The sequence below is a fragment of the Macaca mulatta genome, chromosome 19 (assembly GCF_049350105.2).
Source record: "Macaca mulatta isolate MMU2019108-1 chromosome 19, T2T-MMU8v2.0, whole genome shotgun sequence".
Classification (NCBI taxonomy): Eukaryota; Metazoa; Chordata; class Mammalia; order Primates; family Cercopithecidae; genus Macaca; species Macaca mulatta.
In genome coordinates, this window is record NC_133424.1 from 69,571,676 (window position 1) to 69,641,038 (window position 69,363).

Below are 69,363 nucleotides of genomic sequence, written 5' to 3' on the forward strand. Positions count from 1 at the left end.
TTAGTTACTCTCACAATCCATTTTCGTACTGGTTCCTCAGGAAACTATTTCAATCTATAAAAGTGAAACAGTTTCTTCACATTATACTCTCTGGTTTGAATAGTTACTTGGTTTTGCTCTTCCCCACATTGACTACCTTCTTGGTAGCCATAGGTCTCAGAGGCATTTTCTGTTGTCCCTAAATGATTCTGCCCTTGGTGGGGGTGGCTTTTAGGCTGGCTGGTGGCTTTCATTCAGATGGACAGAAATCTAAGCTTGATCTAGCATCAAGTCTGGACCCAGCACTCTCTATTATTATTTTTTTTTAGCTATTATAGATAACAAAGGATTGAATAATTTGCTTTTGGCTTATTAGCTCGCATTTTCTTATGCATCCAGTGAACCAGAGATTGAATATTTTGCTTTTTGCCTATTAGTTTGCATTTTCTTATGCATCCAGTGTGCCAACTCCCTGGGAGTTGGATCCACCTCTAAATTTCATAGTAACTTTTACCTTTAGTAACTGAGCACAGCCAGCCACATGGCCACCAAGGAGTCAAAGGTTTTTCATCCTCCACCCATTTTTAAATAGAGAATTATTCAAAAGTTAAACAAAAAACTTTATTATCTCTTATTAATATATGAAAATTGTGTTCAAAATAGAAAGTGAACTTCTACTTTTCTTTTTTTGAGTGGTGTGATCTTGGCTCACTGCAACCTCCACCTCCCAGGTTCAAGTGATTCTCCTACCGCAGCCCCCATGTAGCTGGGATTACAGGCACACACCACCACGCCTTGCTAAGTTTTCTATAAGTAGAGATGGGGTTTCTCCATGTTGGCCAGGCTGGTCTCAAACTACTGGCCTCAAGTGATTCACCCACCTTGGCCTCCCAAAGTTCTGAAAATTATAGGCTTGAGCCACTATGCCCAGTCCGAGATCTATTTACTTTTGTCTACATTATTTTCCTTTCATTTTGAAATGACCTTTACATAACCCCTAAACCTGAAATAATCCCTTTGTGTTTTTTTGGCTTTTTTGGGTTTTTTTTGAGAGAAGTCTCACTTTTGTCTCCCAGGATTGAGTGCAAAGATGGCTTAATCTAGGCTCACTGTAACCTCTGCCTCAGGGTTCACACAATTCTCCTGCCTCTGCCTCCCAAGTAACTGGGATTAAGGCACCTACTACCACGCCCGACTAAGTTTTGTGGGTTTTTTTTTTTTTTTTTTTTTGAGACGGAGTCTCACTCTGTCGCCCACGCTGGAGTGCAGTGGCATGATCTCAGCTCACTGCAAGCTCCGCCTCCTGGGTTTACATCATTCTCCTGCCTCAGCCTCCCGAGTAGCTGGGACTACAGGCACCGCCACCTCGCCCGGCTAGTTTTTTGGTTTTTTTAGTAGAGACGGAGTTTCACCGGGTTAGCCAGGATGGTCTCGATCTCCTGACCTCGTGATCCGCCCATCTCGGCCTCTCAAAGTGCTGGGATTACAGGCTTGAGCCACCGCGCCCGGCCGTTTTTGTTTGTTTGTTTGTTTGTTTTTTGTTTTGTTTTGTTTTGTTTTTAGGAGAGACGGGGGTTTCACCAAGTTGGCCAGGCTCGTCTCGAACTCCTGACCTCAGGTGATCTGCCTGCCTCTGCCTCCCAAAGTGCTGGGATTACAGGCGTGAGCCACTGCGCCCGGCCCAGAATTACTTTTTCTTTAGCAAAAACCACATCTTCATTTTTTAAATATAAGCTTCTTCACCAAAAACACATAGTAAACATCATGGCGCTGGGCTGCACAATACTTGGATAGAGCACGTTGATGTAAAGACATTTTTCTAAGTGTTTAGACCATGCCTTTCATATCTAAACATGCAAGAAATGAGTAGGTTCCTGTAAACAACTGCCACCAGCTGCCTCTGACACTGCAGCTCTTGCTTGTGACAGCCATCATGCACACCAAGGTCAAGTTCTTTCCCAGGACAAAGTAATCTCTGGTACCCCCAGAACCAATGATATCAGGTAATGCACTACAAAAGAAGGCAGAATTTTAGACCTGAGAGAAATCTGTCCTCTTAAAACTCTTGACAGAGAGATACTTCCTCATCTGGTTAGTGTAGATAATAAGTTGGCTTCCTGAGCTGGTCAGTGCAGGAGTGGGTTAGAGTTCTGTTTTATATTTGGCTTGGCCATTGTTGATTTCTATAGTCAATTTCTTACATGTAAACAAGGAAGATATCTATAATATTGAGATTTCTTGTTTTCTTAACTGGTCTTAGGTTGAAAACTGATTTAATTTTCATTCTCTTCCCCTCTCCCCGCACCATCCCATTCCTCTGCCTCTGCCAGATCTTCAGCTGGGTAGAGTTTTGGTTTTGTTTGTTTTTTAACCTGGAGGATGTCCCCAGATATCAAAACCTAAACTTCTGATTCTTAGAAGTCCTCCCTTCGATGAGTTGCTAGTTTTATTTCTGAACATGAACTTACCAAAACATCCCCCAGCAATCCCCTTGTTTCAGACATAGCTCTCTATGCTTCCCATTCCATGGCAGCAACTAAGTTTGACTCATCCAAAGCACAAAACCAATCCCTTTTTGCTTAAGTGACACAAGGATCCCCAGATGAACAAGTAGCTGTATCACCCTCCAATTAAATGGAAATAATATTTACTTCTGGTGGAACCTCTCCTTCCTTGGAACAAAGGGCCCCCAACCAGCAGAATTTACAGTTAAGAAGAAGTGGCCAGGCGCTGTGGCGCACGCCTCTAATCCCAGCACTTTGGGAGGCCGAGGCAGGCAGATCACAAGGTCAGGAGTTCAAGACCAGCCTGGCCAACATGGGGAAACCCTATCTCTACTAAAGATACAAAAAATTAGCTAGGCGTGGTGGTGCATGCCTGTAATCCCAGCTACTCAGGAGGCTGAGACAGGAGAATCGCTTTACCCCAGGAAGTGGAGGTTGGAGTGAGCTGAGATCACGCCATTGCACTCCAGCCTGGTCAACAGGACGAAAAAGAAAAAAAAAAAACATATATATATATATATATATATATACACACACATATATATATATATTTTAGCCGGGCGTGGTGGCAGGCATCTATAATCTCAGCTACTCAGGAGGCTGAGGCAGGAGAATCACTTGAACCTGGGAGGCGGAGGTTGCAGTGAGCTGAGATCACGCCGTTGCACTCCAGCCTGGGTGACAGAGCAAGATTCCGTCTCAAAAAACAAAAAAAGAAATAAAAAAAGAAGAAAGGTAGCAGAAATTCTGTGAATGAGTTATTAAGTTCAAAAATGAGGATGCTCAATATAATCCATAGGTTCAGAAAAAAATTACGATGAAAAGAATTGTCAAATTTTGTAACTGATACTTGACCTGGTTAAATTTGAATTATTTCTAATTCCCTATGCAGTGAGATAAAAGATAAATATTGTATGTGACATATTCATCATAAAATTATTTGTTGTTTATCTGAAATACATTCTAAATTAGGAGTTCCCAACCCTGGGGCCACAGATGAGTACTATGGCCTGTTAGGAACGGGGCCATATAGCAGGAGGTGAGTGGCAGACGAGTGAGCATTGCTGCCTGATCTCCGCCTCCTGTCAGATCGGCCGCAGCATTAGATTCTCATAGGAGTGCAAACCCTATTGTGAACTGCCCATGAGAGGGATCTAGGCTGTATGCTCCTTATGAGAATCTAATGCCTCTGAAACCATCTGCTCCCACACCCCTCTCCCTTATCCGTGGAAAAATTGTCTTCCACAAAACCGGTCCCTGGTACCAAAAAGTTTGGGGACCACAGTTCTAATGACATAACTCTTTCCCTGATAATTTGCCTGTACTTAACAATGCCTTGTTTTATAGAATTTGCTCACAGAATTCCTGCAGTTACAGTCTTGATGCCATTTATGTTGTGACAAACCATCATTCGTCATATTCAACTTATTTCATTCCTTTATCTATTGGACATTCATTAATGAGAAACACACTCAACAGTAGCATTCTGAGCCTAAAGACTCATGATGATAAACAGTGTAGAAAACATTACAAACTCTATTATAATTATCCTACCATCTCCATCTGAATTTAACAAAAAAGTGATTTTGTCTCTTTCTTTGGAACTAGTTGAGATTAGGGGCGTGAGCCACCACACCCGGCCAGGTCATATTCTTAAACTGTGTCCAGGTCTTAATTCATAATTAGCAATAACACAGTTCACTGCCATCAAAAATAAAGATTAATGTTACAGTTGCCCTGGAAATAAGAGGCACTGCACACCACACAGGCCACAAGAAACCTTGTTACATACAGAGACCAGAAAGCAGAAAGAGAAAAGAGAGTAACTAGAACTATGTCTTTATAACTAAAGTGGCAGAGAATGATGTAGAGATATCATCAATGGGCAGGAAGGAAAAACACATTTTAGTGTTTGTGGTTGGGGGGTTTTATATGAGTTTCATGCACTTTAGTAAGTGGCTTGCAAGAAAAAAAGTAAACAACTTTGGTTCTATTAGTTTGACCCTGTGATTAATGAATATCAAACAGACAAATATGGAATCTAAGAAAACACAGAACAGTTCTGTATACACATAGCAGCTTGGAAACCTATTCCCAGTGTGTCCCATGCACCTGTCATTGATCTGAAACCCAGTACATATGTGCTCATTGAACATTTACTAGATAAGTAAATACACATCATCACACAGCTTCTCTATTCATTTTTGTCATGTGGCAAGTCTTTCACTTTATCATCTGTACTTACCCCTCTAAGCAGTCAATGAGCAATGTTTTCAAGTATGTAAAAAAATTACATTTTGGAAACAAAAGCATAGCGTGTCCAAGTGTCCAGCACAGCCACAGGCTCAACTTCATTCTCTGACTTCTCAGAATTTGCTGTCTCTCACTCAAACATCATTGAGATCTTATCTTTCTCTCACATCACAGATGGATTTTTCTAGGGCTATTTATGGTTTTTTTTCTCTTTTGGACTAACCTACATAATTACTAATAGATTTCAGTAATTTTTTTATTTCACAAGTGTTTTTCACAGATAATTTCAACTCCCTGTGCAAATACGGTTGTAAACACAGGTGAAATTTTAAATCACTTCTGAGGAAGAAGATAACATCAAGGAATTCCACACCTTTTTTGAGGATAAGATGTGCATATGCTTCAACTGTGAAAATGGTAGACAATGTCGTGTCCAGAAATGGCATGTATCAGCTGCTCTTGAGAAATAAAAGTAAAATTCTAAGCACCTCCTAACTAACTGAATGGATGCCCTCTTGACCATGAGAACCTTAGAATAACTTTGGAAGCTGAATTCACCACTATAGAGGAATGGGAAATCAGACACCCTTCATTATATCCCCTACCTCACTACAATCATTAGGTTTTCTTCCCTAAGGGCTAAATAGAAATCAGCCTTTTCAGAAGACTACTAGCTTACCTTCCAAGGTACAGAACAGAGAGAAGATGAGATTATTCATTCCTTCATCCTTCTCTGAGGCATCTGCTTTCTCTATTCCCTTTTCCCCTCACGTGTTTACTCTATCTTATGTAAAATGTAGATTTACTGGGCACTAACTAAAGTTTCACATGTCTGTAATCAGTTGTCTCACTGCCAACCCCTCTTCCTTTTTAAGGAAAATGTATAATAAATACTAAAACTCCTAAGAACCTCTCTGGAAAAATCAGTCACATTTGCTTCTGTGACTTACATTTTTCTGGATGTGCCTTTAGGCTGGTCCAGTAAACCTCCATGATTTGTGACTTATGCTTCAATCACTCATTTTGGTCGTCACTTTCATTTTCAGATAGGATCGTGATTCTTAAAATAAATGGAAAATGTATATCAGATATGAAGTAGTATTATTAGAATAAAAGCGTTGTACCCTTCATAGGAACACAATCGCTGACTCTACAGTTAGGTAACATGTCTTCTCTTTGATCCAGAGGCATAGCTTCACCCTTTCAACCTACTTCAGTGCCTCCTGCCATCCTTCCTACAAATTCCAGTCCATAGCCCTAACTGTGTAGTCTGTCTTTCTTCTTCTGGACCAAACATATTGAGGCTTACTAAACAGACTCCAAAGCGTAACTGTATGTGTATTTGAAAAGCAACAATATGGCTGACAGGCATGAGTAGAGACCGAGTGCCTTTATGGTATGGGGTGTCTCTTTGGACGTGTAGTTTTGGGAATTAGCTGTGCTTAATAGAGTCTTAAATAATAAGTTGCTAACATTTCTGTAAATATCCTACACTACGCTACAAAAAAAATCGTGTGTTGCCTTTAAGAGCAAGCCAAGCCCCCTCCTGTCTTTGGAGTCGGGGACTCCGTTTCCCAGCTCCCCTGACAGTGCCACTGGGCCTTTATCTGCCATATAAGGACTGATCAACGCTCTAAGACAAGTCCGGAAGCGGTGTCGAAACTTCATAACCCAGAAGACACTGCAGCGCTCGGCGGCACGACTTACCCAATAAAGGTTTAGAAGGTGACAGTTGCGTGCGTGCGTGCGCACCGTCGGGGGGCGGGACTTCCGTCGTCCTCCTGGTGGTCGTGGTTCTGGTTCTCTCTGGTGTTTCGCTAGGTCCGGCCTATGGCGCTCTCTGACGTCACCGAAGTGACGGAGCGGAAAAGCGCGAGAAGCGGCTTGGTTCCCACCGCGGAGAGGCGGGAGTGAGTCAACTGACAAGCGCTGGGGACGGCGGTGTCCTTGTCTTGCCTTTGTCGCCCCCGCCCCGCTCTTCCCTGACTGGGCCGGCGGAGGCCTTGCTGATGAACCTGACTGAGGTGGGTGCCCCGTCGCAGGCTCCCCCGCCTCCCAGTGCTGAAGCCCCTAGAAGGGGCCCTGCCGGTCAGGCCCCTTGTCCCGAAGAGAGGGGCGTTCCTGTGTGGGGTCCCCGTATCAGCCGGTTTGATGCAGCCTCAGAGCTCCCTTCGGGGACCTCAGGTTCAGGGCATGGAGGCGCTGCCGAGTGCGCTGTGTGGGGGCGCCCGGGGTGTGTGTGGTTTGTGCGGGAAAGAGCGTTTTGTGAATTCTCGCTTGGAATGGCAGCCTAAGCAGCCAGTAACCATGGAGGGTTGTCGAGGGACGGACAGTTGGAGGGGGCAGGTCCAGAGTTCGAAGTTTCAAGTTAGGAAAACCAGGCTAGGAATGGATGCATACAGGGAGACCGGCGAAAAGGCCCTGAGGCCACTGCAATAGACCCAGGAGAATTGTGGTTGGGGCTGGACCAGTGACAGGAGAGGGAGATGTGATGAGATTCTTCATAGGCCTGAAGGATAGGGCCGGTGGGTTTTCCTGGTGCTTCACTTATGTCTGAACAAAGGCAGTGAAGAGCCGTTTCAAGTGTTTGGTTTGTTTTGTTTTGTTTTTTCTGTTTAAACGTTGGAAAGAATGGAGTTGGGGAAGTCAGTATAAGGAGCAGATTTCCGGGAGAAGATCACAGGTTGGATTTTGGACATGACGGTTCTCAAATGTCTTAAGATGGATATGTCACACAGGCAGGTGGATATAAAGGTGTGGAGTCTGAGGAAGGAGATTGGGTTGGCCATGCCAGAGGGATGGAGGGCGTGGACTGGGCCGGAGCATGGTCTGAGGATCAGATTGAGTAGGAAGGTCTCTGGGGTTTTCGTTTGTTTGTTTGCATAAATTTAAGGACTCAAGTGGAGTTTTGTTACATGGGTATATTGCATAGTGGTGAAGTCTGGGCTTTTAATGTATCCATCGCCTGAATAATGTACATTGTATCCATTAAGTAATTTCTCATCGCCCATCTTTGTCTCATCCTTCTACCTGTTTGGAGTCTCCAGTGTCTGTCGTTCCATACTGTGTGTCCGTGTGTACACATTATTCAGCTTCCACTTATAAGTGAGAACATTTGGTATTTGACTTCCCCCCCACCAGGCGGAGTCTTGCTGTGTAGCCCAGGCTGGAGTGCGGTGGTGCGATCTCGGCTCACTGCAAGCTCCGCCTCCCGGGTTCACGCCATTCTCTTGCCTCAGCCTCCGGAGTAGCTGGGACTACAGGCGCCCGCCACCACGCCCGGCTAATGTTTTGTATTTTTAGTAGAGACGGGGTTTCACTGTGTTAGCCAGGATGGTCTCGATCTCCTGACCTCATGATCTGCCCGCCTCGGCCTCCCAAATTGCTGGGATTACAGGAGTGAGCGACCGCGCCCGACCGGTATTTGACCCTCTGTTTCTGAGTTGTTTCATTTAATAATGGCCTCCAGTTCCATCCACATTGCTGTAAAAGACATAGTTTCATTCTTTGTGTGTGTGTGTGTGTGTGTGTGTGTGTGTGTGTGTGTGTGTGTCCCAGTGGTATTACCTTGTGTATATATATGCCCCATTTTCTTTACCCAGTCATACATTGATGGACAGTTACGTTAATTTCCTATCTTTGCTATTGTGAATAGTGCTGTGATAAAAATACATGTATGTTTTTTATATAATGATTTCTTTTCCTTTGGGTAGATGCCCAGTAGTGGGATTGGTGGATTTAATGGTAGTTGTATTTTCAGTTATTTGAAAAATCTTCGGCCGGGCGCGGTGGCTCAAGCCTGTAATCCCAGCACTTTGGGAGGCCGAGACGGGCGGATCACGAGGTCAGGAGATCGAGACCATCCTGGCTAACACGGGCGAAACCGCGTCTCTACTAAAAAAAAAAATACAAAAAAACTAGCTGGGCGAGGCAGCGGGCGCCTGTAGTCCCAGCTACTCGGGAGGCTGAGGCAGGAGAATGACGTAAACCCGGGAGGCGGAGCTTGCAGTGAGCTGAGATCGGGCCACTGCACTCCAGCCTGGGCGACAGAGCGAGACTCCGTCTCAAAAAAAAAAAAAAAAAAAAAAAAAAAAAAATCTTCATACTGTTTTCCATTGAGGTTGTACTTATTTACATTCTCACCAACAGTGTATAAGCTTTTTCTTTTCTCCATATCCTGGGCAACATCGGTTATTTTTTGACGTTTTAATGATAGCCATTCTTACTGGTGTAAGGAGATACTGTGGTTTTAATTTGAATTTGTCTGATGATTAATGATGTTGAGCATTTTTTATATGTCTCTTTGCCATTTATATGTCTTTTTTTGAAAAATGTCTATTAATTTCCTATGCTTACTGTTAATGAGGTTTTGTTGTTGTTGTTGTTTTGTTTGTTGTTGAGTTCTTTGTAAATTCTGGATATGAATACCCTGTCAGATGCATAGTTTGCAAATATTTTATCCCATTTTTCAGGTTGTGCATTCACTTGGTTGATTAGTCTTTTTGCTATGCAGAAGCTATTTAGTTTAATTAGGTCCTATCTGTCTACTTTTTTTTTTTTTTTTTTTTGAGACGGAGTCTCGCTGTGTCTCCCAGGCTGGAGTGCAGTGGCCTGATCTCGGCTCACTGCAAGCTCCGCCTCCCGGGTTCACGCCATTCTCCCGCCTCAGCCTCCCAAGCAGCTGGGACTACAGGCGCCCGCCACCACTCCCGGCTAGTTTTTTGTATTTTTAGTAGAGACGGGGTTTCACCATGTTAGCCAGGATAGTCTCGATCTCCTGACCTCGTGATCCACCCGCCTCGGCCTCCCAAAGTGCTGGGATTACAGGCTTGAGCCACCGCGCCCGGCCTACTTTTCTTTATGTTGTTTGTGCTTTTGAAGTCTTATTCATGAATTTTTTGCCTAGACCATGTCCAGAAGGGGTTTCCCTGGGTTTTCTTTTCGTATTTTTAGTTTCAGGTCCTACATTTAAATCTTTAATTCATCTTGAGTTGATTTTTGTATATGGTAAGAGAAATTGGTCCAGATTCATTCTTCTTCATCTGGCAATCCAGTTTTCCCAGCACCTTTTATTGAAAAGTGTGTCCTTTCCCTAGTGTACGTATTTGTTGCCTTTCTCAAAGATCAGTTGGCTGTAGATATGTGGCTTTATTTCTGGGAACTTTATTTTCTTCCACTGATCTATGTGTCTTATTTCTGCAGTCAAATGCTTTACCATTCAGCTATACTCCCTATGTGTCTAGTTCTATACCATTACCATACTATTTTGGTTACTACCAACTTGTAGTATAATTTGAAGTCAGATGGACTTAATTTGAGGGAAATCTTGGGGTTGTCATTTCAGGTGGGCTCTGTGGTGAGAGAGCAGAGGGCTGAGACTTGGGGGCCAGACCATTGGTGGCTCCACAGACATCATACTCTGTTCAGAAAGGCACAGACCTGGCCTAACAGGGATTCTGGATTGTATCTGTAAAAAGGGAGGCCTGGACTGAATAAGCAGATAGCCTGGGATGGAGACTGAGGTGTGAGGTGGTTTCGATTCTACATCTGCAGGCTTGGTTGACCCTCAGGGCCACTCTCTGTTGAACAAGAGAAATGTTATTGAGGCTGGTGGAGTAGCTGGGTTCTAGACCAGAGCACTGCTTTTTCTCCTTCTCTACATGTAAGGGCAAGAGGGGATGATCTGCTGCTCCAACCAAGGTCTCCTGGCAAGCTCACTTTAGAAGCTTCTGCAGCAGGTAGACCTGGTTGCCGAAAGGACCAGTACCTGACCTGCCTTCTCTTCCCCTCTCTATAACTCATTAACTTAATAATGTACGAAACACATACTGATTTAAACCCTAATTAGACAATATCTTTCTAAGTGTGTGCAAACAGGTAGGCAGTTAATAGTGAAGTTATTAAGTTAAATTTCCAAAAGTGGTTCATAATTGGTTTGATGTTAATTTATCTCATTTGCTTTCCATGGAAAAATTTAATATCACATCCTCTAAAATCTTAAGCTAAAAACATACATGAAAATTTCAAAACCCCACTATTTCATTTGTATTGAACACATATACAAAAGCATTAATTCGGCCGGGCGCGGTGGCTCAAGCCTGTAATCCCAGCACTTTGGGAGGCCGAGATGGGCGGATCACGAGGTCAGGAGATCGAGACCATCCTGGCTAACACGGTGAAACCCCGTCTCTACTAAGAAATACAAAAAATAGCCGGGCGAGGTGGCAGCGCCTGTAGTCCCAGCTACTCGGGAGGCTGAGGCCGGAGAATGGCGTGAACCCGGGAGGCGGAGCTTGCAGTGAGCTGAGATCCGGCCACTGCACTCCAGCCTGGGCTACAGAGCGAGACTCCGTCTCAAAAACAAAAAAAGCATTAATTCGTGGACCCTAGCAGCTGATATATGGTATATGCTACTGATGTTTGATACTACATGAGCCCTGTGAGGGGGCAGCTATTCTTACAATCTGTTTACAGATGGGGACACTGAAGCTCAGGTGGGTTCAGTTCTTTTCCATGGTCACAGAGCTGCAGCACTGAGGCCTGAGGAACTTTATGCGATGAATTGAGATCAGTTTGCTCCCAGGCAGAGCAGAAGAGGTGGCGGTCCATCTCAGCCTGTAGGATCCTTCCATGGCTGTCCATTTCTCATGGCCTTTCTCTTCCCTCAGGGTCCCCTAGTGATGGCAGAAACGGACCCTACACAGGTGAGTAGAGTGCTTCCTACCGTCCACCCACTCCGGTTATCTCCCAGATGGTTTTGGCAGGTGCCAGAACCTCTTTTCCTGTCTTTCTCTTATGTCTGAAGAGTGGATGCTTTCACCAGTTTCAGTATTGTAAGTTGGATGCTGGGTTACATGGACTGGTCCCCGTTTTTGAGAATTGATCTGATAAGATATGTTAGGGCCTCCTGGGCACAGGATTCAGAATATTTCAATGTTTGGAGGAGAGACTGAGCTGGATTTTTGGGGAACTGCAAGTGTCTGTTACATCTGGTAGGAATAGCGAGCAGAGTGGGAGGTGGCTAGAGACACACGAACATCAGGCCTGGAATGACAGCCTAGGTCCTGGGTCTCTATTCTAAGGGAAGTGGGAGGTGGGGAAGATTTAAAGCAAAAGAGGTAGTGATAGGACCCTAGTTTAAGGGACTTCCTTTGGCTTCTGAGTGGAGGACAGACTGGAGGTGAGGGTAATGGCAGGGAGATCTGAGAGGATGCTCCTGCAGAAGTCTAGGTAGATGTTGGTGGTGGCTTGTCAAGAGTGGTCATAGCTTCAGTTTTAACTAGAGCTGCCCACATTTTATGATGTAGAGAGTGAGGGAGCTAGGGAGGTGGGATAGAAGGAGAATCAGGAGTGGCCCCATGGTTTTTGTTTGGAAGCATAGATACTCCATCAGCTAAAATGGGAGAAGTCAGCAGTAGAAGGAATTTTCAGAGTGAGTATGAGGAGTCAGTGTTTGTTCAGGCCACAGATGTCTCAGAGACTCCTGGTGGAGGAGTTCAGGTTGGAGACGTCCACACCACAGTGGCTGTCATATGGACCAGGATGAAGCTGTGGATTCAGTTTAGGTGACAGCATCTCTAGGTTATGGTGGCAGTGCTGTTTGACGATAGAGAATTGGAATGGGGCATGAGAACTGGGTCTCTTACTGGGTACATGTGTGGTGGGGGGGAGTCACTAGACAAATGAGGAAATGGAGTGTTTGTGGGGATGAGTGTATGTGAGATGGTGGGGTATAGGAGTGAGAAAGGCTTCTGAAGGAGAGTGGACATGATGGGGTTGATGAGGGGGTAATAGGGTGAGGTTGGAGAGTTGCTAAGCATCAGTTGGATTGAGGTGAGGATGGGAGTTGTATTAGTCCATTTTCATATTGCTACAAAGAACTACCTGAGACTGGGTAATTTATGAGGAAAAGAGGTTTAATTGGCTCACAGTTCTTTTTCTGTTGTTTGTTTATTTTTGAGATGTGGCCCAGGCTGGAGAGCAATGGCATAATCTCAGCTCACTGCAATCTCTGCCTCCCAGGTTCAAGTGATTCTTCTGCCTCAGCCTCCTGAGTAGTGGGGACGACAGACTCACACCACCACGCCCAGCTAATTTTTGTATTTTTAGTAGAGATAGGGTTTCACCATGTTGGCCAAGATGGTCTTGATCTCCTGACCTCGTGATCCACCTTCCTCAGCCTCCCAAAGTGTTGGGATTACAGGCATGAGCCACTGTGCCTGACCCATAGTTCTTTAGGCTTAACAGGAAGCATAACTGGGAGGCCTCAGGAAACTTACAATCCTGTGTCCATGAGGCAGGACACAGCTGAGAGTATGTGAAGTCCTCACATGGTTGGTTTGGGCTGCTGACCGTGAAGTGAGAAACAGGGGCATGTAGGGAACCTTCAAAGCAGGGCTTTGGGCTGCCCCCAGTGCTAGGAGACTTTGGTGTTCTGGGGCAGGACTGGGAGTGAACTGGATGCTGAGCGTATTTGCCGTGCACCACCTGGTTTCCGTGTGCAGAGTGGCCTGTTAGGAGGTGAAGAAAATGCCTGTGGTGTGGGCTGGGAGGTGTCTGTGGAATTGACAGGAGTGGAGGTGTGAGAGCTGGGATTGGAGTGCTGACCAAAGACTGATGTTTAGGCAGGAGAAGTGTGAATGGAGGCCCCAGGCCCTGCCCCTGGTAGCTCAAGGGAGGAGGATGAGTCTGAGTTTGGTTGTCTTGGGAGGCAAGATCTGGGTGACTCCATGGAAACTGGCTGGCGGGAGAGGATGGATCCCCCCATGGGAGGCCCACATTCTAGATGGTACTTTTCTACCTTGTCCTTCATGTAGTTTCTCTGTGTGCTGGACACGGTGGCCAATGGAAATGGGGAGAGAAAAATCACTCATGCCACCTGGATGTGGTGTCTCTTCCACACTGGGAGGGTGTGGAGGAGATTGAGCAAGGAATGGAGGTAAAGGGGAGAGGGATGAGATCCTGGAGAGAGAAATGTAGCAGTCATTTCACCCATAGAGTTTTAATTTATGGATGTGAGTGAGTGATGCCAGGGACAGGCCAATGACACTGAAAGAAGATATGTATTCCTTGCATTTCCCTAAGGAGGGTACACACCACATAACACAGGGCCACATGGTGAGGCCCCATATTTGGTTAGGAGGAAAATTGGAGTGAGGGGAAAGTTTAGTTTAGTCCACAGACGCTGTTGGGGTTTTCAAGGAAAACAAGGCAGGGCTGGGTGTCAGGATAGTTTGGCTAGTTTTAGTAATTCCAGGACACGTGGGCTATTGGGACTATCCCTAGTTGTGCAGTACCTGTCCCTGGGTTGATTTAGAACATGGGAAATATTGGCTTGTTTGAGAAAGTTAGAGACGGAGATGGTTCAGAATATGTGCCCAGGATGGTAGGGGAGATGGAAACACATTTGGCTGTTAGTTTGGCCCTGTGTTTAATGGGTGGTAAATATAAGTAGAAAATAAATAGAGAACGTAAGTAAATACAGCTTGAAAAGAAGCTGCTCATGTATTCATCTTTCCCAATTTGGCAGGGCCGTGTGGTCTTTGAGGACGTGGCCATATATTTCTCCCAGGAGGAGTGGGGGCACCTTGATGAGGCTCAGAGGTTGCTGTACCGCGATGTGATGCTGGAGAATTTGGCCCTGTTGTCCTCACTAGGTAAGGCCCTCACTCTTGCCCAGTGTCCCGGTTGGGCTGTGTTATCTCACTAGGTAAGGCCCTCACTCTTGCCCAGTGTCCTGGGTTGGGCTGTGTTGTCTCACTAGGTAAGGCCCTCACTCTTGCCCAGTGTCCCGGTTGGGCTGTGTTGTCCCTTTTTACCCAAAGGCAGCTCTGTGTTTCCCACAGTGACACCGTGGGTGCTGCTTCTTTTCCCTGTTTCTTGGCATATATACTGTGGGAGGCAGGGCTAGGCTGTGTGTTCTTTTTTTTTTTTTTTTTTTTTTTTTGAGACGGAGTCTTGCTCTGTCCCCCAGGCTGGAGTGCAGTGGCCGGATCTCAGCTCACTGCAAGCTCCACCTCCCGGGTTCACGCCATTCTCCTGCCTCAGCCTCCCGAGTAGCTGGGACTACACGCGCCCGCCACCTCGCCCGGCTAGTTTTTTGTATTTTTTAGTAGAGATGGGGTTTCACCGTGTTAGCCAGGATGGTCTCGATCTCCTGATCTCGCGATCCACCCGTCTCGGCCTCCCAAAGTGCTGGGATTACAGGCTTGAGCCACCGCGCCCGGCGGCTGTGTGTTCTATACCCCCTTTTTCCTAGCGTCCCCATCCCTGCTGCTCTGAAGCTTACAATAAAGGGCTCAGGAACCCAAAATGTTGAATTTTGCATAGAGACCCCACCAGCCTTGTCTGTCCCTGATCAGGTTACTCTGTGCAAACACATGAGACCTGTGTTCTGTTGTCCCCTTTCTCTCGCTGCTATTTCTTGGTGCCTTCCTGTGCTTGGAATTTCAGGCACTGCCCTGGTCACTATTTTTGGGGACTACTGGGTTAATTGTGCAGGACACAGGACTCTTATGTGAAGTTCTTAGGATTGTAGAATGTGGGATGCCATGGGCTCGATCTCTCTGGACATGTGCTGTTTACGCTTTTTCTCTTTCCCCTAGAGAGGGCCCTAGGCACCTGAGAGGGTGGCTAGTACTTCAACAATGGCATTGGAGGCTCAGGGACATGGTCCTGGTGCCTGGGAGTTGGGAAGAGGGTTGATGTCACAGCTGGGGTCAAATCACCCTGGGAACCTGTCCTGTGCTCACCATTGTTTGCTGTCAGGGCCACTGGCCAGAAATTTCCACCTTTTCTTCCCCATTATCATTTCTAGTATGATTGCTGGCCCCTGCACCTCCAATGCCCCACAGCCTGTACTTCTGGGGCCACCACCCCTCACCCATTCTTTTCCACTGCTCCCTTTGAATGCCTGCCAACACGTGACCTGTATTTAAGGTAGCGTGAAGTCTGCATGTATCCGTGAACACCAGCTCCTCTGTCACAGTCTGATCTCTCTGGGTTTGGAGAGAACCTTCTACACACTGCTTTCCAGTCTCCAGCAACCATGGCCTGTTGATGACTGTGTACAGAGGAGTTAGTTGGAGATCCTGCCTTCTCTCTCTGTACCGTATCCCTCCTTTGTATGCTTACCATCATCAAGGCTCTCCCATTATGGGCCCTCGCCAGGCCCAGTCCTACATAGTGGACCCTCCTCTCACTGGCCTTAATGTCCATGATGTCCCCAGTCCCATGGCCTTATTTGTGTGTGTGCCTGACACACATTGTGATGGAGCTGCCTTCTCCACCAGAGTCAGCATGCACTTCACCCGCATTTCTGTTCTGACAGGTTGTTGGCATGGAGCTGAGGATGAGGAGGCACCTTCACAGCAAGGTTTTTCTGTAGGAATGCCAGAGGTTACAACTTCAAAGTCCTATCTGTCCACCCAGAAGGTCCACCCTAGTGAGACATGTGACCCACCCTTGAAAGACATTCTGTGCCTGGTTGAGCACAGTGGAATTCATCCTGAGCAAGACATATATATTTGTGAGGCAGAGCTTTTTCAGCACCCAAAGCAGCAAATTGGAGAGAATCTTTCCAGAGGGGATGATTGGATACCTTCATTTGGGAAGAACCACAGAGTTCACATGGCAGAAGAGATCTTCACATGCATGGAGGGCTGGAAGGACTTACCAGCCGCCTCATGCCTTCTCCAGCACCAGGGCCCTCAAAGTGAGTGGAAGCCATACAGGGACACAGAGGACAGAGAAGCCTTTCAGACTGGACAAAATGATTACAAATGTGGTGAATGTGGGAAAACCTTCACCTGCAGCTATTCCCTTGTTGAGCACCAGAAAATCCACACAGGAGAAAGGTCTTATGAATGTACCAAATGTGGGAAATTCTTTAAGTACAGTGCCAATTTCATGAAACATCAGACAGTTCACACTAGCGAAAGGACTTATGAGTGCAGAGAATGTGGAAAATCCTTCATGTACAACTACCGACTCATGAGACATAAGCGAGTTCACACCGGAGAAAGGCCTTATGAGTGCAGCACATGTGGGAAATTCTTCCGGTACAGCTCCACATTTGTTAGACATCAGAGAGTCCACACTGGAGAAAGGCCGTATGAGTGCAGGGAATGTGGGAAATTCTTTATGGACAGCTCCACACTCATTAAACATCAGAGAGTTCACACCGGAGAAAGACCTTATAAGTGCAATGACTGTGGGAAGTTTTTTAGGTACATCTCTACACTCATTAGACATCAGAGAATTCACACTGGAGAAAGGCCTTATGAGTGCAGTGTATGTGGGGAATTGTTTAGGTACAACTCCAGCCTCGTTAAACATTGGAGAAACCACACTGGAGAAAGGCCTTACAAATGCAGTGAATGTGGGAAATCATTTAGGTACCACTGCAGACTCATTAGACACCAAAGAGTCCACACGGGAGAAAGGCCTTATGAGTGCAGCGAATGCGGGAAATTCTTTCGTTACAACTCCAACCTCATTAAACATTGGAGAAATCACACTGGAGAAAGGCCTTATGAGTGCAGAGAGTGTGGGAAAGCCTTTAGCCACAAGCATATCCTTGTCGAGCACCAGAAAATCCACAGTGGAGAAAGACCTTATGAGTGCAGCGAATGCCAGAAGGCCTTTATTAGAAAGTCTCACCTGGTTCATCACCAGAAAATCCACAGTGAAGAGAGGCTTGTGTGCTCCATGAGTGTGGGGAATTCTTTAGCTAAAACTCCAGCCTCATTAAACGTCAGAGATTTCACAATGGAGAAAGTTTACCATTGACTATTGTAATTGGGTAGTAATGTTATATAAATTCCACATTTTTATGCAACTAATCTCCAGAACATTTTTCCTCTTGCAAAAAAAGTAAAATGCTGGACCCATGAACAACAACTCATTCCCCTTCCCTACTTCCCCAGAAATGTCTCAACTATATTTCTATACTCTATGTCTATGAATTTCATATCTATTGGTACCTCATATAAGTGGATTCATACAGTATTTATCTTTTGAGACTGGCTTATTTCACTTAGGATAAGGTCTTCACGGTTCACCCACATTGTATAATGTGTCAGAATATCCTTCCTTTATTAGGTGAAAAAATATTCTGTGCTATTTATATACTACATTTATTTATCCATTCATCTGTTAATGGATGCTTGGGTTACTTCTACCTTTTGCCTATTGAAATAATGCTGCTATGAAGATGAGTATACAATTGTCTATTCAAGATTCTACTTTCAATTCTTGTTGGGTATATACTCAGAAATGGTAGTGCTGGATCATATTGGATTTCTTTTTTTTTTTTTTTTTTTTTTTTTTTGAGACAGAGTCTTGCTCTGTCACCCAGGCTGGAGTGCAGTGGTGTGATCTCGGCTCACTGCAAGGTCCACCTCCCAGGTTCATGCCATTCTCCTGCCTCAGCCTTCTGAGTAGCTGGGACTACAGGTGCCCGCCACCACGCCTGGCTAATTTTTTTTTGTATTTTTAGTAGAGATGGGGTTTCACCATGTTAGCCAGGATGGTCACAATCTCCTGACCTTGTGATCCACCTGCCTTGGCCTCCCAAAGTACTGGGATTACAAGCGTGAACCACCGTGCCTGGCCAGATTTTTATTTTTAATATTTTTGAGAAAACTTTTTCCGTAGTACCTGTGCCATTGTACATTCCCACCAGCAGTGCACAAGGATTACAATCTATATATATCCTCACCAACATTGTTCATTTTCTATTTCTGTTTTTTGGGTTTTTTTGTTGTGCCTTTTGTTTTGCATAGCAGCTATCCTGTTGGATGTGAGGTGGAATCTCATAGTGTCTTTCATTTTTATTTTGTGAATGATTAATGATGTTGAGGATCTTTTCATGTGCTTGTTAGGCATTTGTGTATCTGGAAAAATATTCAAGTCTCTTTTTCCATTTTTAATGGGACTCTTTGCTTTTTGTTGAGTTGTAGAAATTCTTTATAGATTCTGGATATTAACTCCTTACCAAATATATGCTTTTGACATATTACCTCCCAGTCCATAGGTTGCTTTTTTGCTCTGTTGATTGTGTCCTTTGATGAAATTTTAAATTTTGATGTACTGTTGACTCTCTCTGTCCCTGGGTTCTGTATTCATGGATTGAAGCAACCATGGATCAAAAGTATTTGGAGCATCCATGGATTGCACTGATCATTAATCAGAAATATTTGGAAAACAAAAAGGGTAGTTGGATCTGTACTAAACACGAACAGACATTTTTTCTTGTCATTATTCCCTAAACCATATATTATAATAAATATTTACATAGCATTTACATTGTGTTAGATGTTATAAATAACCTAGTGATTATATAGGAAGATGTGTGTAGGTTATATGCAAACTTTATGCCTTTTTAGATGAGAGACTTCTTGAGCATCAGATGATTTTGGTATCCACAAGGGGTCCTGGAATCAGTCCCCCACGGACACCAAGGGATGACCGTAGTCCAGTTTATCTATTTTTACCTGTTACCTGGGCTTTTGATGATATATATATATATATATTAGTATCAAATCCAATGCCAAGCATTTTCCCTATGTTTTAATCTAAGAATTTTATATTTGTAGGTCTTACATTTAGGTCTTTTTTTTTTTTCTTTTGGAGACAGAGTCTTGCTCTGTCACCAGGCTGGAGTGCAGTAGTGGAATCTCAGCTCACTGCAACCTCCACCTCCTGGGTTCAAGCCATCACCCCACCTCAGCCTCCCTAGTAGCTTGGATTACAAGTGTATGCCACCACACCTGGCTAATTTTTGTATTTGTAGTAGAGATGGGGTTTCGCCATGTTGGCCAAGCTGTTCTTAAACTTCTGGCCTTAAGTGATCCACCCACCTTGGCCTCCCAAATTGCTGGGATTATAGGCAGGAGCTGTAATGCACTGTGCCTGGCTACATTTAGATCTTTAATCCACTTGGGGTTCATTTTTGCATATGGTTTTAAGGCAAAAGTCCACTTCATGTGGCTATCCAGTTTTCCAAGCACCATTTGTTGAAAAGAGCATCTTTCCTCTGTTGAGTAGTCTTGGCACACTTGTCAAAATCATTTGTCTGTATGTGCCATGGTTTATATGTGGATTCTCTATTGTATTGGTCATATGTCTGTCTTTATGTGAGTACCACACATTTTAGGTATGTGTGTGAGACTCAGTTTTGAGGACAAGGCTAGTGGGCTTTCACACTCCAGACTGCTGTATTCCAGCCCAAATTATTCAAATTAGCCAATCCATGGGGAACATGGAAAACATAGCTAATGCAATCCCCTTGCCTTCCCTAAGTTGTCCCTGCAGCCTCAGGTTGCTGTTACTCTGTCTCAGATGCATCCCTCTGTGGGACCTCACCCAAGTTCTCTCATTCTTAGCTATAGGTAATAAATAGTTCTGATTTTGTGTATCCAAGTGACATTGGGTTGTTTCTTGCTATGAGAAAAACCCAGAAAGGTATTATGAGTCTAGGGAATGTTGGAAAGTCTTTAGCCATTAGCCTAATCTTATCTCGTGCCAGCACGTTCACCCTAGAGAACAATAGAAGTGAAGGCAATGTGATCTTTCCTTGTTAACATAATAACTCAGTAGAGCAATGCTTTGGAGATTAGTTTTTTAGGGAGACAGCCAGCAGTTGAGCCTCCTGCATCTAAACATCCACACTAGGGATATTGTCTATACTGCCAGATATATGGGAAGATTTTGTGAACTGTGTTGCTCTTTTCAACTTGACTGGGGCTTTTGCCAGAGTTATGCCCCTGCCAGGGCCTATTAAAAAAGTCATCTCTTTTCTACCAACTGGCAAAGAGCCATGGTGTGTAGCACTTTAGTCACATTAAAACGCAGTTATGGGCCGGGCGCGGTGGCTCAAGCCTGTAATCCCAGCACTTTGGGAGGCCGAGACGGGCGGATCACGAGGTCAGGAGATCAAGACCATCCTGGCTAACACGGTGAAACCCCGTCTCTACTAAAAAATACAAAAAACTAGCTGGGCGAGGTAGCGGGCGCCTGTAGTCCCAGCTACTTGGGAGGCTGAGGCAGGAGAATGGCGTAAACCCAGGAGGCGGAGCTTGCAGTGAGCTGAGATCCGGCCACTGCACTCCAGCCTGGGTGACAGAGCGAGACTCCGTCTCAAAAAAAAAAAAAACAAAACGCAGTTATGGCAGCATGCTGTGTTCTCTATCTGAAGAATTCACTAGTCACTTGAACACTTTGGAGGCCTCACCCCCACTCCTATGATTGATTAGGGCATAGACATCAGCCTTGGACAGAAGACATGGACTGGCTTTGGCAGGCAGATTGCAGAAATTTCCTTTCTCCAGGGGAAAGTATTGGTTATCTCATTGATAGTGGTAGGACGCAGATAAATTCCTAGGCAGACTAAGGACAGGTCCCTGGTGAAACCCAAACTTCAAGCCAAAGACAGTTTAAAGCCTGAAAATTGAGCTGCCAGTTCCAAGTCCATGACTGGAGTGAGAACTTCTTCAATGCCTTTTAGCCAATCGAACGGTGCTTTTTCCAGGCTCACCCATGGCCCAATCAGTATGCAGTCCCCATTCTGAGCCCATAACCTGGACCCCGCTACATACTGGGGCTACCCACTTTCGGGTCCCCTCTTCTTGTTGAGAGCTTTTCTGCCACTCAGTAAAGTTCCCTGCCTGGCTCACTCTCTGGTGTCCACATAACGTCATTCTTGGTTGTGGGACAAGAACTCGGAAACTGCCAAATGGCGGGTGTGAAAGGAGCTTTAACACTGCAGCCCTCCTGCCTTCCACCAGCCCCAGGCAGCCACCCCATGTGACAGGAAGCAGTGGCAGCAGGGCCAGGCCAGCTCACACAGGGTGGCAGGACGAAACCAGCTGTGCCACACCCCCATTCACTGAAGTGTGTGGACGGTAGGAACAGACAAGCTGTGACACAAATCAGCTGTAATGCTTCCTTGGGGCTCAGACCTTGGGATTCCCTGAGCAAAAGCTGTAACACCCCTTGGGGCTCCGTGGTTGCTGACGTCTCTGAGTTTTTGGGCGCTACTGTGTCCCCCTTGTCCAGACACCAGCTCCCAAGGCAGAAGCCGGTCGCAGCACGCCTGGACCAGCTGTAGGCCAAGCACAGAGCCATAGTGGGCACAGGATCCGGCTGGTAGCATGAGCCAAGCACAGCTTGCCAGACTGAGTGGGTGGAGTGAGCCCAGCAGGCCAAGCGATGTCTGGGCAGAGGTGCTTCGGCCATGGAGGTTTCTGGCTGGTGAAGTGGCACTGAAAGGATCCTGTGTCATCATGACACTTGGGATGGAATTTTCCAACCTGCCAGTCACCCACACTGAACTCCTTCTCACCCCTAATGCACACACATACCCTGGTTGGTTTTGTGATAATAAAGGTCACATTGTTTAAGCTACCTTCACTCTTGGAAATCTAGTCACTGTCTGCAGTGGGTTTTGAACAGAATTGGTCTCTGCTAGAATAAAAGCATGAATGTTTTTTCTGTGGGACCTTTGTGAGCTCCAGAGGGAGTAGTAGGACGCAAAATCTCAGCTCTCATGCAGATTTGGACCAATTTGCACTGCCATGAGAAGCCTCCTGGGAAAGTCTGAAGGACTTCTGCACAAAATCTCGAGCCCTGAGTACAAAGGTTATTTGTATTCAGAAGACTACAATTTGAGGAGAAATCAGTTGCCTTGATGTTTAAGGCATTGGGCAACAGTATGCATTGGGTATCCCTACACAGATTTCCCATATTTCCCCTGCATTGAAGAGGGATAGCTGTCTCTTGTGACCTGCTGGGAGCTATGTGTCCTGAAGTAAAACACTATCTAGGTGTATGTTCCTGGCTATTGACCTTTAGGGCCAGATGGAAGCCATATTCGTTTTTTTTTTTTTTTTTTTTTTTTGGACAGAGTCTCGCTCTGTTGCCCAGGCTGGAGTGCAGTGGAATGATCTCGGCTCACTGCAACCTTGCTTCCTGGGTTCAAGCAATTCTGCCTCAGCCTCCCGAGTAGCTGGGACTATAGGTGCATACCACCACACCCGGCTAATTTTTTTTTTTTTTTTTTTTTTTTTTTTGAGACGGAGTCTCGCTCTGTCGCCCAGGCTGGAGTGCAGTGGCGCGATCTCGGCTCACTGCAAGCTCCGCCTCCCGGGTTCACGCCATTCTCCTGCCTCAGCCTCCCGAGTAGCTGGGACTACAGGCGCCCACAACCGCGCCCGGCTAATTTTTTGTATTTTTAGTAGAGACGGGGTTTCACCGTGGTCTCGATCTCCTGACCTTGTGATCCGCCCGCCTCGGCCTCCCAAAGTGCTGGGATTACAGGCGTGAGCCACCGCGCCCGGCCTAATTTTTGTATTTTTATTAGAGACAGGGTTTCACCACATTGGCTAGGCTAGTCTCGAACTCCTGACCTCGTGATCTACCCACCTCGGCTTCCCAAAGTGCCAGGATTTACAGGTGTGAGTGACTGCACCCAGCTGGAAGCCATATTCTATGATAGTGGACCGGGCGCGGTGGCTCAAGCCTGTAATCCCAGCACTTTGGGAGGCCGAGACAGGTGGATCACGAGGTCAGGAGATCGAGACCATCCTGGCTAACACGGTGAAACCCCGTCTCTACTAAAAATACAAAAAATTAGCCGGGCAAGGTGGTGGGCGCCTGTAGTCCCATCTACTCAGGAGGCTGAGGCAGAATGGCATAAACCCGGGAGGGGGAGCTTGCAGTGAACTGAGATCTGGCCACTGCACTCCAGCCTGGGCGACAGAGCGAGACTCGGTCTCAAAAAATAAATAAATAAATAAATAAATAGTGGTTGGATTAATAGGACATGGGAGAGACTGCAATAGGGTGGTTCAGTCCTCTCTAAAGGAGCACTCACAAACGTCCCAGTAACTATGGCTATGTGGGGTGCGGTATTACAGGAATTCCAAAGACCTAAGGACCTGTGTACCTCCTGTAGCCAAGGTCAATGTCAGAGCAACTAATTCAATGACTTTATGAATTCCTGTACCCTCCCTGGGCTGTAAGTTTCAAACCATAGTTGCATCAACTACATAGGGATGGGCCTCGAGCCTTCCCTAAAGATAAAAGGCCCACATAGGCTGTGCTGCCCCATCACCTGTGTGTTGGAACATCTTCCTTGTTTCAAGCTAAATGAGTGCTTTTTTGTTCTGTTGAAGCGTGTCATGTCATGCCTGGTGAATTAATAAATCTATCCTCTGTAACTGACAGCGTTCTTCCACTGTGAAACAAGAGGGTTGTGTATAGGTTGTGTTTAACTAACTGGGAGTTAATTAAACCTTTTTACTTTAAAAATTACTCAGTCTTGGGCTGGGCGCAGTGGCTCATGCCTGTAATCCCAGCACTTTGGGAAGCCGAGGCAAGCAGATCACGATGTCAGAAGATCGAGACCATCCTGGTTAACACAGTGAAACCCCGTCTCTACTAAAAATACAAAAATTAGTTGGGTGTGGCGGCGGGCGCCTGTAGTCCCAGCTACTCAGGAGGTTGAGGCAGGAGAATGGCGTGAACCCGGGAAGGGGAGGTTGCAGTGAGCCGAGATCGCACCATTGCACTCCAGCCTGGGCGACAGAGTGAGATTCTGCCTCAAAAAAAAAAAAAATTAAAAAATTACTCAGTCTTAGGCAGTTCTTTATAGCAGTTGGGCTATAGATGAATACAGGTATGTTGAAGTGTTTTGGCTGCCTTTGTCCCTGTGGTGAACACTGGTATCTGAACTGTGGGAGAGCACCCCTGCAAAGCCAAATACTGGTGTGGGCAACAATTTGGTGACTTCTTGAGGGCATTACATTAGACTACCAACTCGTGCTGGACTGCTTGCTTCCCCAGGAACAAGTGGCAGTGGTGGAGTACCATACTTGGGGTGCAGCTGTTGGGGGACTGTTTCCTGCCTAGAGAACCTCAGTCCTGGCCAGGTGCAGTGGCTCACGCCTGTAATCCCAGCACTTTAGGAGGCTGAGGCGGGAGGATCACGAGGTCAGGAGTTCAAGACCAGCCTGGCCAACATGGTGAAACCCCGTCTCTACTAAAAATACAAAAAGTAGGCCGGGCGCGGTGGCTCAAGCCTGTAATCCCAGCACTTTGGGAGGCCGAGACGGGCGGATCACGAGGTCAGGAGATCGAGACCATCCTGGCTAACACGGTGAAACCCCGTCTCTACTAAGAAATACAAAAAACTAGCCGGGCGAGGTGGCAGGCGCCTGTAGTCCCAGCTACTCGGGAGGCTGAGGCCGGAGAATGGCGTGAACCCGGGAGGCGGAGCTTGCAGTGAGCTGAGATCCGGCCACTGCACTCCAGCCTGGGCTACAGAGCGAGACTCCGTCTCAAAAAAAAAAAAAATACAAAAAGTAGCTAGGCAAGGTGCTGCACACCTGTAATCCCAGCTACTCCGGAGGCTAAGGCAGGAGAATCACTTGAACCTGGGAGGCAGAGATTTCAATGAGCCGAGATCATGCCACTGCACTCCAGCCTGGGAAACAGAGCGAGTCTCCATTTAAAACAAAAACAAAAACAAAAAATCCACCTCAGTCCTTGTATCTCCACATTATGATCAGACTGTTAACAGTCTGATCTGTCTGTCTTTCCCCACATATGAGAGTCCCCAAAGACATTCCATGGTGCCCATTCAGACTGTGGGAGCTGCACAGGGCTGGCTGGACTCAGGGTGGCAGCAAGGTTGCCAGTGGTCCAGCCCTTAGGGAGTGCTGCTCCAGAGGGATAGTGCAGCATACCAAGATAGCACTTATTGGGACAAAGAAAACCAGAGCCCATACTTTACAGTGCCCAAATACCTCCCTTTTGCAGGCTGTGAGAGATGGCGCTGCCTCCAGCAAAGATGTGAGCACAGTGATCAGCTCTGTAAGGGAGGAGTGTAGTTCTGTCCCAGCAGCCAAGTGGCCCCAGTGCTCAGGCCCAGGTGTGGAGAGGGAGACTTCTCCCCACTCTGCCCACTGCTACAGACATCACTGCGACTGTCCCTGTTAGGTTTTGAAGGGAAGGCGAGGGTTAAAGAAAGACACAGAGGGCTGGGTGTGGTGGTTCATGCCTGTAATCCCAGCATCTGTGGAGGCTGAGGCGGGGCGGATCACTAGGTCAGGAGATCTAGACCATTCTGGTTAACACGATGATACCCCATCTCTACTAAAAAAAAAAAAAAAAAAAAGACACAGGGAGGGCAAATTGACTCAACAGTAACACCAGTTGATTGCAAGAACCTGCAGGGGGGGACCAGCTTAGTGCTGGAGCCCACTGCCACTTACAGGCTGGGGTAAATAGGGGTCTGGGCAGGAGAGGTCTGGGTGGTATGGCTTGCTGCCCAGGAGGTATTGATAAGGATGTTCCTTGGGCCTTTGCACAGCAGTATGTGATAAAGAAGTCAGGTGGTTGGACAGGATGTTACTCATGGCCCAAGCCCCTGTGGAATATTTCACTCTGATCAGGGTCTGTGAAGTGGCAGGGGGGTTACAAAATGGTGCAGCTTGGACTGACATGCTTGCCTTTTACTTTAGTATAAAAGGACATTGTTGATTATCTGGCTGCTTCCTGCTGAACAGGGGTGCTGCAATCAGAGTTTGGATTTTGAAGCAGTGGACATCTGGCTTCACAGCTGCTTTCCTGGAGGCACTGATACCTGGAGGCACTGATACCAGACTCAGTGCGGAAGAGAAGGATGGTATTAACATGTTTCTGGGTGGTTGTTTGGACAAGGCAGTTCAACCTTCAAGAGATAAAGTGGGATATAAAATGTGCATGAGCCAATTGTTACTATTAGGAGGAGGAAGATTAGGGGCTTTAAGCAAGAGGCAATCTGCTATTCTGGTGCCCAGTGTAGTGGAGATGCTTAGTCCTGTAAACAGGGGAATGAAGCGTACAGCCTGCTTGGTGTGTGTGAAGTAGGAAATAGGAATTACTAAAGGAACCTGAATGGTGTGGTGGTTAGGCAAAATGTTAATGTCTGGAGATGGAAACACTAGGGTGCACGTTCCTGACCAACTTGTTGGCACGCAAAGATAAGAGTTTGAGGCTGGGCGCGGTGGCTCATGCCTGTAATCCCAGCACTTTGGGAGGCCGAGGCGGATGGATCATGAGGTCAGGAGTTCGAGACCAGCCTGGCCAATATGTTGAAACCCTGTCTCTACTAAAAATACAAAAATTAGCCGGATGCAGTGGTGGGTGCCTGTAGTCACAGCTGCTCTAGGGGCTGTGGCAGGAGAATTGCTTGAACCTCGGAGGTGGAGGTTGCAGTAGGCCAAGATTGCACCATTGCACTCCAGCCTGGGCGACAGAGGGAGACTCCATCTCAAAAAAAAAAAAAGGAGTTTGTGCCACACAGAAAGAAAAGACGAGGGGTTGACAAGCAAAAGGTTGTAAGTGAAGCCAGCGAGCCATGAGAAGGTGGAGGAGGTGGGGAGGGCTGTTTGGTTTTGGAGAAAGAGGAAGAAATGGGCTTTTGTTGACTAATAGCCATTGTGGTCCTGACAGGGCAGAAGGATAAAGGTTGCAGTTGGGGGAACTTTTTGTATATTTTTTCCAGGGAGTGCCCTTAAGTTGAATACAAGGAGAGTGGTGCTGGCAGAGAGGGGAAAGGTTGGTAATGAGTGAGGGTAGGATTACAAAGGGATGGGGAAATCTGTCCAACAAAGGCATCATGGGCCGGTTTAGGGTAGGTTTGGCTGAGACATAAAAGGGCCAAGAATGCAAGTAAATTTGGGGTAGATATAAGATCCCTATGGGTGCTTTATGAAATTTAACTTGTAACATATTTAGTTTAGAGATTACGAGGTGAAGGAGGGTGACAACCCTGCATGTGACGGTATGGGTGAATTTGATGGATTGGGTGAGAAAGGTGTTTAGCTGAGCAAAATTCTAAACAGGTTTTGGGGATGGATTGGTTGAGTAGGTGAGATACAGGTTTGTTTTTGACCGGGTCCATGTGCATGGGTTAACAGAAAGAGATGAGAACCACTGGATTTGTGTGAGAAATTGAAGTGGACTATTCAGCAACTTAGGGAAGGGATGCCAGGAAAGATCTGAAATAAGGTTTGAGATAAAAGATTTGAAATTGGAGGTGGAGAGTTAAGGACAAGGGCCTCCTGGATTTGCAACTTTTGAAATTTTTTTTTTTTTTTAATTTTTGAGACGGAGTCTTGCTCTGTCACCCAGGCTGGAGTGCAGTGGCCGGATCTCAGCTCACTGCAAGCTCCGCCTCCCAGGTTTACGCCATTCTCCTGCCTCAGCCTCCCGAGTAGCTGGGACTGCAGGCGTCCGCCACCTTGCCCGGCTAGTTTTTTGTATTTTTTAGTAGAGACGGGGTTTCACGGGGTTAGCCAGGATGGGGAATTTTTTTTAAGCACAGCAAGGTTGGTCCTGTGAGAAAGGAAGAATATTTTTGGGGTAAGAAAATGTTTGGATGTGGGTCTGGTGCTGGTTTTAGTTTGGAGTAGTGAGTGTGGAGAGGATGTTAGCTTTGCCACCATGGGAGTCGCTAGGGTAACCTGGTGAGGACCCGTCCACTTAGGTTGGAGAGGGGAGGAGTCTGTGATCCAGATTCAGTCCCATGGTTGTAGGGCGGGAAAAAGTATTTGGAGAATGGACTTTCAGGCTTGGGCAAGTAAGCGTTAGGGTCCTGTCTTATTAGATATTGAGTGAGGAGTAATGCCAGCCAAGTATCCCGTATAGAAGATGGGGAGATACAGGGAGATTCTGGAGGAAACAAGGGCGTCCACACATGAGTTAAAATGGGCTTAGGCTGAGGGGCTTGCAGGGAATGGCTTGTAAACACATGAGGACCGATGGGAAAAGTGAATCACAGTGAGGACCAATGGGAAAAGTGAATTACGGGCCATTTAACCTCTTAGAGAGAGTTTGGCCCGTTGTTGCTTTAAAAGGGCATTGGCCTGTTCAACTTTTCCAGAAAATTGGAGGTGGTAAGGGATATGGAAGTCCCATTTAATGTTTAGAGGCTTTGCCAGCTGTTAGTTAACCTGTGAAACAAATGCTGACCTATTGTCTGACTGGATGGAAGAGGGGAGTTTAAACTGGGGAATAATATGGGTGAGGAGAATAGAAGTGATGAGGTATGCCTTTTCGGTGGTGGTAGGAAGAGCTTTTCTTCATTCAGAGGATGTGTTTACTATGGTCAGAAGGTACTGGACTTGTTTTATGGGAGGCATGTGGGTGAAGCTGATTTGCTAGTTCTGCCCTGGTGTCTTTGGTGTGTGGGGAGAGGAGGTAGTCTGAGAGCTCCCTGAGGGGAATTTTGAGTGCAAATGGAACATGCCTTAGTAATACCTTTGAGACTGGCAGCCATGGTGGGAGAATGTATCTAAGGTTTTGTTGTTTTTGTTGTTTGTTTGTTTGTTTTTGAGATGGAGTCTCGCTCTATCACTCAGGTTGGAGTGTAGTGGTGCAATCTTGGCTCACTGCAATCTCTGCCTCCCCGGTTGAAGCAGTTCTCCTGCCTCAGCCTCCCGAGTAGCTAGAACTACAGGCACACACCACCATGCCCAGCTAATTTTTGTTTTAGTAGAGACGGGTTTCACCATGTTGGCCAGGATGGTCTCGATCTCCTGACTTTGTGATCCACCCGCCTCGGCCTCCCAAAGTGCTGGGATTACAGGCGTGAGCCACCACGCCTGGCCAAGGGTGGCTTCATCCATGCCAACTAGGAGTTATTATATGGCCTCATTTCTGTTTGTGGAAATTATCTGATAATCCCAATTGGGGTTAGTTCTGGGGACAGCTAAGGTTCCTGTTGCATTATGAGCAGCATCTTGTTGGTGAAGGCATCATGCAGCATCATGCTGTCTGCCTGGGCCTGGTGGCTGTCTAGATACGTTCCCTATCCTCCAGGGTGAGGGAGGAGGAGAGGATAACATAAATGTCATGCCGGGTAAGGTCCTAAGATTGAGTGACATAGAGAAATTCCTTGTGGAAGGAGGTGGGATTTGTGAAAAAGGAGCCACATCTCTTTTCAAGGTGGGAGAGGCTGGCTAGGGAGAAAGGAACATGAACTTGAACTATGCCTTGGGCCCCCGCGACTTCCCCCAAGAGGAGAACTTTGCAGGCCCTTTGGGCATGTGTCTGGTTTTCAGTGGAAGGGGGCTTGATACAAGATTGGGTATGATGGGGAGAGGGAAGGGAAGATGGAAGACAGGGATAAGGGGGTATGTGAGCCAAAGGGGGAGGAGGAGGAGAGGGTGGTGGAAGTTGGGCTAGTGGAGTGGTTTCATCAGTGGGATCAAAATCAGAGGAGGAGGGCTTGTCTGGAAGGGGAGGCATTTTGGCAGGCTTCTCATTTAAGAGCAGAATCTGTAAGGTGAACAGGACTTACAGAGGGAAAGGCACAAACGAAGGCAGGCAAAAGCCTGGATGTAGGGTACCTTGGACCACTTGTCATTGCGTTGGAGGAAATTTTCTAAATCACGTTAAATTGGAAGTTGAATGTTTTGTTTTCCAGCCGTTGACTATTATTGTCCAGTTTACATTGGGGGCTAGGCCACATTTCAAAGGAACATAAGATGTTTGGTTTTTTTTGTTTGTTTGTTTGTTTGTTTGTTTTTGAGACGGAGTCTCGCTCTGTCTCCCGGGCTGGAGTTGCAGTGGCCGGATCTCAGCTCACTGCAAGCTCCGCCTCCCGGGTTCACGCCATTCTCCTGCCTCAGCCTCCCGAGTAGCTGGGACTACAGGCGCCCGCCACCTCGCCCGGCTAGTTTTTTGTATTTTTTAGTAGAGACGGGGTTTCACCATGTTCACCAGGTTGGTCTCGATCTCCTGACCTCGTGATCCACCCGTCTCGGCCTCCCAAAGTGCTGGGATTACAGGCTTGAGCCACCGCGCCCGGCCAAGGTGTTTGGTTTTAATGGAGTTTGCCAAGCCTAAGGCTCAGAGGTCTTGGATGTTTATACTGGGGCCAGGCCCCGTTACAGAGGAAAATAAGGTGTTCAGTTTTAATGAAATCCATGAAGCCTAGGGCTTGGAGGTTCAGGATGAGATATGTGAGAGGGGTGTTTGGAGGGGTTTTGAGGAGGCTTTTCTCATACTGGGGGCCGGGAGGGAAAAAATATAGAGGAGGGGAGTGAGCACCCCGATTCCAACCGCGAGAAGGGAAGTGGAGGAGCCGGGGCATCCTCACAGCTCTTTGTGTTCCCTCCGGGCTGCAGAGGCTGGAGCGTGAGCGTTCTGAGGGCATCCCCGGAGAAGGCAGGCCAGGGTCATCCAGCGGTGATCAGGGAGTCCTCTCACTCTCAGGGGCTGCAGCGGCTGGGGCGTGAGCGTTCTGAGGGCATCCCCGGAGAAGGCAGGCCAGGGTCATCCAGCGGTGATCAGGGAGTCCTCTTACCCAGCGCTGGGATGTTCTGGCTAACAGACAGCAGATGGCGCTCTCAGGCAGGAGATGGCTGAAGTGGGCACAATAGGGTGTTTAGGCCTAACCTCAGTGCCCTAGGAGGACTGCTCAGGTGTTTCCCATGGTGGACTAGGTTGTGCAATCTCTGGGGGATTTTAAAAGTTTATTTTGCAATTGAGAATGGGATGTTTAGAATTTTTGTCTCCTACAGATTAGAGTATGGGAAAAAAATCAAGCAAAACTAGGAGTTTAAAGAAAAGGAGAGAGAAGAAAAAGAAATGAAGATACAACAATACAGAAAGAACAGAGGAGAAAACTTTATTTATATTTAATACCTATGATGTGACATGCCCGCAGTTAGGAGCATTCATAAGCACCATCTCATATTACCCTCCAACCAAGCTACTTATGTCAGAAAAAATTAAAATTAACAAAGGTCAAACAGGGAGTAAGAAATAGAAAATGGAAAGAAAACAATTTTAGAGGGAGACCCGCAAAATGATCTCAGAATTCACCCTCTAATAAGTCTTTCTTTGATCCCAGAGTGCACAAAATGTTACATGAAAAACAAATTAATATAATTAGATGTAAATTTCAAGCTTTCTATTTCATAAAGATTATAAGTCAAAATTGAGTGAGTTCAGGGACTCAGAGAAGACATTTGAAATATCTAAGTGTGCCCAGTTTTATGGTTTTAGGCATGCAAGGTTTAGATTTTTTTGCTTTTTTCTTGAGATAGGATCTCATTCTTTCACCCAGGACGGAGTGCAGTGGCGTGATCTTCACTCACAGCAGCCTCCACCTCTCAGGTTCAAGCAATCCTCCCACTTCAGCCTCCCCAGTAGCTGGGACTACAAGTGCACACTACCATGCTTGGATAATTTTTAACTTTTTGGTATATTCAAAGATATGTGGCCTGTCACCAAGTATTAGATGGATGTTTGGGCCAGGCGAGGTGGCTCATGCCTGTAATCCCAGCATTTTGGGAGACTGAGGCGGGTGGATCATCTGAGGCCAGGAGTTCAAGACCAGCCTGGCCAACATGGTGAAACCCCATCTCTACTAAAAGTACAACAATCAGCCAGGCGTGGTGGCCATGCCTGTAATCCCAGCTACTCAGGAGGCTGAAGCAGGAGAACCACTTGAACCTGGGAGGTGGAGATTGCAGTGAGCTGAGATTGCGCCATTGCACTCCAGCCTGGGCGACAGAGAGAGACTCTGTCTTTAAAAAAAAAAAAAAAAAAGTTTATTTAATTTCTCTTGGTAAATATCTAGAAATAAATTGTAGGATGGTAGGGATGTATTGTTGGTAAATGATTAACATATTTTTAATTTTCAATTTTTTCAGAGACGGGGATCTCATTATATTGCCCAAACTGGTTTTGAACTCATGAACTCAAATAATCCTCCTGTCTTAGCTTCCCTGTAGCTGGCACTCCTGAGCAGCTTTAACTCTTCCAGACCTTCAGTTGGCTGGTTTTTCTTTTCTTTTCCTTTCCTTTCCTTCTTTCTCTCTCCTTCCTTCCTTCTTTTTGTAATTTGATAAACCAAATTTCAAGACTTTGGCCAAAATACAGTCTTCTCTTTTACTGAATATCTCAGTGCTCCATTTCATTTTTCCCTCACCAATTCTGCAGGAGAGATCACAAGACTATGTCCATATCTTTATTTGTAGGGGTATGATTTTCAGCTAACATAGCCACTAAGTGATTTAATTTACAATTAAATTTTATTTTAATAAAATTTATTTTACAATTAAATTTTATTTTAATAAAATTTATTTTACAATTAAATTTTATTTTAATAAAATTTATTTTACAATTAAATTTTATTTTAATAAAATTTATTTTACAATTAAATTTTATTTTAATAAAATTTATTTTACAATTAAATTAATTTAACATAGCCACTAAGTGATTTAATTTACAATTATAGTGGTAGAAAAATAGCTCTGACTTCTGAGGTTTTGTAATTTATTGTAAAAAGCTGAATACAGGACATTTAAAGTGACCTGACAAAGTCAATACAGGACTGAGGACTAATTCATTAAATATGTCTTACATGTCTTATAGGATCACAGACAGCTGGCATCCCTATTCCTGATGTGTCCCATGCACTTAGTATTGTACCTGGCATCTAATGAGTGTTCATCAGACATGTTAGAGTAATAAATACGACAGCACAGTTTCCCTATTCAGTTTTATTTTTCTGGTAACTCTTTTAATGTATAGTCTTTACCTCTCCCTTCAAGCTGTTAATGCACAATGTTTTCAAGTTTGAAAAATAATCAGATTTTGCACACCAAATTTGAGTGTGTCCAAGGTTCTAGGACAACCTTAGCTTTTTTCCTCCTATCACAGATATATTTCTCTATAACTATTTTTGCCAGTTTCTTTGGATAACTACATAATCATCATTAATAGTTTCAGTAATAGCCATTTCACAAGAGTTATTCAGAGACGATTTCAACTCCCTGTGCAGACACTGTTGATACAATTTCAGGCGAAATGATAAATCACTTTCCAGTGATGAGATGAGATCATGCATTCCCAAACCTTTATCTCAGCAGTAAGATGCTTTCTTTGCACAAGGGCTTTGACTGGTGGAAGGTCACATTATTCTGGCAGATAATGGTAGATAAGTCGCTTTTCCTTTTCAGTTAGGTTTCAGTTTCTTAAAGTAAGTGGAAAATATCTCAGATATAAAGTAATAAGTATCATGTGAATGAAGTGTTACTGGGTAGGCTGAAAGACAGTAACTGATTATTCAGAAAGGAAAGATATTCCTCCTCAAACTCCCCATCATGCCATGTCTGGGTCTTTTCTTGTCCCAGCAGAACACATTGAAGATTATAAAACAGTCTCCAGAGCTTCGTTCTGTGTGTATTTGGCAAGCACAAAAGAACTGATCGCTATGCGTGGAAGATCAGTTCCTTATGGTTGGCCATGTTCCTTCGGACGTTCGTCCTTCGGGAACTTGCTGTGCTTTACAGAATCTGAAAGGGCAGGTCTCTGAAACATTTCTCTGACTTGTTCTAGACTGCCTTCCGGGAAAATCTGGATGCTTGCCGTTTAAAAGCCAGTGAAGCCCTCCACGCCCTTGGAGCCCCGTAACTGCATTTCTCAACACCTCTGGAGGATCCTCCTGGCTTTCATCCTGAACGCGAGTTACCTAGGTTCACAGGCGGGGCAGGCAGCGGCGTGGGAACTACACTACCCAAAAGACACAGCGGCGGACACAAGCAGCGAGTGTAGCTGCTTAGCAGAGAAGGCCTAGCAGAGAGGCGTCTACGTGGGTTCGTACTGCGTGTGGGCGGGACTTCCTGCAACGCCCCAGGGTGTTGTCAATATGGTTGAGTGGGGATCTGTTCACCCTCAGGCTGAGTCGAGACTGAGGTGAAAGAGCGGAAAAACGCGAGAAAAGGTTTCCCCGCTGTACAGAGGCTAGAGTGAGGCTCGACTGAGTCGGGTGTAGGCGTCGGTGCCTTCGACAGCGTCCAGGTCACCGCCGCTCCCGCCCCTCTCTTCCCTGGCTGTGCTAGCGGAGGCCGCGCCGATGAACCTGACTGAGGTGGGTGCCGCGTCCCAGGGCGCCCCGCCAGACCCCTCCTCCGAGTGCCGAAGCCCCGAGGAGGGGCCCTGCAGGTCAGGCCCCTGTGTCCCAAAGAGAGGGGCGTTCTCGTGTGGGGTACCGGTGTCCGCGGTGCTGTGAGGCGGGGGAGCTCCTGTCAGGGACCTGCACTTGCGAGGCTGCAGAGCGGGCGGCACTGGGGAGCCCGAGCGTCTTTGTCTCCACGGAGCTGAGAGTGAGGCGGAGTCTCGCCTGGGAGGGCCGCGGAGCTGCTGAAAGCCATAGCAGGCTGTGCAGGAAGGGTTACGCCCAGAGGTAGACGTTTAAAGTTGGGGAAAACAGGATGTTAAAGTAGGACAAGGGGACCGCTGAGGAGACCCCTTGAGTTATGGTAGGGATGGGCCAGAGGAGTTGCAGTAGAGGGGAAGTGTGATGAGATTCTGGGTGGATCTCAGAGAGACAGTCGACAGGATTTCCTGGTGCATCAAATATAGCAGTGAGGGTAGTGAAGAGTCTATTCCATGGGTTTTGTTTTGGCCTGAAAATCTGATAGAATGGAGTTGGAGAAATCGGCTTAAGGAGCAGGTTTCAGAGAGGATTACAATTTGCATTTTTGGAGGACTGAGTTTTGGAAGGCAGGTCATGGTTGGGTCCATAAGCCTGACACTCCCTTTAGACAGGTGCAAACTTGTCATAGGAAGGATTCTGGGCCGTGTCTGCAAAAACGGAGTTCTGAATGGGTTAAAGAACTGGCCTAGGCTGGAGACTGAGGTGTGAGGTGGTTTAGATTTCGGCACCTGCAGACCCAGCAGACCCCCAGGCCCACTCTGTGGAACAGCAGGAAGGTCATCCAGACTAGTGGGGAGATTGGGTCCAGACGTGGGTAGGGCTTTCTCACATCTAGTCAAGGGCCTCCAGCGATCTTCCAGCAACTGAATTTGTAGCAGGCAGGCCTGGTTGCTGATGGGACTAGGAACTGACCTGCTTGCTTATCCTCTCCCTACAACTTATTTATTTATGAATGTATAAAACATTTCTTTAACCACTAATGAACCAATATCCTTCTAAATATGTACACATAGGTCGGCAGTTAGAAATGAATGTAACCAATAGTTAAATTTATTCACTTAATAGTTGTTGAATGTTAATTTTTCTTTTTTCGTTTTTTCTTTTTTTATTTTTTTGAGACGGAGTCTCGCTCTGTCGCCAGGCTGGAGTGCTGTGGCGCGGTCTCGGCTCACTGCAGCCTCTGCCTCCCAGGTTCAAGCGATTCTCCTACCTCAGTCTCCCGAGTAACTGGGATTACAGGCATACGCCACCATGCCAGCTAATTTTTGTATTTTTAGTAGACAGGATTTCAGCATGGTTGGCCAGGATGGTCTTGATCTCTTGACCTCGTGATCCACCCACCTTGGCCTCCCAAAGTGCTGGGATTACAGGCGTGAGCCACCGCACCTGGCTGAATGTTAATTTTTCTATTTGCTTGCAGTGGAAAGTTTTATGTATCACATTTGCTTAACACTGTAAGAAGTGGGAAAAATACACACCCAAAATTTCAAAACCCTTCCATGTCATTTGTGCTGAAAACTTGTACAAAATATTTAATCCAGTAGAAAGAAATTGCTGATACATAGTGTGTACTACTTATGTTTGGTGCCAATATAAGCCCTATTAGTTGGCAGTCCTTTTAATCTCTATTTTACACATAAGGGCACTGAGACTCAAGGAAGTTCAATCCTCGTCAAGACTGTGAACCCTGAGGACTTACTGCGTAGCCTGAGATAACTTTGCTCTAGTTGCAGGGCCAGAGGTGGTTATACAGTCAGCCTGTAGGATGCTGCAATGCTGTCTTAATCCTCATGGCCTGCCTCTTCCCACAGGGTTCATAGCAGTGGCAGCAGTGCTTATGGATGCTGGACAGGTGAGTGGAGAGTGTTTCCAGCTTTCACCCATCCCAGATGGTTTCAGCATGCTGATATAGGGAATGGTGTTATCCTGAGACTGTTCACCTTTTCTTCTTTCTCCCTTGGGTCCAAGGAGAGCCTGTAGTTTCACCAGACCTGGGTTCCAAACTCAGTCCCTGGTTATATAGAGTGGTTCTAGTTCTCACAACTGATGGTTTGAGATTTGGCAGGACATCTCAAACACAGGATCCAGAATGTTCAAATGCTTGGTGGTGAGACTTAGATGGGATGCTTAGAGAACTGTAGCTTAATGTTCTAGCTGGCAAGGATAAGGAGCACAGCAGCAGGGCAGGAGGTCGGGGCATGCAGGGATCAGGCATGGAATGGCAGCCTGAGGTTGTCTAGGTTTTGTTTTTTGTTTTGTTTTGTTTTTGAGACAGAGTCTCGCTCTGTCGCCAGACTGGAGTGCAGTGGCGCAATCTCGGCTCACTACAACCTCCGTCTCCCGGGTTCAAGCAATTCTCCTGCCTCAGCCTTCCAAGTAGCTGGGATTGCAGGCATGAGCCAACACACCCGGCTAATTTTTGTATTTTTAGTAGAGACAGGGTTTCACCCTGTTGGCCAGGCTGGTCTTGAACTCCTGGCCTCAAGCAATCTGCCTGCCTCAGCCTCCCAAAGTGCTGGGATTGCAGGTGTGAGCCACTGTGCTCGGTGGTTCTAGGTCTTTAATCTGAGGGGGTTAGTAGCTAGGGAAGTTTTGAGAAAGAAAAAATAGGTCATTTGGCCTAGATTCTAAGACGCTTCCTCTGCCTGCAGAATGGAGGACAGAGTGAGGGTTAGGGAAGAACAAAGGATACCTGGGTGATAATTCCTGCCACAGTCCAGTGGAGGTTAGTGGTGGCTGGACACGAGTGGTGGCTGTGGAGGTGGAAGGGTTGGGTGGCTTCTGTAGGTTTTGATCTAGAGCAGCTCACATTTTTTGATGTACAGAGCAAGGAAGCTGGGGAGGTAGGATGTAAGAGGGGATCGGGAATGGCCCCATAGTTTTGGCCTTGTTGAGAAGATTGGATGTTCCAGCAACTAAGATGTGGTAAATTTTGTAGTAGGGGGAGTTTAATAGAGCATATGAAGAACCAGGTTTGGGCCAAGTCAAAAATGTTCCAGAAACTCATGTAGAGGTGCCAGGAACACACAGAAATGGAGTTCATTGGAGGTGTTCAGGATGGAGACATCTACTACATGATAGCTGGTGTGTACACCATGGTAAATCTATGGGTCAGATTTAGGAAGAAACATCTTTAGATTCTGGAGGCGATGCTGTCAGGGAGAAGGAAGGGGAAGGAAGAGGCTGAGGACTGGATCTTTCTATTGGGCACCTTGGTAGTGTTGCTGGGCATCACAAAGACAGATGAGGGAGTAGATGGACTGAGGATACGTGTGTGTGTATTTGTGTTTATGTTGGGGACGGCCTTTGGAAAATAAGAGGCTTTTGAGCGGGAGAGGGCATGTAAGATGGATGGTGAGGCGTCTCCACAAAAGAGGTGAGATGGTAGTGAGGTCTGGGAGGGGCTTATTACCCTGTTATGGACTCAGCAGGGTTTTGTGGCAAGTCTTGGTTGTACCTGGGTAGTTTCTTGTGAACTCTGAGACTATTTTGGCAGAAGATGGGATCAGCTAGAAGCATTGCTAGGCCTCGGGTGGGAATGGCATTGGGGAGGTCGGTGTATCTGGGCTTTGGATTAGAGCTGGGGGATAGAGAAAGTCGTGAGTGCTTGTGGGACAGCATATACATGTAGAAGTGGGAGACAGCCAAGATCTGGAAATCAAAGGAGGTGTGCAAGAATATGTGGGTTTGGAAAGCCGAGGTCAAAGCAAGAAACAGGACTGGGTTCAGAGACCTTCAAAGCAATGTTTCCTAAACATTGCATTCTGGTCAGTCCAGGGACAAATAGGATTCTGGTTGCATTTGTCATGCACTGCAGGATTTCATGTGCAGAGTGGCATGGTAGCAGGCCATGGAAGTAATCCCGGTTGGGCTGTGGTGGTTGTTAGTGTTGGAAGAGTGGAGGTGTTGGATACATGTGGAAGGTGCCATCTAAAGTGTGAGTAGAAGAGCATGAATAGATGGTTCCACCTCTGGCACTGGGCACTTAAGGGAGGAGGGTGAGTCCAAGTTTGGTTATCTGAGAGGCAAGATCTGGGTGACTCTAGGGAAATTGAGTGACAAAAGAAAGGCCCCCATGTGCCAAGTGTTTTGTTTTGTTTTGTTTTTTGAGATGGAGTCTAGCTCTGTCACCCAGGCTGGAGTGCAGTGGTGCGATCTCGGCTCACTGCAACCTCTGCCTCCCAGGTTCAAGCAATTCTTCTGCCTCAACCTCCTGAGTAGCTGGGATTACAGGTACCTGCCACCATGCCTGGCTAATTTTTGTGTTTTTAGTAGAGACGGGGTTTCACCATCTTGGCCAGACTGATCTTGAACTCCTGACCTCATGATCCACCTGCCTCGGCCTCCCAAAGTCCTGGGATTACAGACATGAGCCACCGTGCCCGGCCATGTGCTGTGTTTTGATGGCGCTTTTCAGTCTCTCCCCACTCATCTTTGTTCTATGCTGGAGTCAGTGATCAGTGGCAATGAGAGGAGAGCAGGTACAGGTGCCACGAAGACCTAGTGTGTCTTCGTCCTTGAGAAGTGGGTGGAGGCTGAGCAGGGGATGGATGTGTGTGGATGTGGTGAGGAGCACTGAAGGTCTTGGAGAGGGAAGTATATCAGTGATTGTACCCAGAGGATACAATCTTGTTCAATCTATGAACAAGAGTGAGTGATTAGAGAAAAGCCAATGACACTGGAATAATTTTTTTCTTCGATTGGTGAGAAATCATATCTGGATGAAATGATTTTTATTCCTTTCATTTCCTGAGTGAAGGGGGCATGCCACACAGCCTAAAGCCACAGAGGAAATTGCGGATTTGGTCAGGTGGCAGATGCACAATTGAAGGGAGAGCATACATCAGAGGTTTTATTGGGGTTTTGACTGGAAAGGCATGCAGGGGAGAGCAAAGAGCTTAAGACTGGGTGGTTTGCATGATTTTGGCAGCCTTGGGTATAGGGACTATCCCTCCTTTTGTGGTACAAGCCTTGTGTTGATTTAGGGCAGGAGAAATAATCATGTGTGATTGTTAGATAGGAAGCAATTCAGACTATGGGATCTGAATTATAAGAGAAATGTTAAAATGCTGGTTGTTATTTTGGTCCTCTGATTCTTAGATTTCAAGTAGATAAATACAGATCTAAGGAAACAGAATAAGAAGTTGCTCGGGGCCGGGCACGGTGGCTCATGCCTGTAATCCCAGCACTTTGGGAGGCCGAGGCAGACAGATCACGAGGTCAGGAATTCTAGACCAGCCTGAACAACATGGTGAAACCCCATCTCTACTAAAAATACAAAAATTAGCCAGGTATGGTGGCGCGTGCCTGTAATCCCAGCTACTCAGGAGGCTGAGGCAGGAGAATTGCTTGAACCCGGGAGTCAGAGCTTGCAGTGAGCCAAGATCGCACCACTGCACTCCAGCCTGGCGACACAGCGAGACTCCATCTAAAAAAAAAAAAGTTGCTCGTGGACTAAACTGTCATAATTTTGGCAGGATTGTATGGTTTTTGAGGACGTGGCCATACATTTTTCCCAGGAGGAGTGGGGGATTCTTAATGGCGTTCAGAGACACCTGCACAGCGATGTGATGCTGGAGAACTTTGCACTTTTGTCATCAGTAGGTAAGGCCCTGACACCTACGTCAGTGTCTTGTGCTGAGCAATGTTTTTTCACTTTTTGCCTTGGCAGCTCTGTCTCACACCAGATCATGGATGCTGCATCCTCTCCTAGTTTCCTGGCATATGTGTTGTGGCAGCCACAGCTGGGCTGTGTGACCTCTATCAGTTTTCCTTAAGAAGCTTAGCTCTTGTCACTGTGAAGCCTTATGAGGCTCAAAAGTCAGAAGTCTTCAGATTTCTCAAGAATATCCTGATGACCTTGCCTGTTCCTGGTTAGTTTACTCTGTCCAAATGCATGACACTTTCCTCTGTGCAAGGCTTTCTCCATTCTGCTTGCTGACATACCTGGGGGATACCCCATGTCAGGAATTTCAGGGACCTACCTGGTCACTGCTTGTGAGGACTGTGGGCTTATTTCTGCAGGACTTTCCACTAGAAGTTCTGGTAACTTTAGAATGCAGCATGTCATGGGCTTATTGCTCTGTGTACATGCTGTCCCCTCCCTTTCCCTGTCCTTCCCCTAGCTTGGCTAACGCCACACCTAGATAGTTGCTTACCTTCAGCAAGGTAGAGGTCTGTGGGTGCCTGACAGAGTGGACGTTACTCCATTGATGACAAGAGATGCTCAAAAGGACTTGGCCCTGGTGAGTGGGAGCTCAGAAGGGGTGTGATGACAGGGCTGGGTTCACATCACACTGGGAATCAATCCAGTTTGATGCCTCTGCCAGTGGCCACACCGCATGTCTCTCTTTTCTTCCCTATTGTGATTTCTTTTTTGACTTTCATCTTCTGGCTCCCACCTCTGACCCTACCTCTTTGGCCTCCACCTCTCACCTGTTCCTTTTTTTTTTTTTTTTTGAGATGGAGTTTCGCTCTTGTTGCCCAGGCTGGAGTGCAATGGCACACGTGATCTTGACTCACTACCACCTCCACCTCCCGGGTTCAAGCGATTCTCCTGCCTCAGCATCTTGAATAGCTGGGATTGCAGGCATGTGCCACCATACCTGGCTAATTTTGTATTTTTAGTAGAGATGGTGTTTCTCCATGTTGGTCAGGCTGGTCTCAAAGCCCCGACCTCAGCTGATCCGCCCTCCTTGGCCTCCCAAAGTTCTGGATTATAGGTGTGAGCCACCGCACCCAGCCACCTGTTCCCTTCTGTTCCCTTTGTAGTGTCCTCCAACATGTGACCTGTACTTAAGGTGTTGTGAGTTCTGGATGTATACTTCAGTCGTCCCTGAACACCAGCTCTACTGTCACATCAGATCTCTCTGGGTCTGGACACAGCCTTCTACACATTGTTCACCAGCAGCTATGGCCTATTGAAAGCTATTTACTGAGGAGTAACTTGGGGACTCTGCCTCTGTGCTCTGCACTGTGCCACTCCCTATGTTGTTCCCCATCATCAGGACTTTCGTTACGGGTTTCTGTCAGGCCCGGTTCTGCCCAGAAGGCTTTCCTCTCACTGGCTTTAGTGTCCCATGCCTTTCACCAATCCCGTGGTCTTATTTGTGAGTTGGTCTGACAGACATTTGTTCGGGGGCTGCCTCCTCCCTCCAAAGTCAACATGCACTTCATCAGCATTTCTGTTCTTAGGTTGTTGGCATGGAGCCAAGGATGAGGAGGCACCTTCCAAGCAGTGTGTTTCTGTAGGAGTGTCACAGGTCACAACTCTAAAGCCAGCTTTGTGCACCCAGAAGGCCCCGCCCTGTGAGACATGTAGCTCACTTCTGAAGGACATCCTGCACCTGGCTGAGCATGACAGAACACACCCCAAGCGTACAGCTGAGCTTTACCTGCGCCAAAAGGAACATGTTAGAGAGAAGCTCACCAGAAGTGATGAAGGGAGGCCTTCGCTTGTGAATGACAGTGTTCACCTGGCAAAGAGGAACTTCACATGCATGCACGGTGGCAAGGATTTTACTGGTGATTCAGATCTTCAACAACAGGCTCTTCCCAGTGGGTGGAAGCCACACAGAGACACTCGTGGTGTGGAGGCCTTTCAAAGTGGACAGAATGATTACAGCTGCAGCCAATGTGGAAAAGACTTTTGCCACCAGCGTATGCTGTTTGAGCACCAGAAAATCCACACAGAGGAAAGGCCTTATGAGTGCAGTGAATGTGGCAAATTTTTTAGGTACAACTCCGACCTTATTAAACATCAGCGAAATCATACTGGAGAAAGGCCTTATAAGTGTAGTGAATGTGGAAAAGCCTTCAGCCTCAAATATAATGTTGTTCAACACCAGAAAATTCACACTGGAGAAAGGCCTTATGAGTGCAGTGAATGTGGGAAAGCTTTCCTTAGAAAGTCTCACCTACTTCAGCACCAGAGAATTCACACCAGGCCAAGGCCTTATCTGTGTAGTGAATGTGGGAAGACTTTCCTTACACAGGCTCACCTTGTTGGTCACCAGAAAATTCATACTGGAGAACGGCCTTATGGATGCAATGAATGTGGGAAATACTTTATGTACAGTTCAGCACTCATTAGACATCAGAAAGTTCACACTGGAGAAAGGCCTTTTTATTGCTGTGAATGTGGGAAATTCTTTATGGACAGCTGCACACTCATTATTCACCAGAGAGTTCATACTGGAGAAAAACCTTATGAATGCAACGAATGTGGGAAATTCTTTAGATACCGTTCCACACTCATTAGACATCAGAAAGTTCACACTGGAGAAAAGCCTTATGAGTGTAGTGAATGTGGGAAATTCTTTATGGACACTTCCACACTCATTATTCATCAGAGAGTTCACACTGGAGAAAAGCCTTATGAATGCAGCGAATGTGGGAAATTCTTTAGGTATTGCTTCACACTGAATAGACATCAGAGAGTTCACTCTGGAGAGAGGCCTTATGAATGCAGTGAATGTGGCAAATTCTTTGTGGACAGCTGTACACTGAAGAGTCATCAGAGAGTTCACACTGGAGAAAGACCTTTTGAATGCAGCATTTGTGGAAAATCCTTTAGGTGTCGCTCCACACTTGATACACATCAGAGAATTCACACTGGTGAAAGGCCTTATGAGTGTAGTGAATGTGGGAAATTCTTTAGGCACAACTCAAATCATATTAGACATCGGAGAAATCACTTTGGAGAAAGGTCTTTTGAGTGCACTGAGTGCGGGAGAGTTTTCAGCCAAAATTCCCACCTCATTCGGCACCAGAAAGTTCACACTAGGGAAAGAACTTATAAATGCAGCAAATGTGGGAAATTTTTTATGGACAGCTCCACGCTCATTAGTCATCGGAGAGTTCATACTGGAGAAAAGCCTTATGAATGCAGTGAATGTGGGAAAGTCTTTAGATACAACTCCAGCCTCATTAAACATCGGAGAATTCACACTGGAGAGAGACCTTATCAGTGTAGTGAATGTGGGAGAGTCTTTAACCAAAATTCTCATCTCATTCAGCACCAGAAAGTTCACACCAGATAAAGAATGTGTATATAAAGCAGACATGGAAAGACTTCACACAGAAATCTACTCTGATTTAACACTGGGACCTATGTTTTAAAAAAGTATTCTTGTAGAATACAGATAACATAAAATCTAACATCATAACCATGTTAAAGTGTATAGTTCAGTACTGTTAGTCATTCACATTGTGCAATGAATATCTAGAAGTCTTTTCAATTTATGAAACTAAGTCTATACCTTTTAAAACCTTATTCCCCAGTCCACCCAGCTTCTTGACAAGCACCACTCTCTATGAATTTTACTAGTCTGGGTACCTCATATAAGAAAACTTAAGTTTTGGTCTTGTGGATTATTTTGTGGCTTATTTTGCTTAATGTTATATTTTTAAGGTTTCATGTTCTAATCCATTAGAATTTCCATCCTTTTTAAAGGCTGAATAAAATTCTGTTACAGTCATGTGTTGCTTAACAAAGGGGAAGTGTCCTGAGAAAAGTGTTATTAGGTGATTTTCTTTCTTTTTTTGGAGGGGGAGTGGGTTTATCAATGCCTAGGCTATATGGTATATCCTATAGCACCTTGCTACAAACTTGTACAGCATATTACTGTGCTGAATACTGTAGGCTGTTGGAACACGTGGTAATTCTTTTTAAGTATATCTAAACAAAAGCTACAGTAAAAATACAGTATAAAAGAAAAAATGATACACATACAGAGAACTTACTGTGAATGGAGCTTACAGTACTGAAAGTTGCTCTAGGTGAGTCAGTGAGTGGTGAGTGAATGTGAAGGCCTAGGTTGTTACTATGCTGTAGACTTTATAGACACTGTATGCTTAGACAACACTACATTTTTATTTTTTATTTTTTATTTTTATTTTTATTTTTATTTTTTTTGAGACGGAGTCTCGCTCTGTCACCCAGGCTGGAGTGCAGTGGCCGGATCTCAGCTCACTGCAAGCTCCGCCTCCCGGGTTTACGCCATTCTCTGGCCTCAGCCTCCCGAGTAGCTGGGACTACAGGCGCCCGCCACCTCGCCCGGCTAGTTTTTTTTTTTTTTTTTTTGAGACGGAGTCTCGCTCTGTCGCCAGGGCTGGAGTGCAGTGGCCGGATCTCAGCTCACTGCAAGCTCCGCCTCCCGGGTTCCCACCATTCTCCTGCCTCAGCCTCCTGTGTAGCTGGGACTACAGGCGCCCGCCACCTCGCCCGGCTAGTTTTTTGTATTTTTTTAGTAGAGACGGGGTTTCACCGTGTTCGCCAGGATGGTCTCGATCTCCCGACCTCGTGATCCGCCCGTCTCGGCCTCCCAAAGTGCTGGATTACAGGCTTGAGCCACCGCGCCCGGCCTTTTGTATTTCTTAATAGAGACGGGGTTTCACCGTGTTAGCCAGGATGGTCTCGATCTCCTGACCTCGTGATCCGCCCGTCTTGGCCTCCCAAAGTGCTGGGATTACAGGCTTGAGCCACCGCGCCCGGCCTACATTTTTATTTTTATTTTTGAGACAGAATCGTGCTCTGTTACCCAGGCTGGAGTGCGGTGGGGCTATCTTGGCTTCCTGCAACCTTCACCTCCTGGTTCAAGCAATTCTGCCTCAGCTTCCCAAGTATCTGGGATTACAGGCATGCGCCACCACCATGCCCCGCTAATTTTTGTATTTTTAGTAGAGAATGGGGTCTTACAATGTTGGCCAGACTGGTCTCAAACTCCTGACCTCAAGTGAGCCACTTGCTTTGGCCTCCCAAAGTGCTGGGATTACAGGCATGAGCCACTGTGCCCGACTGGACAAAATAAAATTTATAGAATTTTTTTTTTAATATATTAACCTTAGCTGACCATTTTTTACTTTATAAGCTTGTATTTTTAAAGACTTTTTGACTTTTGTAATAATGTTTTGCTTAAAACATTGTACAACTGTACAAAAATTTTTTAATATCCTAACTTCTTAAACTTTTTTTTTGTGAAAAACTAAGATACACACATTCGTCTAGGCCAGGACAGGATCAGGATAATGTCATTGTCTTCCACCTTCACATCCTCTTCCAGAAAGTCTTCTGGGGCAGTGACACACATGGAGCTGTCATCTGAAATAACAATACCTTTTTCTGGAATACCTCCTGAAGGACCTGCCCGAGGCTGTGTTACAGTTTGTGTTTGTGTGTATATACACCTGTATATTTATATACATACACACAACTCCATATATACTCTACTGTTGGAGAATACCTAATGATAAAAAGTGTGGTATACTAAGAACATAAGCTAGTAACTCATTTATTATTATATACTGTACATTATTGCATATATTATACTTCCATATGACTGGCAGCACAATAGGTTTGTTTGTACCAGAATCACCATGAACATGTGATTAATATATTGCCTTACCACTGCTGTCATGTCATTAGGCAATAAGCATTTTTCAGCTTCATTGCAATTTTATGGGACCACTGTCATGCATGTGGCCCATTGTTAACTGAAAAGTGTAGTGCATGATTATATATGTATGTGCCACTTTTCCTTTCATTAGTGGACATTTGGGTTGTTTCCACTCAGCTGTTGTTAATAGCAGATGAGCATGAGTGTACAAATGTTTCTTTGAGGCTGTGCTTTAAATTCCTTTTGAGGATTTACTCAAGTAGAATTGGTGCTTCCTATGTTTTGTTTTGTTTTTTTTGAGACTGAGTCTCACTCTGTCACCAGGCTGGAGTACAGTGGCGTGATCTCAGCTCACTGCAACCTCTGCCTCTCGGGTTCAAGCAGTCCTCCTACCTCAGCCTCCCAAGTAGCTGGGACTACAAGCACGTACCACCACACCCAGATAATTTTTGTATTTTTAGTAGAGACGGGGTTTCACTATGTTGGCCAGGATGGTCTCAATCTTGACCTCATGATCCACTCACCTGGCCCCCTATGTTCATCTTAAAAATATTTTTAATTTTTAAAATTTCTTCCTCACAGTGTTCCCATCCTATGTTAATTCTATTTTAATTTTTTTGAGGACTCTTTTTATAGCAGTTGCATCGTTTTTAACTTTATTAATTTTAAGTAGTAGCTTTACTACTGGGTTGAGTTTTTGTTTTTGTTTTTGTTTTACTTCTCTAGGGTTATTTGGTTTTGTTGAAATGTAGGAGTTTTTTAGTATATGTGGGGACTTCAGAAAGTTTGTGGAAACTTGAAAGTAAAAGATAACAAAAAGAAAACATAAGTTTTATTTCTCAACAGAAGCTCCATCAAGTTCAAGACAATTTTATAAATGATAATACCAGGCATTTAGTCCATCCCTAAAGAAGTGAGGTTCCTGGGAATTTAACCTTGTGTATGCAATCTTTTTAAATATTAACTAAAGAAAAATGGGTGCCCTTTAAAGATTTTTTAAAAGTAGGAAACAAGAAGTCAGAAGGAGCCAAATCAGGACTGTAAGGTGGATGCCTTAGGATTTTACATCAGAATTTTCATAAAGTTGCAGTTATTTGATGAGAGGAATGAGCAGGAGCATGCTAGTGAAGGACTCCTGGTGAAGCTTTCCCAGGGGTTTTCTGCTAAATCTTTAGCTAACTTTCTCAAAACAATCTTATAGTGGGCGCAGTGGCTCAAGTCTGTAATCCCAGCACTTTGGGAGGCCGAGTTGGGCAGATCACCTGAGCTCAGGAGTTTGAGGCCAGCCTGACCAACATGGAGAAACCCCCTTCTCTACTAAAAAATACAAAAATTATCCGGGCGTGGTGGCGCATGCCTGTAATCCCAGCTACTGGGGAGGCTGAGGCAGGAGAATTGCTTGAACCCAGGAGGCAGAGGTGGCAGTGAGCCGAGATCACGCCATTGCACTCCAGCCTGGGCAACAAGAGTGAAACTCCATGTCAAATAATAATAAAGTCATGTTTCATCTGTACAGTTCTTCAAAGAAATGCTTCATCTTGATCCTACTTGCTGAACATTTACATTGAAGGTTCTGCTCTTGTCTGCAGCTGATCTGGATTCAGTGGCTTTGGCACCCATTGAGTGGAAAGTTTGCACAACTTTAATTTTTCAGTCAGAATTGTGTAAGCTGAACCAATACAGGTATCTGTGGTGTCAGTTATTGTTTGTGCTGTTAATCATCAGTCTTCTTCAATTAGGTCATGAACAAGATGAATTTCGTCCTCACAAATTGATGTTAATGGTTTGCCACTGTGGGCTGTGTGGTCATCATCTCATCTCTTTTTTTTTTTTTTTTTTCTTTTTTTGAGACGGAGTTTCGCTCTTTTTGCCCAGGCTGGAGTGCAATGGCACGATCTCGGCTCACTGCAACCTCCGCCTCCCAGGTTCAAGCAATTCTCCTGCTTCAGCCTCCCTGGTGGCTGGGATTAATACAATCTGAAACGACAGGTCTCTGAAATATTTCTTAGACTGCCCTCTGGTAAAATCTGGTTACTTGCAGTTTAAGAGTCAGCAAAGCCCCTCCACGTCCTTAAGAGCCCCGGAACTGTATTTCTCAGCGCTCCTCCAGGGGCCTCCAGCTTTTTTCTGTAAGGTCAGCGCGCTCTACATTATGAGGCGGGGCAGGCAGCAGCGTGGGATCTACACTACCCAGAAGACACTGCGAGGGCACTGGCCGCGACTGTAGCCATCGGTTTAGCAGAGAGAGGACTAATGAGGTCTCAGTTGTGTGGGCGGGACTTCCGGCGGCGCCCTCATGGTTACGTTAGCATGGCTGCCTAGAGATCCGTTTACTGATTTAGGGAGTCCCAGAGCTCTGGGTCGGGACTGAGGTGACAGAGCAGAAAAACGCGAGAAGCGGTGTTCCTTCTACACAGAGGCTAAAGTACGGATCGGCTGAGTCGGCTGCAGGCACCCCTGCCTCCGTCAGCGTCCAGGTGACCGCCGTTCCCGCCCCGCTCTTCCCTGGCTGGACCGGAGGAGGCCGCGCCGATGAACCTGACCGAGGTGCGTGCAGCGTCCCAGGCCGCCTCGCCCAACCCCTCCTCCCAGTGCTGAAGTCCCAAGAAGGGGCCCTGCAGGTTAGGCCCTTGTGTCTCTAAGAGAGGGGCGTTCTTGTGTGGGGTGCCCGGGACTGGGTCTGCCGTGCAATGAGTCGGGGGAGCTCCCGTCGGAGACCGACACGTCTCTGGGGCTTGGAGGCACTGCAGAACGGGAGGCACTGGGGAGCCCGAGCGTCTTTGTCTCCAAGGAGCAGAGGATGAGGCGGAGTCTCCCCTGGAAGGGCGGTGGAGCCGCAGAAAGCCTTAGAGGGCTGTTCAGGGAGGACGAATGGGAGGGTCACGCCCAAAGTTAGAAAGTTTAAAGTTGGGGAAAACAGGATGTTGAACGGGGGCAGGGGGACCGCCGAGGAGACCCCTTTGAGTTATGGTAGGGCTGGGCCAGAGGAGTTGCAGTAGGGGGGAGATGTGATGAGATTCTGGATGGATCTCAGAGGATTTCCTGCTGCATCAAACAGCTGTGAAGGAAAGTCGGTAGTGAAGGGTGTCTTCCGTAGGTTTTGTTTTGGCCTGAAAAATCTGAAAGAATGGAATTAAAGATATCAGCTTAAGGAGCAAGTTTCAGACAGAAGATCCTGGGTTGGATTTTGGGTGACATCACATGGGTAGGTGGACGTAATATCTAAAGGTCAAGGAAGGTAGCTGGCCTGGAGCTTTAAATGAGTTAGAAGTTGTGCACTTGAGAAGCTGGCCTGTGGATCAGATTGAGAAGGAAGAATCCTAACATTGTTTTTTAGTATGGGCTGAGGGAGGGGAGGGCTCAGATTTGGAGGAAAGACCATGGTAGGGAGGACATCTCTGATACTCCCTGCAGAAGGGAGCAGATACGGGCTAAGAGTTTGGTCTGTTTCTGTTGAAAAAGAGGCCTGGATGGATAAGGAGTTGCCCTGGACTCCAGAGACTGAGGCATGAGATATTGTAGTCACTCCACCCTTCTAACTCAGCCAGCCCTGAGGGCCACTCTTTGGGGAACAAGATAAGGCCATGAAGCAAGTGGGTCCAAAACTAGGCAGGGCTTTCTCATATCCTCCACCACAGTTAAGGGCCTCCAGCAAGCTCCCTTTACTGAATTATATGGCAGGCAGACCTGTTTGCTGAACGGACCAGTAACTGATTGATTGCTCAGCCCCATCCTGCAACTCAGTAACTTAGGGATGTAAAAACAGGTAATTGACTTAAACACTAATGAACTGTATCAATCTTAAATAACCAAGCAAGTCAGAATCTAGTTTAAAGAGAGTTCACATGTTGATAATAGCCATCTGAGACCCTAGATTCAAGTTGTCCTGAATATACACTTCAATTAGCAGCAGTGACTTTTTTTTTTTTTAAGGAAAAAAGGAGCAGTTTCTGAGTTGTTTACCAATAACTTACGTTAAAGTAATGTAAGTTTTTATTGGCTATACGTTGTTCTTTATATTATAGATTACAGAAACACGAAGATAATAGGTGAGACAGCTAGTCAGGAACAAAATGTCTGTAAACAGTTGTTCTCAGGCATCGGTTCAGGGATGTGACTGACATCTCATATTCTTGCCTCTCTGAGCCTGATACATTTTGTGTAGGTCAGACAGCTCTGGGCTATTTTTGTTTGTTTGTTTCTCAGCCAATATCCTTCTAAATATGTACACATAGGCAATTGGAAATAGATGTAATCAATAATTTAAACGTAGTAAAATATTTATTGTTAGAATGTTAATTTACCTGTAACTCTGCTTATAGTACAAATCTTTTTATATATCACATTTCCTTAAAACATTAAGAAGTGGGGGCTGGGCACAGTGTCTCACACCTGTAATCCCAGCACTTTGGGAAACAAAGGCGGGCACATCACGAGGACAGGAGTTTGAGACCAGCCTGGCCAACATGATGAAACCCCGTCTCTACTAAAAATACAAAAATTACCCGGGCGTGGTGGTGGGAGCCTATAATCCCAGCTGCTCGGGAGGCTGAGGCAGGAGAATCGTTTGAACCTGGGAGGCGGACCAGTGAGCCGAGATTGTGTCATTGCACTGTAGCCTGGGCAACAGGGCAAGGCCCTGTCTCAAGAAAAAAAAAAAAAAAGTGGGAAAAATACTCAAATTTTTGAAACCCTTCTACTTCATTTGTGCTGAAAACATGTACAAAACCATTAATCCTATAGAAAGTAATGCTTATACATAGTGTGTACTACTTATGCTTCTTGTCAGTATGAGCCCTATGAAGTGGGAACCCTTTTAATCTCCATTTTACACATAAGGGCACTGAGGTTTAGAGAGGTTCAGTCCTTGTCCAAAGACACAGAGCTGCTAAGAGGCAGCACTGAACTTAGGACTTGCTGTAACTTCAGATTACTTTGCTCCAGTACAGGGCAGAGATGGTTGTACAGCTCAGCCTGTAGGATGCTGCAATACTGTCCTGATACTCATGGCTTGCCTCTTCCTTGTTACAGGCCAAAAGAATGAGGGTTGTGATCAACTGAGTATACCACTGGAGGCTATGTGAGTAAACAGCAAACTGTTTCTCATGAAAGCAGGATGTTGGCAAACTGACAAACTGCGTCTGCTCCCCAAAAGGAATGCTGAAGGTAGTCACAACCCAGGCACAAGTGAATTTCTTGTGATTAGGCATAATTGAAGCCTGTTAACAATGTGAACTTGTGATCAATTAAGCGGCTGACCAGTCGTTACCTCCTCCTCCTTTTCATTCTATCCAATAAATGCGGAGGGCTGTGGAAGCTCAGGGGCTGCCTTTGCTCACTAGAAGCAGGGAGCTCTCTTCTTCCTCGGTTCGCCTTCTTTAAAACAGTTTCTTTTGTCTTAAGTTTTCATTTCTACATTCGTCCCCCTTCATTCAGTCTCGTAATGATGGTCTCAAGTAGTAACTGTACAAGTCTGTCACATCTTCCCACAGGGTCCATGGCAGTGGCAGCAATGCATAAGGACCCTGCACAGGTAAGTCAATGGTTTCTCAGGCTCTCTCCCCCAGTCCCCCACCACTTATCTCTCCAATATTTTAGGCATGCTGATATAGGGAAAGGTGGTGTCCTGAAACTTCATGTTTTTCCCTTCCTTGGGTCTGAAGACTGTGGTTCCACCACAACCAGGGGTCAGAACTCAGCCCCTGGTTATAGAGTGGTCCTGGTTCCGACAACTAATGGTCTAAGATGTGGCAGGGCATTCAGGCACAGGATATAGAAAGTTCAAATGCTTACTGGTGAGACTTAGCTGGGATGTTTAGTGAACTGAAAATTCATGTTCCATCTGGTCGTGATAGAGTATGGCAGCAGGGTAGGAGGTTGGGGCATGCAGGGATCAGCATGGAACGGCAGTCTAAGGCTCTGGGCTTTTCATCTGAGGGTGATGGTAACTGGGGAAAGTTTGAGCGGGGGGAAAAAGAGGTGACCTGACCCAGATTTTAGTGGCTCCCTCTGCCTGCAGAATGGAAGACCATGTGGGGGTGAGGATGGAGCCACAGATACCTGGGTGATTGGTCCAGCAACAGTCCAGGTGGAGGTTGTTGGTGACTGAACGAGAGTGGCGGTGGTGGAGGTGGGAGGAGTGGGGGGCTTCTGTATGTGTTTGATCTAGAGCTGCCTGTATTTTATAATGTAGAGAGCAAGGAAGCTTGGGAGCTGAGATGGCAGAGGGGGTCAGGAATGGCCCCACAGTTTTGGCCTTGTTTGGAAGGATGGATGTTCCAGCAACTAAGATGTAGTAAGTTCTGTAGTAGGGGGAGTGTTTACGTAGTAGAGCATATGAGGAACCAAGTTTTGGCCAAGTAAAAAATGTTCCAGTGGCCAGGCATGGTGGATCACACCTGTAATCCCAGCACTTAGGGAGGCAGAGGTGGAAGATCGCTTGAGGTCAGCCTGGGCAACATAGGGAGACCCTGTCTCTACAAATAATAATAAATAGCTGGGTGTGGTGGCGTCTGTCTGTGGTCTCAGCTAATCGGCATGCTGAGGCAGGAGGGTCACCTGAGCCTGGGAAGTAAAGGCTGCGATGAGCCATGATTGTGCCCTGCACTCCAGCCTGAGCAACAGAGTAAGACCCTGTCTTCAAAAAACCAAGCCAAAACAAAAACAAAAATCGAAGCCAAAACAAAAACAAAAATACACAAAAAATGTTTCAGAGACTTTGAGTGGAGGTGTCAGGCTGGCAGTTGTACACACAGGAATGGAGTTCAGTGGAGGTGTTCAGGATGGAGACATCCACTACATGATAGCTGAACTGTTGTGAAACTAGGTCAGACTTAGGAAGCAATGGTGTTAGTGGGAAGGAAGGAGAAGGAACAGACTGAGGACTGGGTGTCTCCACTGGGCACCTGGATGGTGTTGGTGGGTATCACAAAGACAGATGAGAGTGGATCGACTGAAGGTATGCGTGTATGTTTGTGTGTTATGTTGGGGGCGGCCTGTGGAGTATAAGGAAGGGCTTTTGAGGGGAGAGTCATGAGGTGGATGGTGAGGCATCTCCACAAACTCACCAGGGTTTTGTGGCAAGTCTTGCTTGGACCTGGGTAGTTTCATGCAAACTGTGAGACTACTTTAGGGGAAGATGCGATCAGCAAGGAGCATTGCTAGGCCTGGGGTGGGGATAGCATTGGGGAGGTCAGTGTATCTGGGCTTTGGATTAGGATTACGGGGATAGAGAAGGTTGTGACTGCTTATGGGACAGCATGTACAGTGCAAAAGAGGGAGACAGCCAAGATCTGGAACTCAAAGGAGGTATACAAGAACTGTGAGGTTGTCACTTGGGTTTAGGGGGCTGAGGTTAAACCAGGAAACGGGACTGGGAAGGGAGACCTTCAGAACAGTGCTTGGTGCTGCCCCAGGCACTAGGAACGTTACATTCTGGGCAGCCCAGAGGCAAATAGGTTCTGGTGCACTGCAGGACTCCATGTACAGAATGGCATCTTGAGAGGCCATGGAAATGCTCCTGGTTGGGCCAGGGCTGCTGTTAGTATTGCAAGAGTGGAGGAGTTAGATACATGAGAGATGTACTGTCCAAAGCGAGATGTGAAGGTGAGGAGGAGCGTGAATGCATGGCCTCAGCCCTGGCAATGGGCACATAAGGGAGAAGAGTGAGTCTAAGTTTGGGTGTCTGGGAGGCAAGATCTGGAGACCCCAAGGAAACGGGGTGATAAAAGAAGGTAGGGCTGGCCAGGCGCAGTGGCTCACGTCTGTAATCCCAGCACTTTGGGAGACCAAGGTGGGTAGATCACGAGGTCAGGAGTTTGAGACCAGCCTGCCCAACATGGTGAAACCCCGTCTCTACTGAAAATACAAAAATTAGCCAGGAGTGGTGGCAGGTGCCTGTAATCCCAGCTACTCAGGAGGCTGAGGCAGGAGAATTGCTTGAACCTGGGAGGTTGCAGTGAGCCACTGCACTCCAGCCTGGGCGACAGAGCGAGACTCCCTCTCAAAAAAAAAAGAAGAAGAAGAAGATAGGCGCCCTGGGCTAGGCTTTGATGATGCTTTTGCTTTCTCCCCACCCATCTCTGAGCTGTGCTGGACTCAGCAATCAGTAGCAGTGGGGGTGAGAGAAGTGCAGATGCTACCAGGATGTGGAGTCTCTTCCTCCTTGGGAAATGGGTGGAGGCTAAGCAGGGGATGGATATGTGTGGGTATTGGGGAAGCACTGAAGATTCTGGAGAGGAAAGTGTATCAGTGATTGGCCCACTGGATTTTAATTTTTGGAAGAGTGAGTGATGACAGAGAGGCTAATGGCATTGAAATAATTTTTATTACTTTCATTTCCTTAGTGCAGGGGGAATGCCATGCTGCACCAGGCCACAGGAAATGCTAGATTTGGTCAGGAGGCAGAGGCATGACTGAAGGGAAAGCATACATCAGAGACCATATTGGGGTTTTGGCAGGAAAGACATGCAAGGCGGGATGAGGAGCTTCAAACTTAGTGGTTTGCATAAGTCTGGCAGCCTTAGGGCTTAGAGATTATCCTTTATTGTGTGGTGACAGGGCTTGTGTTGATTAGGACAGGAGAAGTAATCATGTATGAGCATTAGATAGTGGTTCAGCATATGGGATCTGGATTGCAAGGGAAATATAAAAACATTGGCTGTTAGTTTGGCCCTCCAATTCTCAGATTTTAAGTAGATAAATACAGATCTAAGGAAACACAGAAGAAGAAGTTGTTCACAGACTGAAGTGTCATAATTTTGGCAGGAGTGTATGGTCTTTGAGGATGTGGCCATATATTTCTCCCGGGAGGAATGGGGGATCCTTAATGATGCTCAGAGACACCTGCACAGCAATGTGATGTTGGAGAACTTTGCACTTTTGTCATCAGTAGGTAAGGCCTTCATACCTACTCTGGTGTCTTGTGCTGGGTGCTGTTTTTTTGCTCTTTTCCATGACAACTCTGTGTTTCTCACACCAGATTGTGGGTGCTATGTCCTGTCCTCTCCTGGTTTCCTGGCAAATGTGATGAGGCAGCCAGAGCTGGGCTGTATATACTGTACTACCTCCCCTTAGGCAGCCCCAGCTTCTGTTGCTCTGAAACTTTACACGATAAGGCTCGGAAGTCAGAAATCTTGAGGGTTGTTTTTGTTTTTGTTTTTGTTTTTGTTTTTGAGACGGAGTTTCACTCTTGTTGCCCAGGCTGAAGTGCAATGGCATGATCTCGGCTCACCACAACCTCTGCCTCCCAAGTTCAAGCGATTCTCCTGCCTCAGCCTCCCGAGTAGCTGGGATTACAGGCATGCGCCACCACGCCCGGCTAATTTTGTATTTTTAGTAGAGACGGGGTTTCTCCATGTTGGTCAGGCTGGTCTCGAACTCCCTACCTCAGGTGATCCGCCCGCCTCGGCATCCCAAAGTTCTGGGATTACAGGCGTGAGCCATCGCGCCCAGCCCAGGTTTCTTTAAGATACCCTAATGGTGGTGCCTGTCCCTGATTTGATTACTCTGTCCAGATGCATGAAACCTCCATCCAAGGGTTTCCCTGTTCCCCTTGCTGACATACTTGGAGACAGTGTCTGTGCTAGGAATTTCAGGTACCTCCCTGGTCACCACTTGTGAGGATTGTGAAGTTATTTCTGCAGGACTCTGCTGTATGTTCTGGTAACTTTAGAATGCAGCGTGTCCTGCGTTTATTGCTCTGTGTACATGCTGCCCCTCCCTTTCCCTGCCTTTCCCCTAGCTTGATTTATGCCGCAGCTAGATAGTTGCTCACCTTGAGCAAGGGGGAGGTCTCTGGGTGCCTGGCGGAGTGGATAGTCCTCTATTAATGGCAAGAGACACTCAGAAGGACTTGGCCCTGGTGGGTGAAAGCTGGGAAAGGATGTGATATCAGGGCTAGGTTCAGATCACATTGAGAACTTCCTTGTGACCACTATTGTTTGATGCAGGGCCACCGGCCACCCCTCACTCTTCTTTTCCTTCCCTGTTGTTATTTTTACTCTGACTTCCAACCCCTGGCTTCCACCTCTGACCCCTCCTATCCAGCCTGCATCTCTCCACCATTCTCTGCCACCACTCCCTTTGCAGTGCTGTCTAATGTATGACCTGTACTTTAGGTGTTGTGAGGTCTGCATGTATCCTTCAGTAGTCCATGAATACTCGCTCTCACACAATCAGATCTCTCTGGATCTGGACACAACAGTCATGGCCCGTTGAAAGCCATTTGTAGAGAAGCGAGTTGGAGACCCCGCCTGCCCTCCCTGCTTGGTACTTCTCCCTTGTGTCCTTACCACCAGGGTTCCCCCACTACACACACTTGACAGGCCCACCTCGGAACAGTGGGCCTTCTTCTCACTGGCCTTATTTCCTTGCCTGTGACCAATCCTGTGCCCTCATTTGTGGGTGTGTCTCACGGACATTTGTGATGGGGCTGCCTCCTCCCTCCAGAGTTCACATGCACTTCACCAGCATTTCTGTTCTTATAGGTTGTTGGCATGGAGCCAAGGATGAGGAGGTACTTTCCAAGCAATGTGTTTCTGTAAGAGTGTTACAGGTCACAGCTCCAAAGCCAGCTTTGCCCACCCTGAAGGCCCAGCCCTGCAAGACATGTAGCTCACTTCTGAAGGATGTTCTGCACCTGGCTGAGCACGACGGAACACACCCTGAGCAAGGGCTGGACACATGTGCAGCAGAGCATGACCTGCAGCAAAAGGAGCAGGCTAGAGAGAAGCTCACCAGAAGTGATGAGTGGAGGCCTTCATTTGTGAACTGCAGTGCTCACGGGGGAGAGAGGAACTTCACATGCACACAGGGTGGCAGGGATTTTACTGCCAGCTCAGACCTTCTCCAGCAACATGTCTTGAACAGTGGGCGGAAGCTATACAGGGATACTCAGAATGGGGAAAACTTTCAAGGTAAACAGAATGATTTCAACTCCAGCCAAGGTGGGAAAGACTTTTGCCACCAACACAGGCTGTTTGAGCACCAAAAAACCCATAATGGGGAGAGGCCTTATGAGTTCAGTGAATGTGAGGAATTGTTTAGGTACAACTCCAGCCTTATTAAATATCAGCAAAATCATGCTGGAGAAAGGCCTTATGAGGGCACTGAATATGGAAAGACCTTTATTAGAAAGTCCAACCTAGTTCAGCGCCAGAAAATTCACACTGAAGGCTTTCTTTCAAAAAGGTCTGACCCCATTGAACATCAGGAGATTCGCAGTAGACCAACACCTTATGAATGCACCCAATGTGGGAAGGCTTTCCTTACACAGGCTCATCTGGTTGGTCACCAGAAAATCCATACTGGAGAACAGCCCTACGAATGCAACAAGTGTGGGAAATTTTTTATGTATAACTCTAAACTCATTAGACATCAGAAAGTTCACACTGGGGAGAGGCATTACGAGTGTAGCAAATGTGGGAAATTGTTTATGGACTGCTCCACACTTGGTAGACATCAGAGAGTTCATACAGGAGAAAGGCCTTTTGAATGCAGCATATGTGGAAAATTCTTTAGTCACCGCTCCACACTCAATATGCACCAGAGAGTTCATACTGGCAAAAAGCCTTATAAGTGTAATGAATGTGGGAAAGCCTTTAGCCTCAAACATAATGTTGTTCAGCACCTGAAAATTCACACTGGAGAACGGCCTTATGAGTGCACTCAATGTGGGAAGGCCTTTGTTAGAAAGTCCCACCTAGTTCAGCACCAGAAAATCCACACTGAAGCATTTTCAAAAAGGTATGACCGGCCGGGCGCGGTGGCTCAAGCCTGTAATCCCAGCACTTTAGGAGGCCGAGGCGGGTGGATCACGAGGTCAGGAGATCGAGACCATCCTGGCTAACATGGTGAAACCCCATCTCTACTAAAAAAATACAAAAAACTAGCCGGGCGTGGTGGCGGGCGCCTGTAGTCCCAGCTACTCGGAGGCTGAGGCGGGAGAATGGCGAACCCGGGAGGTGGAGCTTGCAGTGAGCCGAGATCGGGCCACTGCACTCTAGCCTGGGCCACACAGCGAGACTCTGTCTCAAAAAAAAAAAAAAAAAAAAAAAAAAAAAAAAAAAAAGGTATGACCTCATTCAACACGAGAGGATTGACATCAGGCCAAGGCCTTATGGGTGTAGTGAATGTGGGAAGGCCTTCCTTACACAGGCTTATCTTGATGGTCACCAGAAAATCCATACTGGAGAACGGCCTTATGAATGCAGCAAATGTGGGAAATTCTTTTTGGACAGCGACAAACTTGTTATTCATCAGAGAATTCACACTGGAGAAAAGCCTTATAAATGCAGCAAATGTGGGAAATTCTTTAGATATCGTTGTACACTGAATAGACATCAGAAAGTTCACACTGGAGAAAGACCTTACGAGTGTAGTGAATGTGGGAAATTTTTTAGAGATAGCAACAAACTCATTATTCATCAGAGAGTTCATACGGGAGAAAAGCCTTATGAGTGCAGCAACTGTGGGAAGTTTCTTAGATACTGCTCTACATTCATTAAACATCATAAAGTTTGCAATGGGGAGAAGCCTCATGAGTGCAATAAATGTGGGGAATTGTTTAGGATTAAATCGAGCCTTATTACACATCAGCAGTCTCACACTGGAGAAAGTCCTTTTAAGTTAAGGGAATGTGGAAAAGACTTCAGCAACAAATGTAATAATGGTCAGTGCCAAAAAATTCACACTGGAGAAAGGTCTCATGAGTGTGGTGAATGCAGCAAAGTGTTTAAATACAATTCCAGCCTCATTAAACATCAGAGAATTCACACTGGAGAAAGGGCTTAGGGCAGTGAATGCAGGAAAGTCACCAAAATCGTCACCTCATTCAGCATGAAAAAGTTCACATCAGAGGAAGAACCTATTAGTATATGTAAATCTAATGTTGAAAGAGTTCAGACAGAAATCTGCGAGGATTTCCTGCTGGGAACTATGTTAAAAACATTATGGTCAGATGTGTGGCTCACGCCTGTAATCCCAGCACTTTGGGAGGCAGAGGTGGACGGATCACCTGAGGTCAGGAGTTTGAGACCAGCCTGGCCAACTTGGGGAAGCACCCATCTCTACTAAAAATACAAAAATTAGCCGGGCATGGTGGCGGGTGCCTGTAATCCCTCAGGAGGCTGAGCTACTCAGGAGCTACTCAGGAGGCTGAGGCAGGGAGAATCACTTGAATCCAGGAGGCAGAGGTTGCAGTGAGCTGAGATTGTTCCATTGCACTCCAGCCTGGGTGACAGGGTGAGACACTCTTAAAAAAAATAAATAATAAAATAAATTGTAGCAAATTATAGGTAACTTAAAATCTATCATCTTAACCCATATTTAACTATACTGTTCAGTAGCGTTAAGTCAGTCACATTGTTGTCAATTAATATCCAGTAGTTTTTTCAACTTTACGAAACTAAAATATTATACCCTTTAAACCAGGGGCCCACAACCCCCAGGCTGCAAACTGGTACCAGTCTGTGGCCTGTTAGGAACCGGGCCAGCATCACCACCTGAGCTCCACCTCCTGTCAGATCAGCAGCAGCATTAGATTCTCATGGGAGCGTGAGTCCTATTGTGAACTGTGCATGTGAGGGATCTAGGTTGTGTGCTCCTTATGAGACTCTAATGCCTGATGATCTGAGGTGGAACAGTTGTATCCTGAAACTATCTGCCCCCTCCTCTGTCCCTGATGCGTGGAAAAATTGGCTTCCATGAAACCAGTCCCTGGTGCCAAAAAGGTTGGGGACCGCTGCTTTAAACCACTCCTCCTCATTCCCTACTCCAGCCCCTGACTACTACTACTGTATGAATTTTACTACTTTAAATATCTCAGATAAGTTTTAGTCTTTTGTGACTTATTTTGAGGCTTATTTCCCTTAATGTCTTCAAGGTTTCCATGTTGTAACATAGCTTATAATTTTCATCTTTGTTTTTTGCTTTTTTTTTTTTTTTTTTGAGACGGAGTCTCGCTCTGTCGCCCAGGCTGGAGTGCAGTGGTGCAATCTCGGCTCGCTGCAAGCTCCGCCTCCCGGGTTCCCACCATTCTCCTGTCTCAGCCTCCCAAGTAGCTGGGACTACAGGTGCCCGCTACCACGCCTGGCTAATATTTTGTATTTTTAGTACAGATGGGGTTTCACCGTGTTAGCCAGGATGGTCTTGATCTCCTGACCTCGTGATCCACCTGCCTTGGCCTCCCAAAGTGCTGGGATTACAGGTGTGAGCCACCACGCCCAGCCCTCATTCATTTTTTTAGTGCTTATACTAAAGATATGAGGGGTTCACACACCACAACTACAGTATTAGAATATTCTCAATTTGTCTATTTACTTTTGCCAGTAAGTTTCATTCCTTCAGATGATTTCTTGTTGCACATTAGCATTCTTTTCTTTCAGATTGATGAACTCTCTTTACTATTTCTTGTAAGACAGACCTGGTATTGATGAATTCCCCCAGCTTTTGTTTGCTGGGAAAGCTTTTATTTCTCCTTCATGGTTGAAGAATATATTTGATGACTAGAATATTCTTGGTTGAAAATGGTTTCCTTCAGCACTTTAAATATGTCTTCTCACTTTCTTCTGGCCTACAAGATTTCTGCTGAGAAGACTGCTGCCAGATGTACTGGAGTTCCTTTATATGTTATTTGTTTCTTTTCTCTTGCTACCTTTCCTCTTTTACGTCTTTGACCTTTGAGAGTTTGTTATATGTCTTGTGTTGAATCTGGTTGGCATTCTTTGACTTTCTTATACCTGGATATTCATATATACATATATATATATGCATATGTGTGTGTATATATGTATGTGTGTGTGTGTCTGTGTATATACATACATTTGGAAAGTATAATTATTTCTTTGAATAAATTGTCTATCCCTACATCTCTCTCTACACCCTTTTAAATCACTCTTAGACTTGCCCTTTTGTGGCTATTTTCTGTATCTTTTAAGCACAGTTCTTTTTCTTTTTTCTCTTCTGTATTTTCAATAGCCTGGATTTAAGCTAACAAATTCTTTTTTTTTTTCTTCTCCTTCTTTTTTTGAGATGGAGTCTTGCTCAGTCACCCAGGCTGGAGTGCGGTGGCGCGATCTCGGCTCACTGCAAGCTCCACCTCCCAGGTTCACGCCATTCTCCTGCCTCAGCCTCCCAAGTAGCTGGGACTACAAGTGCCCGCCACTACGCCCAGCTAGTTTTTTTGTATTTTTAGTAGAGTCGGAGTGTCACCGTGTTAGCCAGGATGGTCTCGATCTCCTGACCTCATGATCCGCCCGTCTCGGCCTCCCAAAGTGCTGGGATTACAGGTGTGAGCCACCGCGCCCGGCCACTAACAAATTCTTCTGCTTAATCAATTATGCTGTTGTTATATTCCAAAGTATTTTTCAGTTCATCCATTGTCTTTTTCAGCTCTAGGATTTCTGGGGTTTTTTTGTTTTTGTTTTTGTTTTTTGTAATTATTTCAATCTCTGTTAAATTTCTCTGCTAAAATTCTGAATTCTTCATGTTTTCTTGACATTCTTTGAGCTTCTTCAAGACAGATATTTTGAATTCCCTGTCTGAAAGATATTCCCTGTCTGATAGATCTCTATCACTCCAGGGTTGGTCACTGGGCAGCTTATTTAGTCCATTTGATGAGATCACATTTTCCTGAATGTTCTCAATACTTGTGGATATTTGTATATGACTGAACACTGAAGAGTTTATTTATTCCAGTCTTCACAGTCTGGCTTTGCTTGTACCCATTCTTCTTCAGAGGGCCTTCCAAGAATTCAAAGGGTACTGAGTGCTGAGTTGCCTAAGCTGTAGTCACTGCAGCCATTTCAGCACTAGAGGGTACCATAATCCCAAGTATGCAATAAATCTTGCAGACTCCTAGATACCCAGACTAGATACATGCGGGAAAGAGAAGAAAATGTTCTGGGTTCCCAGAACCCACTCTCTTCTCTCTCATTCCCCCAAGTATAAGAACTCTCTCTATATATACCAGGCTGCCTGTAATTGGGGGAGAGGTGACAGGGACTCCTGTGTTCATCACAGCTGGCATCACAGTAATGCTAATCTAAACCCATAGACTCTATGACCAGCACAGGACTGGAGTTGGGGGAGGGGTATGGCACACTCCCTTGGCTGCTACAGCTGGTGTCATACTGGGTCACATGCACCTAAAGTCTACAGCCTTAGAGACCACTGCTGCACCAGGGCTTGCCCAAGGACTGCAGTCCTTGTGACCTAATTGCCACTCAAACTTATTCTGGGCCCCAGGCCACTTCAGTCAGCTGTTGGTGGTGCCAGCTGAGACTCAGGTTCCTTTCACGGGGGTTGAGGATTTGCTTCTGGCCCCAGGCTGGTCTAAATGCTCTCTCCATGGGCACAAGTAGAATTGTGCCGTGTTGTGTTCTTCCATGCCTGGGCAGCACCGGTTCCAATGCAAAGTCCCACACACACTTCACGCTCTCTTCTATAAGCACACAGATTTTTCTTTGCATGTTGGTCTGCCAAGGGATGGGGAAGGGGTGGTTTGGGCAATGCAAGGCCTTTCCTACCCACTTCAATGCCTTTCTTCTTGACATTATGTTAAAATCAGGTACTCTGATAACTCATCTAGTTTTCTGGTTCTTATGAATGTGCTTTCTTGCATGAGTAGTTGTTCAGCTGGTGTTCCTGTTAGGAGAAAATTGATGAAGGTTTCTCTTTGGCCTTCTTGCTCCACTCTGATTTTTCTTTTTCTAGATTTTTACATAAATTGAATGATACTACATGCAATCATCTGCATCTGGCTTCTTTCACTAAGCTTAAGGCTTTTGAGATTCGTCCATATTATGTATAGACATCCTTTTATATTGCTGGATAGTGTTCCACTTCATAGAGATGCTACAATCGATTGCTGCCATGGACATTATTGTGTATACCCAAAATTTATACGCTGAAATCCTAATCCTGTAGTAGCTCGAAATGTGATGTATTTGGAGGTAGGACTTTAAAGAGGTAATTAAGTTGAAATCAGTCCATTAGGTTAGACCCTAATCTTACCAGTGCCCTTATAAGAAATTAAGACACACAGACACCTGCATAGAGTGATGGCCTTGTGAAGACACAAAGAGGGCAGCCATGTGCAAGCCAAGGAGAGTGGCCTCAGAGAAATCCAACACTGCCAGCATCTTAATCTTGGACTTCAGAATTGTTAGAAAATTAATTTCTGTTGTTTGAGCCACCCAGTCTGTGCTATTTTGTTATGGCAGCCCTAGAAAATTAATACAATTACTCATTCACCTATGGATGGTCATTTGAGAATTTTTAAAAAATGTTCTAGTTATTGGTTAGATGTGAAGTTTCCACACCTTCTCCCCACAAAGTCAAGGCACATTACCCTCCTGGTACATCATGTTCACCAACCAGGAAACTCTACCAAGCCTCTGCGTCAAGAGTTCTAAGTTGGTAGGGAGGAATGAGGAGGGGGTATCTCATTTTGTAGCTGTGATTAAATCACAACCACATGGCTGACTTCAATCTCTAGTTCCTTTCCTCTCCCCAAAGGTCAATCTGGCTCAAAGTTTCAACCCTCTTATTACATGGTTGGTCTTTCTGATGAAGAGCCCCCATTCTGAACCTTTCTAGGAGTCTAAAATGAATCACTTCGTTAGTATAAAAAATACACTCCTCTCACTCAAAGAATTACAAGATTTTTGTAGCACTAAGCCTGGGACAAAGATCCAGATATATTTATTATTACACCACAGCTTGTATTTAATATAATAGATTAATAGATTTTCTATTGTTAAACCAACTTTAAAAATCCTAGCAAATCTCGAGGCTGGGTGCGGTGGCTTACGCCTGTAATCCCAGCACTTTGGGAGGCCGAGGCAGGCAGATGATGAGGTCAAGAGATCAAGACCATCCTGGCCAACACAGTGAAACCTTGTCTCTACTAAAAATACAAAAATTAGCTGGGCATGGTGGTGTGCACCTGTAATCCCGGCTACTCAGGATCATGAGGCAGGAGAATTGCTTGAACCCAGGAGGCGGAGTTTGCAGTGAGCTGAGATAACGCCACTGCCCTCCAGCCTGGCAACAGAGCGAGACTCCGTCTCAATAAAAAGAAAAAAAAAAAAATCCTAACAACTCTCACTAGAATATGACTTATTCTTTCTCTCTAAGAGATATATAGATATACAGATATAGATATATGTATTAAATATCTTTAGTAGAGGATTTTTCAGATCTCTTGAGTGAGCCTGGTCAGTTGGTATCTTTCAATGGATTTTTGTTTTCCGAGTTTCAACTTACTGAGAAAGGATTGTTTAAAACAATCACACATTATCCATTATATGTTTCAAGGTTATCTAATATTATGTTTCATTGCTCATATCTGTAATATGTGATTTATGTTTTTTCTTTCTGATTAAATAAAGGAGACACCTTGAATAAATTATTAAAATTTACAGACCTTACACTGTATCAGAAAGAAAAAACATGGGTTCATAGATTTTCTCAAAAAAGAAAAAACGAAATAAGGTTACTGTGAAAATTAATTCCGAGGCCCTAATACAAAGATGGAGAGTTCAGACAGAGCCCAAAAGTCATCCTGTGTTAAGGAGACATAGCTAAGAGTCTGGGTTTGCCAAGGTAGCTGGAGTCTATAGAGCAGAGTACACGAGAGAAAAAACTTCAGAGATGTAGAGGGCCATCCTCAAGTATTCAGCTGAGTATAATCTGTATTTGCATATAGTAAAAGACCAGACAATGGGTAAAGAACCACGAGGCCAGGCGCGGTGGCTCAAGCCTGTAATCCCAGCACTTTGGGAGGCTGAGACGGGTGGATCACGAGGTCAGGAGATCGAAACCATCCTGGCTAACACGGTGAAACCCCGTCTCTACTAAAAAATACGAAGAACCGCCGGGCGAGGTGGCGGGCGCCTGTAGTCCCAGCTACTCGGGAGGCTGAGGCAGGAGAATGGCGTAAACCCGGGAGGCGGAGCTTGCAGTGAGCCAAGATCGCGCCACTGCACTCCAGGCTGGGTGACAAAGCGAGACTCCGTCTCAGAAAAAAAAAAAAAGACCCACATGAAAGGATTATACGGGAAGCAATTCCCAAGGCTTATACAGAAAACATGATAGTTCTCATTCCAACCAGCTTGAGTAAAAAACCTCATAATTCATGAAGCATTAGGTAGAGAATATAGGAAGGTTGTGTCTCAGTAATGGGAGAGGAATTTGTCTTAAAATGTATGCTGCAATAGTCTCATGGAGAAATGCTTAGAATCAAGACCCCCCCAAAAGATCATATTGTTTCCAAGTAACTTAACCATGTAACAGAAAAAAAAAAAATCAAGAATATCTGTAGAAATTAAAAAAAAAAAAATCAGTACCTAAAATTCAGTGTCCAATCAAAATTAAACCATGTTAACAGTATCAGACAAGGGAGATTTTAGAGGAAAGAATATTACCAGAGATTAAGAGGATCACAATGATAAAGTGGTCAACACATCAAGTGGACATAACATAGGAAATATTTATTCACCTAATAAAAAGATATCAAAATATGTGAAGCAAAATCTGACAGAACTGCAGAGAAGTAAATCCAATTTAATATTCAGAAATGTCAACAATCCTCTTAAAATAATTGCTAGAACCAAAACAAAACCACAGAATGTCAATAAAGATATAAAAAACTTAAATAACACTATCAACCATTTTTACCTGATCAACACTTGTAGAACCCCTTCATCAAACGAGAATACAGTATACATTTCAAGTGAACATGTAACTCATACCAAGATAGCCCATATTCTGGGCCACAAAGCAAATCTCAATAAATGTAAACAATTCGAGTCTTAATGTACTCTGACCACAATGGAATTATTGCAGAAATTACCAGAAAGATAAGCAAAATCCCCAAATATTTAGAAATTAACATACATTTAAAAAGAGCGTGTGTCAAGAAGAATTTTTTTAACTGGACTCAACTAAAATGAAACCACATTGGCCGGGCACAATGGCTCACGTCTGTAATCCCAGCACTTTGGGAGGCCAAGGCAGATGGATCACGAGGTCAGGAGATCGAGACCACCCTGGCTAACACAGTGAAACCCCGTCTCTACTAAAAATACAAAAAATTAGCCGGGCATGGTGGTAGGCGCCTGTAGTCCCAGCTACTTGGGAGGCTGAGGCAGGAGAATGGCGTGAACCTGGGAGGAGCAGCTTGCAGTCAGCCAAGATTGCGCCACTGCACTCCAACCTGGGTGACAGAGTGAGACATTGTCCCCCCACCAAAAAAAAAAATGAAACCACATCAAGCTTGATGGGAGGTAATTAAAGCAGTTCTTAGATAGATTTTTAACATTAACATTTTCCCCCCATATTAGGGGAAAAAAACCCAAAGGTTTGAAACGAAGGACCTCAGCTTCCATGTCAAAAAGTAGCAAAAGAAATGAAATCCAATAAAAGCAGAAGGCATTAGTAAAAGTCAAAAAGGAAAAAAGAAAAATCAGAAAACAGAAAATTCAATAATACCAAGTACTTTAAAGATCAATAAAACTGTAAAATTGATAAATCTCTACCCAAACCAATCAAGGTTAAAAGAGAAATACAGACATTACCAGTATCAGGAATAGAAGAGGTAGCACCACTACAAATTCTACAAGTATGAAAATAATATTTTGAAAAATTTGAGTACTTAAATGAAACAGACAAACTCCGTGAAAGACACAAACCATCAAAGCTCACTCTAGAGATGGATGGATGGAGAGACAGATGGACAGACAGACAGATGTATATATAACTAGTATAGCCCTCCATCTACCATGGAAATCAAACTTGTAGTTAGATGCTGTCCTACAAAACACACTTCAGGCCCAGAGAGACAGACAGACAACACACACACATAGATAGATGGATGTATATATAATTTGTACAGCCCTCTGTCTACCACGGAAGTCAAACTTGTAGTTAGAAACTTTCCTACAAAACAAACTCAAGACCCAGACAGCTTCCTTGGTGAATTCTACCAAACATTTAAGGAAGAAATAATACCAATTATTCACAAACTCTTCCAGAGAATTGAAGAGCAGGAATACTTCCCAACTTACTCTATAAAAAGCTGGCATTATACTGATACCAAAGCCAAACCTGGGCAAGATATAAAATTAGAAACAAAAAAAAGCAAGCAAGTAAGCAGGAAAGAAAATTAGAGACAAATATCACTCATGAACATTGGTGCAAAACTTGTTACAAAAAAAACCACAAAATAGCAAATCACATTCAACAATATACTAAATGACTAATACATCATGACCAAATGAGAATTATTCCAGAAATGCAAGGTTGGCTTAACATTTAAAAAAATTAGTCAATGTAATTCACATTAAACAACTAAAACAGAAAAAGAAAAAAAAAACCATATAGGATTATGGTCACCAGAGTCCAAGAAAATGCCCCACAAATCCCTATTTTCACCTTTGTGTAGTTCTCTTCCACTTTTAACCAGGATTAGCTAGGGTTACTTATGAAATATAGCAGAAATAATGGCTCATCACTTTCAGTTTAAGGTAATGACAGATACTGTGGCTTTGTTCTTGTGTGAGTTCTCTCCTGCATCACTTGCTTTGGAACTACTTCTCTACAATCGAATACTCTTAGCAAAGTACAAATGAAAAGGAATGAACTATGAAACACAGAACACCACCATGAACCATAATTTCAGAGTTTAAGAAGCCAAAAACATTAGAATACATATTAAATTACTGCATCTCTGTAGGAAATACAAACCAATCTACAGTGACAAAAGATCAATGGTTGCCTGGGGATGGGTGAAGGAAAGGAAGAAAATATAAAAGGAATTAGGAAACTTTTGGTTTGAGAAGTACCAACATGTATCAAAACTTATCAAATGGTACACTATAAATACGTGCAGTTTATTGCAAAAATGTTTACACTGACTTCTGGACAGTAACCTTAGCCATAAGAGACACAGGTATGGGAGTACTTCTGTAAACCCTCATAATGGAGCCAAAGTAATGGAAACACATGTGGATGCACCTTTAGAAGGGTCATATTCCCTATAGTTTGCTGCAGTTTTCTCAATCCCTTATTAATCTGGGTCTCTGCACCAACTATGATTCCTACCTGGGCCTTCTGGAGGACAGCCAGCATCAACTGCTTACTGAAAAAGACTTCAGAGATCTTGGCATGTCCCATGAGTTCAAATTCTCCTCAAGAAGCCTTGGGAATATGAAGTATCCTCTGGGAACAAGGGACCTAATTCATGTTGCTCCCAGACGCACTAGAAATTATTACAACAAATGCCCACTGCTTAGGGTGACCTCAATTACACAAAAAATCTTAACATATAGACCAAAAGATTAGGGCTGCAAAGACTGGCATTCTTTCCTAGGAGAGCTTGAGCAGTCAAGTAACTTAGCTTGACACTAGAATAAGAGCTAGTCTTTGCCATTCTACTGTCACCTCAGAGATACAGACAGTTGGAGCTCTCACAAAAGCTGTTCATCCCTTCATACTGGCTTAGCCCAATTCTGTTCTCAACCCAACCCACAAAGCGAACAGAATCCCCAAGATTTAAGATAGTCTAAAAATTAAGGCATTTGTTGCAAAACCGGAATAGGAGGCAGCCAATTTCAGTTTAGGTGTCTTGGAGGCTGGAAAAATCCATTGCAAGTGCCATGTGAGATCAACTATATCCATGAAGGGAAACCTCTGCCAGTGGTTAGAACAAAGCTCCCATCTTTCTGGCTAAAACTGGGTCACACTCATGCTTAAACCAGTTGGGGCAGAAAAAAGTGAGAATCCTTCATGGCCTCAGGCTACTGATGATTCCCTCCAGGAAAGGGAGAAGTACAGAGGTCTTTTGAAGCACATTGGGGTTACTTTTGCATAAAGCAGGACTTTTCCAGCACAAAGACAGATGGCTTCTATCAGAGGCACTGCCTTGACAACATTCCAGCAAGGGTCTAGAAAATTCAGCATACCTCCAGAAGGCTTCCCATATAGCTGGCACTCAGAAGAACCTCCCCAGGGTGAGTGAGTGAGTGTATCAAGTTCTACTTCTGGCTGCTGGCTACACATAAAGGCTACTCTTGGAGCTTCTCTCTGGTGTCAGTTATTATGTTGAACAAGGAAATGGAATTATCTATCTCCCATCCTAAGGCCTTTCTCCACTGTGAATTTTCCAGTGGCGGATGAGGGAAGCCCTCTGCCTGAAGGCCTTCCCACATTCACTGCACTTATATGGCCT

At 45.5% G+C, this 69,363-nt stretch overlaps 5 protein-coding genes and 2 long non-coding RNA genes across 24 annotated transcripts in view; 5 read left to right on the forward strand and 2 right to left on the reverse strand.

Annotated features, from left to right (window-relative positions):
• The first annotated feature begins 6,467 nt into the window (after nt 1–6,467).
• ZNF548 (zinc finger protein 548) lies at nt 6,468–19,041 on the forward strand. Of its 5 annotated transcripts, XR_013409743.1 has the most exons (5): nt 6,468–6,760; nt 11,405–11,440; nt 14,266–14,392; nt 16,066–18,019; nt 18,094–18,754. XR_013409743.1 is itself a non-coding variant. In XM_002801418.4 (4 exons), exons 1-4 carry the CDS (start codon nt 6,746–6,748, stop codon nt 17,523–17,525), a joined length of 1,638 nt encoding a protein of 545 aa, XP_002801464.2. In that variant the 5' UTR covers nt 6,468–6,745; the 3' UTR covers nt 17,526–19,041. The 5 variants fall into 5 exon arrangements, 4 of the variants coding, with proteins under 4 accessions (XP_002801464.2, XP_028695712.1, XP_077836158.1 ...); XM_002801418.4 differs by having other exon boundaries at nt 16,066–19,041; XM_077980032.1 differs by lacking the exon at nt 6,468–6,760 and adding an exon at nt 9,282–10,802 and having other exon boundaries at nt 11,107–11,440; nt 16,066–19,041.
• LOC144337120 (uncharacterized) lies at nt 6,550–9,282 on the reverse strand. The gene is made up of 2 exons (XR_013409746.1): nt 8,765–9,282; nt 6,550–7,888 (listed from the first exon to the last, which is right to left on the reverse strand). It is a non-coding gene; the product is annotated as an uncharacterized LOC144337120 (long non-coding RNA).
• A 2,268-nt stretch (nt 19,042–21,309) lies between the features above and the next one.
• Nucleotides 21,310–23,956, forward strand: LOC144337119 (uncharacterized). Its single transcript, XR_013409745.1, has 2 exons — nt 21,310–21,529; nt 23,485–23,956. It is a non-coding gene; the product is annotated as an uncharacterized LOC144337119 (long non-coding RNA).
• A 10,180-nt stretch (nt 23,957–34,136) lies between these two features.
• Nucleotides 34,137–44,232, forward strand: ZNF17 (zinc finger protein 17). Of its 5 annotated transcripts, none has more exons than XM_028839876.2 (4): nt 34,433–34,742; nt 36,549–36,589; nt 40,215–40,341; nt 41,932–44,232. In XM_028839876.2, exons 2-4 carry the CDS (start codon nt 36,575–36,577, stop codon nt 43,776–43,778), a joined length of 1,989 nt encoding a protein of 662 aa, XP_028695709.2. In that variant the 5' UTR covers nt 34,433–34,742; nt 36,549–36,574; the 3' UTR covers nt 43,779–44,232. The 5 variants fall into 5 exon arrangements, with proteins under 5 accessions (XP_077836157.1, XP_028695709.2, XP_014980562.3 ...); XM_015125076.3 differs by having other exon boundaries at nt 34,433–34,668; XM_077980031.1 differs by lacking the exons at nt 34,433–34,742; nt 36,549–36,589 and adding an exon at nt 34,137–34,397 and having other exon boundaries at nt 40,181–40,341.
• Nucleotides 44,233–48,411: 4,179 nt separating this feature from the next.
• Nucleotides 48,412–69,363, forward strand: part of LOC100425712 (uncharacterized) — a 34,581-nt gene continuing 13,629 nt past the window's right edge. For both annotated transcript variants that reach the window (XM_077980036.1, XM_077980039.1), the window contains exon 1: nt 48,412–48,754. The gene's annotated coding sequence lies outside the window, so the exon portion shown is untranslated. The remainder of the gene's footprint in view (nt 48,755–69,363) is intronic.
• On the forward strand, nt 48,543–59,412 carry ZNF749 (zinc finger protein 749). The gene is made up of 6 exons (XM_077980028.1): nt 48,543–48,680; nt 51,165–51,299; nt 51,626–51,666; nt 54,900–55,026; nt 56,621–57,878; nt 58,205–59,412. Exons 2-6 carry the CDS (start codon nt 51,239–51,241, stop codon nt 58,923–58,925), a joined length of 2,208 nt encoding a protein of 735 aa, XP_077836154.1. The 5' UTR covers nt 48,543–48,680; nt 51,165–51,238; the 3' UTR covers nt 58,926–59,412.
• The window catches only part of ZNF772 (zinc finger protein 772), a 24,450-nt gene continuing 4,237 nt past the window's right edge, over nt 49,151–69,363 (reverse strand). For 8 of the 9 annotated variants that reach the window (XM_077980052.1, XM_077980048.1, XM_028839882.2 and 5 more), the window contains one exon: nt 65,606–69,363. This exon is cut by the window's right edge and continues 1,055 nt beyond it. In XM_077980052.1, coding sequence (XP_077836178.1) covers nt 69,271–69,363 — 93 coding nt within the window. In that variant the 3' untranslated portion in view covers nt 65,606–69,270. Of the gene's footprint in view, nt 49,253–65,605 lie in introns of those variants that run through there. The other variant, XR_013409744.1, reaches the window with a different exon arrangement.

Bases quoted from the DNA above. Each gene is read 5' to 3' on its own strand.
- ZNF749 (XM_077980028.1), top strand. From the start codon at position 51,239: ATGAAAGCAGGATGTTGGCAAACTGACAAACTGCGTCTGCTCCCCAAA. The intron at 51,300-51,625 runs GTAGTCACAACC...ATCTTCCCACAG, and splicing joins CCCCAAAAGGAATGCTGAAG to GGTCCATGGCAGTGGCAGCA. The intron at 57,879-58,204 runs GTATGACCGGCC...AAAAAAAAAAAG, and splicing joins ACTGAAGCATTTTCAAAAAG to GTATGACCTCATTCAACACG.
- ZNF548 (XM_077980032.1), top strand. From the start codon at position 11,384: ATGGCCTTTCTCTTCCCTCAGGGTCCCCTAGTGATGGCAGAAACGGAC. The intron at 11,441-14,265 runs GTGAGTAGAGTG...CCAATTTGGCAG, and splicing joins CAGAAACGGACCCTACACAG to GGCCGTGTGGTCTTTGAGGA. The intron at 14,393-16,065 runs GTAAGGCCCTCA...CTGTTCTGACAG, and splicing joins GGCCCTGTTGTCCTCACTAG to GTTGTTGGCATGGAGCTGAG.
- ZNF17 (XM_028839876.2), top strand. The intron at 40,342-41,931 runs GTAAGGCCCTGA...TTCTGTTCTTAG, and splicing joins TGCACTTTTGTCATCAGTAG to GTTGTTGGCATGGAGCCAAG.